The following is a 72,089-nucleotide window of genomic DNA, read 5'->3' as shown; positions in this document are numbered from 1 at the left end:
TTCTGAAGCAATCTGGCCCCCAGCCAGTTTTTTCAGGGCTCCTTTGACTTCTTTGTTTCTCAGAGTGTAGATTGTGGGGTTCAGCATGGGGGTGACGACATTGCCAAAGATTTGCACTGGGGTTACCAGCACCTCAGTCAAAGATGGCTGGGTATAGATGAGGGCACAGGGCCCGAAGAACAGTGTGACCACTGAGAGGTGGGAGACACAGGTGGACGCTGCCTTGCGCCTCCCCTCAGCAGAATGCATCTTTAGGATTGCAATGGCAATACGGACATAAGAAGCAAGGATGAGGAGAAAACATGTCATGGGCACAAGGCCGATGTTGGTGAAGCTCACCGTCTCTATGATGAAGGTGTTACCACAGGCCAATTTGACTACAGGGAAAATGTCACAAAAGAAATAGTCTACCTCGTTAGACCCACAGTATGGCAGTTGGAAGGTCAGTGTGGTGAGAATTGTGGCATGAAAAGAGCTAGTAAACCAGGTGCCGGCAGCCAGCAGGGCACACACCCGGCGATTCATGATGATGGTGTAATGCAGTGGGTGGCAAATGGCAGCAAATCGGTCATAAGCCATCACCGTGTAGAGCAGGCACTCGGTGCTGCCTAGGAAATGGTAGAAAAAGACCTGAGACATGCAACCACCCAGAGAGATGACTCGGTTCCTCACCAGCAGGTTGGCCAACATCTTTGGGGTGCTCACAGAAGAGAAGCCGATGTCCAGCACAGAGAGGTTACAAAGAAAGAAATACATAGGAGTGTGGAGGTGGGGATCAGATGTCACAGCTACAAGGATAAGCAGATTTCCTAGGAGGGTTCAGGGGTAGAAGAAGGAGAACACAGCAAAGAGCATGGTTTCTTGCCCCTCTGTGTGTGGGATGCCCAGCAGGATGAACTCTGTAACCGAAGTGTGATTCCCCATCGCCATGGAAGTTAGGCTTTATCCTGGGAAGGAGGAAGAAGGACAAGAAGTTAACGACCCAAGGAATGAAATCGCACTGCTCACTACCAGTAGATTCATAAAGGGAAACATAATCATAGGCTCTATCAGTGAAAAGATAATGTTTATTGTTACTTGGACTGAGGGGCAGCAAATGCCCCAGAAGGACGTATGGTCTCTGGGGTGAGGACACAATGAGGTAACTTGACTGGTATATAGACAGGTATTATTTTATTATTATCAGATGGAGAAGAGCAAATGGCAAAAAGTGTAGAAGTTTTGAGAGCTGAGAAAGGACAGGGAAGACAAAGGAAGGATAAAATTAGAGAAAAGAGGAGGCAATGGATTAGGCACATTTATAGTTGACATGGAATTTTCATAACCATTTTCTCTGACACTTTAACAGAATCCCAGAAGTCAGGTGTAATATCTCCATTTCATAGATGATGAAGAAATGACGATTCAGGGAAGTTAAATAACTTGCTCAGGTTCTCAGATACAGATCATGACAGATTCAGGAGTGGAACCCAAGGATTCTAAGTGCATCAGACCATAACTGGAAAAAGAGAAAAAAGAACTATGGAAATGCAAATATAAGAAAAATCAATATATTCTCTGAACTGAAAGGGCCTTAACGATAATTTAGCTCAATCACTGACTTTTTAATTTTGTTGTCTCCATAAACATCCTTGCCAGGTTGTTCTTGAGTTTCTCTCAGACCATTCTTATGTTAATTCTATCCTTTTATCTATTATTGCTCAACACTCCAGACAGCCATGCAACAAAGAATGTTATTGCATTCTTTATTTCAGTCGACCCCTCAAACATCTCAAGAACAATTAAAGCAACTTTGAGAACACTGTGACCTAAAATTGAACTTTCTCATATGTAAAGCTATAAGGAAGATTTTCATCTTGGTTTCTGCTTAGTGCTGGAACCATTAATTTTTCTTGTTTTATTTTGTTTCTGCAAAATCACAGGTCCTTACATATATAGTTTAAAGGTACCCAGTTTCACCATTTTAATATTTACACACCACCTGAGCTTTTTAAAGCATCTTTGTGGATTTTTACTCTGTCATCCGGTGTAGACTCTGTTCTTTTCAGGATGACCTTCCTTTAATCATGTGGCCTCCTGGTATCCATCTTTAAGTACTTGCCCACTAGAAATACACACACACACACATACAGATTAGATAGATAGATAGATAGATAGATAGATACACACACACAAACATATATATATATATATATATATATATATATATATATACATATATATACACACACATACTTTGAAGAAACTGGTAAGAGAATCTGCCCAAAAAAGTAGTAAATTCTCCTTGACTAAGAGTTGGAGACTCTTTTCCTGATCTCAGTAGAGAAGAGATCTAGATTATATGTAATGTCTCTCAATTTAACTATACTTGGGGGTTCCATTTAATATCGTGCAAATGTATATACAGATTTTTTTGTATCCTGTGGGTTAAGAAAGTCACTGCAGGGGCGCCTGGGTGGCACAGCGGTTAAGCGTCTGCCTTCGGCTCAGGGCGTGAACACGGCGTTATGGGATCGAGCCCCACATCAGGCTCCTCCGCTGGGAGCCTGCTTCTTCCTCTCCCACTCCCCCTGCTTGTGTTCCCTCTCTCGCTGGCTGTTTCTATCTCTGTCAAATAAATAAATAAAATCTTTAAAAAAAAAAAGAAAGTCACTGCAAAGATAGAATATTTTATAAGTTTCTAGAGAATTTTGTTTTTTGTTTTTTTTGTTTTTTGCTCCAAAAGAGATTGAGAAAGAACAAATTCCATGACGTGAAAGCTTTTCCTCTAAGAGCAAGAACAAGGTAAGGATGCCCAGTGATACCACTTCTGGCCAGAGCAATTAGGCAAAAAACAAAACAAACAAAAACACAAAAACCAAAACAAAACAAATGGAAAACAACAACAGCAGCAGCAAAACGTCCAAATTGGAAAAGAATAAGTAAAATTTTGTAGATTACATGATCTTCTATATAGGAAACCTACAAGACCCCACATACACACACACAAATAGCCACCACAAGTGAATGGATGAAGCAAATGTTGTATATACACGCAATAGAATATTATCCTGCCTCAGAAAAATTCTGTAACGTGACACGTGGTTAGACCTTGAGGATATTAGGCTATGTGAAATAAGCCGTTCACAGAAGGACAAACACTGAATGATTCCACTTACATCAAGTATCTAAAACAGTCAAATTTATAGAACCAAAGAGTGGGATGGTAGTTGCCAGGTGAGGATAGGGAAATGGGGATTTACTAATCAACAGGCATCGTGTTTTGTTTAAGCAAGGTGAATGAGTTCTAGAGATCTGCTGTACAGCATTGCACCCAGAGTCAGTATTCTGTATATACAGCTGAAAATCTGTTAAAGGGGTAGATCTCATGATAAGTGTTCTTACCACAATACAAAAAATTTAGGGGAAAAAGTATTTCTAAAAATGAAAACAAAAGGATCACATAAGGGCACCTGGGTGGCTCAGTTGGTTAAGCATCTGCCTTCCTCTCAGGTCATGATCCCAGTGTCCTGGAATAGAGCCCAGTATCAGGCTCCCTGCTCAGCGGGGAGCCTGCTTCTCCCTCTCCTCCCTAATTGTGCTCTCTCTCTCACTCTCAAATAAGTAATTAATTTTTTAAAAAAAAAGGATCACAAAGACTAAAGGGAAAATCAAAGCAAATAAATAAATATGATACAGTGTAATAATTATAGCATTAAAGATATATGTCTGTTATAGTTATGATTAATACTTTCTGTTGGGGTTTTGCAGGAAGTCTTCACAAAGAGTATCCAGGGTACATGCTGTAAGAGGCACTATATGAAGGAATAAAATCTTTGGATTAAATCAGTGATGCAAAATTAGGAGCTTCATGTTTGAGATAAATGACTTTGATAACAGTGTATAGGGTTTTACAGGGGGAATAGGTTAGAGCTAGTGAGATAAGAATCTAAAGCAACCACCCAGGCAAGGGAGGAAAAAATGATAAATTCACATACACTTAAAAGGTGAATTAATGTCTTACTAAATAATAGAAAGACTAAGGATGCTGGGGTGGCTCAGTCAGTTAAACATCTGTCTTTGGCGCAGGTCATGATCCCAGGATTCTGGGATCAAGCCCGTGTCTGGCTCCCTGCTCAGCAGGGAGCCTGCTTCTCCTTTCCCCCTCCCCACTGCCTCATGTGCTCTCTCAAAAACAAATAAATACAATCTTTAAAAAAAAATAGAAAGACTAGGTGGATGGTAGTGCTTTAAATGAGATATGGAATTAAGTGAATTATAGAATGAATATCAGATGATGTCTAGAAAGCAGTTGGACGCATGACTCTGAATCTAAAAAGCTCAGGGCTAGACACGTAACGAAAAATGGAAGATTACTCCTTGAATGTATGAAGTGGAAGAGTGCTGAAGGTAGAACACAAGATAGGACACAAGAAACGAGCTGGGAGCATCTGAGAAGCGTCTGGAGTTCTGAGGCCATTTTTCACTCCATCCCCCCACCACTCCCCAGATTATTCTGTGGCTCAGATACACTGTTAAAATCAGTGTATTTAAATAAGCAAATGAAAATAACACTCATCCAGCACTCACTCTCAGCCAGAAAGGCATTACTCTAAGCCCTTTATAGACATTAATGTACTTAATCCTCTTAATAACCATCTGTAGTGGATACTATTATTCTTCCTGACTTATAGAAGAGTAAACTGAGTCATAGAAGGTTAAGTAATTTGCCAAATTACGTTAAGATTAGCAGGCAGTAATTTCTGGAGTTAAATAGAGATCGTATGAGTTCTTGGGCTAAGTGTGAGTCACGTGATTATGGTAGGTCTATTTTAGGAGATGATTATTTCTAATTTTTTAGAGCTCAGTCCAGGTTCTATGTTGGAGAGGAGAAAAAAAAGCCTTATACAGTTGCGTGGCGTAAACTGCATAGGGTGAGTCAAACGCTTCACTGGACATAGAGAAGAGTGCTAACTTCCTGCACAATAGTATTGAAGTGAATTCCACAAAGCGATACATTAAGCCATGCTAGTCCTGCGAATGACTCTCCAGAAACAATACACTGTGAGTGTGTTAAGTTAGTGACTTCAAATGTCTTCTCTTCATCAAGTACCGAAATGCATTAGAACAATTATGCTAAGGGATATTTAACAATCCAGGAGCCCAAATTTTAAGGGTCCAGTGGTTAATTCCACAGTACAATTCCTTAACTATAGAGACGTCTTTATCATCATGAGACCAAAGAGGGCCATAGCGCAGGCTTATATATTGGAACTCATGCAGAATAAATCTTAGATGATTCACTCTGGAAGGAAGCAAAAAGATGATCTCAGTTTGTGCTTCGAATATTACATGAAGAGGTGAAAATCAAGAACAAAGAAATTTGCCCAGTGTCGTAGACAAGGTAGGTGTGATTCTCAGTTATACCTAATCCCATGGCATCATTTCCAGCATTATTATGAAGAGGGAGATACCCCCCCACACACACACACACACGCATGCATTTTTCTGGGGAAATGTCCAATAGTATTCTTGTGTTCTTAAAAGAGTTCACAACCATCAAAATGGTAAAGAATCTCTACTCAGGGGGGCGCCTGGGTGGCACAGCGGTTAAGCGTCTGCCTTCGGCTCAGGGCGTGATCCTGGCGTTGTGGGATCGAGCCCCACATCAGGCTCCTCCGCTATGAGCCTGCTTCTTCCTCTCCCACTCCCCCTGCTTGTGTTCCCTCTCTTGCTGGCTGTCTCTATCTCTGTTGAATAAATAAATAAAATCTTTAAAAAAAAAAAAAAAAGAATCTCTACTCAGCCTAGAAAGATGATAACATGACATCTGTGATCGAGCAGGTTAATGTGAAGGTGAAATGAATACATTTTTGTTTACTTATTTTCCATAAAGAAAGAGTGAAAACATTGTAACTAGTTCACTAGAGCAAACGGTGAACAAAACAGAGTAAAGAAGAGATGTAACAGAAAGGGCAGAGAGGAGAGAGAGCAATAGGGAAAGATAAAATGAGAGAGAGAAAGCAAACTATGTAAAAGAAATATAACCTTGGGGAACCTGGTGGCTCAGTCAGTTAAGTGTCTGACTCTTGGTTTCAGCTCAGGTCATGATCTCAGGGTCATGAGATCAAACCCCGAGTTGAGCTCCATGCTCAGCAAGGAGTCAGCTTAGGGTTCTTTCCCCTTTCCCCCTTCTCCCTCCCCCTCTGCTCCTCCTCATGCACTCTCGCTCTCTCTCTCTTTCTCTAAAATAAAATTTAAAAAAAGAAAGAAATACAGGCTTACACCCCACATGTAAACTGTGTTCTGGTCCAAGTCAAATGCAGGCTTATTCTCTTCTGTTCTTCTGAAACCACTTATAGATGCTTTTCTGGGTCACCTTATTGAGAAAGGATCCTAGAGACTGGCTTGGTCCTGGGGCCTTTAGACTTATCTTACGTTTCTATGTTTCTACCCTTGAGCTAGTGAGTGTCTATGAAAATAAACCCCCAATCAGAGGCTTAAATGGTTTCCCTGGAGTCTATGTTGAGTCCCTAAGACTTAGAGGCAGCATCATTTTCTCACTAATTAGGTTTGGAGAAACTAATAATTATGTATTATTTTTAAAATTATTATTATTTTAGAATAGAACATAACCAATTAATCCTTGTACACAGATGATGAAACTTCTTCCCAAGACTATTTTGGAAGAGCTATCAGATACCTTGGTGAACATTCCACTTATTATCTCTGAAAAGCAAAGAGATAGTGCTACTTAAAAAGTGTTTATTTCTGACACTTTAATAGAATTCTCAATGATTGTTTCTTCCCCAAACCAACTACGGGGTTCATGATTGCTCTATAAGAGCCAGAGCATAATATTTTGAGTTGTAAGGTCTGAGTTCAAGTTCCAGCCATGCAATGATTGATGTATGAGAATGAACAAGTTACTTAAACTGTCCGATGATCACCAAATTTCTTTATATGTAAAATTGAGATGATGATACCTCTCACATTTTATATATATATATATGTGTGTGTGTGTGTGTGTGTGTTTGTGTGTGTGTATATCAGTGTATATATATATCATTATATATATCATATATATTTATATACATATATATATTTACAATTTTTAAAGATTTATTTATTGTAGAAAGAGAGAGCGTGGGGGTTGGGTGGGGAGAGACGGAGGAAGAGAATTTCAAGCAGACTTCCTGCTGAGCACAGAGCCTATTGGGGGCACTTGATCTCATGACCCATGAGATCGTGACCTGAGCCTAAACCAAGAGTCAGACACTCTACTGACTGAGCTACCTAGGCACCCTGCCCTCACATTATATTTTTATGAATTTCGAATGAGATACTGTGTGTGCAAAGCAGTTTTTAAAACGTAAATCTCTCTGTAAATATAAAGAACTAACACTACTTTGATTATTTTTCATTTAATAAGTACTATTAGAAATGGCTGGTATGATGTCTTGAAGAGATCTAGACTATTGGCATTTTTAATAACAGTTTTACTGAGATAGAATTCACATACCATAAAATTCATCCTTTTAAAGTATACAATTCAATGATTTTTAGTAAATTTAGAGAATTTTGCAATCAGTACTGCAATCCAATTTTAGAGCAATTCCGGCACTTCAGAAAGATCCCTCGTGTCCGTTTGTAGCCAGGGCTCATGTTCTCATCCCTAGCTCCGTGAATCTACTAATGTACTTTCTTAGTCTTCACGGACTTGTCTTTTCTGGACAGTTCATGTAAATAAAATCGTATATTATGTCTTCCTTTGTGACTGACTTCTTTCATCTAGTGTAATGTTTTCAAGGTTCTTCCACCTAACTGCACTTTGTTCATTTTTATGACCAAATAATAGTCCACCGTATGGATATACCACTTTTTGTTTATCCATTGCTGGGTACGTGGGTTGTTTCCACTTTCAATTATTATCAGTGATGCTGCTATGAAAATTTATGTACGAGTTTCTGGGTGAACATGTGTACTCAGATCTCTTGAGGATATACCAGTGCTGGATCTAGATGGTATTTCAACTTGACTTACAAACAGAAGGGGAAAAGTATTCGTGTTGACTTATACATTGCTTATGTGTTATATTATCTCAACTATACAACTAGATATGAACTCTTGCTTACAACGTTTCTGCAGTGATAAAACAAATATGAACTAAATGTAAAAAAAAAAAAAAGCCCATAGAACCAATACAATTCTAATAGCATTCATTTGTTCTAATGGATTATGGGGGTTTTTTCCCCTGAAACTTGATTACTGATACTGAATTTAAAGAAAAACATTAGATTTGTGAATCTTAAATGTTTTATTTGTGAGCTTGATTCCACTCCAGGTATATTCAACCATCATTTGAATTATCCTTCTTACCCTTTGTTGTAATCTTACTTCTTTTTAAAATGACCTTTTAAAATTATCAATATATGATGTTTACTGGTTAATTAAATTTTAAAGTAACGATGACAATGAAATTTCAAAGGAAAGTCATCAATCCAAAGTAGTCTCTGTATTGGATGTCAGTGTGGGGGCTGCTGGGGAGCAAGATCGGCAAGCCCCACACTGTCCCCCGCAAGATGACAGGCCGCTGGGGCTCTGTGCTGGGGCCACCCCTGTCCCCAGAGGCACTGGTATTGTCTCAGCCCCTGTGCCCAGGAAGATCCTGATGATGGCCTGTATTTACGACCGCTATACCTTGGCCAGGGGCTGCCCTGCCACCCTGGGCAGCTTTGCCATGGCCACTTTAGATGTCATTTTCAAGACCTACAGCTATCTCACCCCTGACCTCTCGAAAAAGACTGTGTCCACCAAGTCTCCCTATTAGGAATTCACTGACCATCTTGTAAAGGCCCACACCAGAGTCTCTGGGCAGAGGACCCAGCCTCCAGCAATGGCCACCACATAGATTTATATAAACATACATACATGCATACATAAAGTGAATTGAAGCCTGTTAAGAAAAATCCATAACTGGAATGGGTCAATCCCAGCAGATGTGGAGACAGATAAGGATGACAAATGCCACCACAGGACATTATGCATATCAGAGGAGACCAAGAGAAGGTGTATCAAAGTGGAGGAGTGAACCTTCCTCCCCACCAATGCTGTAGTGTTAAGTAACTCCCAAAGCTTAGAATCTGTTTCGGGGAAATGAGGGATGAGGGCAGAAAGTTTAAAGTAGACTGGGTTTCATAAATTCCACATTTGAGTGAAATCATATGGTGTTTGTCTTTCTCTGACTGATATATTTCACTTAGCGTAATGCCCTCTAGTTCCATCCACACCATTGCAAGTGGGAATTTAAGAAACAAAACAGATGAACATAGGAGAAGAAAAGGAAAAATAAAATAAGATGAAAGCAGACAGGAAGGCAAACCATAAGAGACTCTTAACTACAGGGAACAAACTGAGGGCTCCTGGAGGGGTGGGGGTGGGGGTGGGGGGATGGGGTAACTGGGTGATGGGCACTAAGGAGGACACCTGATGGAATGAGCACTGGGTGTTATATGCAACTGATGAATCACTAAACTCTACCTGAAACTAATAATACACTATATGTTAACTAAATTGAATTTAAATAAAAATGAAAGAAAGAAAGAAAGAAAGAAAGGGAAAGAAAGGGAGAAAGGGAGAGAGAGAGGAAGAGAGGGAGAGAGGAAGAGAGGGAGGGGAAGGGAGGGAGGAAGGAAGGAAGGGAGAGAAAGAGAAAGAAAGAAAGAAAGAAAGAAAGAAAGAAAGAAAGAAAGAGAAAGAAAGAAAGAAAGAAAAAGAAAGAAAGAAGGAAGGAAGGAAAGAAAGAAAGAAAGAAAGAAAGAAAGAAAGAAAGAAAGAAAGAAAGAAAGAAAGAAAGAAAGAAAGAAAGGGAGAGAGGAAAGGAGAGAGGAAAGGAGGGAGGGAGGGAGACTGGGTTTGTAACTTGAATGTAATAACTTTGTAATTCAAATATAACAAATGTAACTTGAATGTCACCGACTTGAATAAAACTAGAATATTTTTCCCCAGCATTTGGTAGAAATGGGGGTTCAAGATAAAAATAAACTTAGTTATGGAAAAATAAAGGAAGTGACATTTTGTACATTCATGTGCACAAAGGAAGTTTGGAGCGTATGAACTACAGTTTACCCTCCACATATCGTCTCAGTATGTTTGAAATCAGTATGTTTGAAATTGTGACTCCCCAGGAGACACCCAGTGACATCAGCTATATATATTTTATATATATTTATATTTATATTTATATTTATATTTATATTTATATTTATATTTATATCAAGTCAATCAAAGGCCTAAGAGTATGAGGGCTAAGAGGAGAATTACAAGGGAAGATAATAGCCCTAATTATGTTTAATGGACTTTGGAAATCGTCTGACCAGTCTGTTATTTTACTTGCAACATTTTCACTGACCTTAAAGCTTACACCTCATTTCACAGGGTTTAGCAAACCAGCTTTGGTCTGTTGCTGACTCACAGGGTCCTCTCTATAAGGTCTCCATGGAAACCAAAGGCTGAAAGGAGCACAGGGAAAGATAGTCTAATTAGTTTTAAGCCTGCTGTTTCTTTTTCCTTAGACTCTGACAATAGAGCCAATGCTTTTAGCGTGGCTTACGCCAAATGAATATAAATATATTATATATTTTATAACACTATGCCATAAACATTTTAAATACTGTAAAAATACTATATTTAGCATAAAATAAAAATAATGTATAACATTGTTATATATGTATACACATATTGTGTCTACATAAATCTGATATATAATAATAATTCACATTATTTTGTAATAAGATACTGCATTATAAATCTATAATATTAAATATTATATATTACTGGTTTTTTAGCTAAAGAAAAAAATGGCATTTTTCTTATTTTCTTAACATTTGTATGCCTTAGCCTTTCCTAAATTTTCCTCCAATGGTTACCCCATGCCCAAATTTTTAAATCCTATCAGCCAATAAGACTCCGTCTATATGTCATCTCTTCCTTTAAGCTCACCCTGATATTCCCAGATCAAATTTATCTCTCTCATTTGAACCTACTTCATATTTTAACTATATTTTTCTTGACAGGTAATATATAACTTGTTTTATAACTTAATTACATAAAGACCTCTGTCTTGTTCACTTTTTATTCTCCATAGCACCGAGCTAAGTGACTTAATAGATTTTCAAAGAATGTTTGCTAAATTAATACTCACTTAATTAAAATGGGAGAAAACCTATTTAGGCTTCAGATCTCTAGCTGGAGAACAGAACTCCCAATTTAGTACATTCATTTCCATTCATCATTTAGCTACATAGGGCTCTTTCCTCATTTTGAGAAGAGGTATTTCTATCAGGGATCTCTGAGGTCCCTTCCAGCACAAAGGTTCTGTTTAATAATCATGACATAAATATAAAACGTAATTGTGATGCATTTAGACTAGTTTTTCTTGTGGGGTCCAGTCTGAATTTTTCCTTTTAGTCCTACTTGACATTAGCTTCCAAGTAGATAAACTTAGGTCTGTAAATAATGAAACTGGCAGAAGACTGCGGTTCAGGCTACACAAGGATATCATTTACACGAGGATATCCAATTGAATGTTACAAATCCTGAAAGTCTTTCAACTGTGCTCTGGCCCGTGCTGAACCACTGCAGGGGGGGTAAAAGATGGGATCCGAGGTACAAGACATATGGGGCATACAGGGCCTATTCTCAGGGAATCAGCAATCTATGAGGTAGATGGGACAAATGCAAAGAACGTTGTAAAAACTTATTCTAAGGCAGATAAGATCTACAGATTTAAATCCTAGATTATATTCCATTCCTTTAAGTGAAGTAACTCTGAGTAGCAGAGCATCTCATTTTGTTCTCACTTGTCCTGTGTCAATTTATATATATTATTTGGCCTCCCAGGGTCCTGTTGTTTCATCATATCTAAAATAAGATAATGACTTGATGTGATATTTAAGGTTTCATCCATCTCTATCCTCTTAAAGGAACGTAAGAATTCATCTCTTTAGTTTGATAATGATAGTTTGTTTACTGAAGGCCCTAAAAAGATTTTGGTGATATTTAGTTAAAAACAACAGATTTCATTCAATCAGTATTTTATCAAAATTATTATTATTCCCATTGATTATGCTATGCATGTGTGCAGGTTTGTGTTTCTTTATGTGTGTTTAGGTAATTAAATATTCCTTAGTGCCCATGGGGTGCCTGGGTGGCTCAGTCAGTGAAGGGTCTGCCTTTGGCTCAGGTCATGATCTCAGGGTCCTGGGATTGAGCCTAGCACCAGGCTCTCTGCTCAGTGGGGAATCTGCTTCTTCCTCTCCTTCTGTCCCTCCACCTGCTTGTGCGCTCTCTCTCAAATAAATAAATAAAATCTTTTTAAAAGATCCTTAGTGCTCTAAAAATACCTAAGAATGTAAAGCACTCCTAAATCTTGGATTTCAAAATTGGCAGGGCAGTGACCTGAGCCATGAAAACCCTTCGCAGCGTGCACTGATGGAAGCAATCATCAAGTGTTCAGTTCATTTAAGCCATGAGAACTGTCATGGTTGCTAAATTGAGCCCCCTGCATCCCGCTTGAAATTCACCCTGAGTCTCAAATTGCTTACTCTGGCCCTGCTGTTCAGTCTAACCACCTTGTTTAATTCAATTCGCCTTGTGCTGGGCAAAGCCGGCTCCGAGCCCTGAAATGAGATTGACAGATTCCACTGACGCTTCTCTGAGAAAGAAGATTCCACACTTAGAATACATAGCCATTTAAAGCCCTGATGTTAAAAACTCCCTGTTTTCACTGTTCTGTGAAGACTATGTAACTGCATCCTAACTGGCAAGCGGCATTTTTATCACCAACTCTCACAACTCTCACAAGGAAGATAATGTCATACTCTCTCTCCCTCAATGCAGTGATTTAGGAAGAGTCAGCCTCATGTTGGAAATGCTAGAAAAACTGATGTGAGTGAAATTGTGCGTGAGCGTGTGCCCAGAAAGGAGGCTATAAGTTTTATGTGTGTTACATGAATGTTACATGTGTGGTTTTCACGCTTTGTTTTTCCTTGGAGTAATAATTGCAGAGGGAACCCAAGACTGTAAACACTTTAACAAGGCTTTTGCACTTCCTAAGCCAATTTCCAGTCTCATTAATTCACTTGGCCCTATTACACTACTCACAAATGGGGAACCAAAATTAGAGGGAAAAAAAAAGCCGAAGTCATAATGAGCTTGAGAAGCACCTTTGAGATTAATTAGCTAAAAAGTTCTCTTCTCAATGACTCCCTTAGGGAAATCTTGTAGCTTGAGTGTAAGAAAAGTTTTGTAAATATGTTTCTTTTCTGGAACCTTCCATTACCTACTTTGAGAAACAAGGACCATCTTTCTGAGTTTCAAACAATGATGTTAATAGGCACGAACACAGAAATTACTTGCTATGATCAGTCACAGAAATCATACACTGTGCAGGAGCGGCGTTAGAGCAGGGTTGGGCTTGGAAGTGTGTTAGTTGGCCAGGGCTGTGGTCACAGAATACCACAGACTTGGGTGGCTTAAACAACAGACATTTATTTTCTCAGTTTTGGAGGCTAGAAACTTAAGATCAAGGTGTAGGAAAGGTTGGTTTCCACCAAGGGGACAGAGAGGGAATCTGCTTCAGCCTGTCTCCTTGGCTTGTAGATGGCCTTCCTCCTGCTGTCCCTTCCTGTGGCCATTCATCTCCATGTGCACTCTGGTGTCTCTGTGTCTCCAGCTTTTCTCATCTCATGAGGACCCTGGTCACCTTGGATTACAGCCTACCCCCAACAGCCTCATTAAATTGAATCACCTCTATAAAGGTCCTCTCTCCCAACACACTCACATTCTGACGTACTGGGGGTTAGGGCTTCACTATATGAATTTGGGGAGAAGACAATGCAGCCCGTAACAGAGAGGAGACACACTTAGGGCTGAACGCTAGCTGGAGCACGCACACATGACACGTGTGATCACGACCAGCTTGCTTAAGCTCTCAGTCTCGCATTTCTGAACTGTGAGGTAGAGATAATAAGCAGCACACATTTCTTAGGTTACTACGAGGATGAACTGAGGCGAGCATGCAGAGGACCCAGCCCAGTGCTTAGCACATCACAAATGCTCTAGAAATCTCAGCCAATCACCACTTTGATGTGTTCTTGGTTTCTCAGACACCTCCTGATGGAAATTTCAGTTTATCCCTCCCATGTACGGTTACAATGTAGTAAATCTATCAGCTCGCTTCTTTCATCTAAGTCCCAGTCGATCTCATGTAACCTTTAATCTTGTATTTTCACTTCTTTTAAATTGCTTTGACAGATTCTCAATCTCGGGTAGTATTTAGAAGCAACAGCAACAGCATTTCTGGTATTTCTTGAGAACTTTGTGTCTCAAACTGGAAACGGGATCTTTTGGTTTGGTTTGGTTTGGTTTGGTTTCCTTCCTAAGTCTTTTGTTTGTATCTGCCTACAATGTGTTAGCTGTAGCTAAAGCCCAAAGAGATGTTACATGGAGATGAACTGTGTAACTGCAATATTAATTCCATCATCTATAGCTTTGGGGATCATAGCTTCAAGGGTTCAGCATGTCAGTGACTTCAAATAAACAAAAAATAATTGTGAGAACGGTAATAGGAAACAGAGCCTCATCAATTTTGCCTCAATCCAAAATAGTACATAACTATAAATTAATGTATAAAATGAATGTATTAAGTTAAATTAAAATGTCATATTATACACAGTATTGGCTATTACCACGTACTTATTCAATGCTAAGCCCTGCACTAAGCCCCTTTGCATGGATAACACCATGTGATCTTCACAGTGACCCTATGAGTTGGGTACTTACATCCTTCTCAAAATACAAGTGAGGAGAGCTTGCCTAACACCACACAAATGACAAGTGGCCGGGAGGGGACTTAAACTCCCATCTGTCTGGCTATAAAAGCCAGCACACTCCCAAACACTGTTCTTAAACACTACTCCCTGCCACTAACAGTCTTGAAGAATTGTTTCCAAAGAAAAATCTTATAAACTGAACACTGCTTTTCTATTGTCTATCTTTTACTTAAAGAAATGCATTTTTTTTTAAGAAACAAAAAGGGGAAGGTAACCTATTTATCATGTTCAAGATACAGTGTTAGGCAATTTAAAGAAACATCCAAGTCAATATTTACAATTCAGGGGCGCCTGGGTGGCTCAGTCGTTAAGTGTCTGCCTTCGGCTCAGGGCGTGATCCCGGCGTTCTGGGATCGAGCCCCACATCAGGCTCCTCTGCTGGAAGCCTGCTTCTTCCTCTCCCACTCCCCCTGCTTATGTTCCCTCTCTCACTGGCTGTCTCTATCTCTGTCAAATAAATAAAATCTTTAAAAAAAAATATTTACAATTCAATGAGGTAGGTGTAAATACTGCCATTTACCAATTAAAATACAGCAATTTAAGTTAGTTAAGTAACTTATTAAAAGTCATAACGTATATACATGTTAAGGTAAAATTTAAACCACATTTGTCTGATTTCTGCTGATTCAGCATAAACTAGTGCTATTTTTCTCAAAGTGGAGCAGAGTCTGTTCCTAGCAGATGCTTAGGAACATCTAACAGCATGTATAGACTGAGGTCCTAGCCAATAACAAAATGTCATCTAGGGGACCACCTAGGTGGCTTAGTCCTTTAGGCGGCCAACTCTGGGTTTCAGCTCTGGTCATGATCTCAGGGCTGTCAGATGGAGCCCCATGTCAGTCTCAATGCTCAGCGTGGAGTCTGCTTGAGATTCTCTCTCTCAGTCTCCCTCTGCCCCTCCCCCCACCCACTGTGTGCTCCCTCTTTCTCTCCAATAAAATAAATAAATACATTTTTTAAATATTTTATTTATTTATTCGAGAGAGAGAGAGACAGAGCTGGTGAGGGAGTACATGACTGGGGAAGAGAGGGAGGAGCCTGTCAGCATGAAGTGGGCTTGAGATTCTCTCTCTCCCTCTGCCCCTCCTCCAACTCACTGTAGGCACATGCTCTCTCTCTCTCTCTCCAATAAAATAAATAAATCTTTTTTTAAAAAAATTTTATTTATTTATTTGAGACAGAGAGACAGAGATTGTGAGAGAGAGCATGATCAGGGAGGAGAGGGAGAAGCAGGCTCTCCGCTGAACAGGGAGCCCAATGCAGGGCTCTATCCCAAGACCCTGGATCATGACCTGAGGAGGAGGCAGACACTTACCCAACTGGGCCACCCAGGTGCCCCCCCAAAATAAATCTTTTTAAAAATGTCATCTAGAAGTCACGCTTTGATTTATTAATGCAACAAATGAGGGGTTGGCTAGTTCTGAACTGTAAGTACTCATCTGTCTCCCTTTCTTCACCTCTCTGCAGCTAGTTAGCTGTTACCCTTTAGGGTCACTTTGTCAATCTTTTTCTCACATGATGAATTGTTACTTTATGTCATAATATAAAACTGAAACACAGAGAAATAAGAACTTGTGTCTGAGATAAAGAAATTTCACAAAGAAAATGACCATTCAGCTTGGGTTTTGAAAGATGAGTAGAAGTTTTTCTAGCAGAGGAATCAGGGAAGGGCATCCCAAGAGGAGAGAATATATTCATAAAGGCACAAAATTATGAATGAGTATACTTGAAATGTTTTTCGGAAGCCTCTTCAACCTCTTTTCAGGATTAATCATTTATGTTTTCATTTTACTAATCTATTATAATCTATTTTATATTTTTCATTAAATATTTAGTATATTTTTTCAAATTTTTATTTAAATTCTAGTTAGTTTACATACAGTGCAATATTGGTTTCAGGAGTAGAATTCAGTGGTTCATCCCTTACGTACAATACCCAGTGCTCATCATAATAGTATTTCCTCCTTAATACCCATCAACCCTCAATTTTTTCTCTGTCGTTAAGAGTCTCTTATAGTTTGTTTCCCTCTCTCTTTTTGTTATATTTTACTTTAATCATGTGTATATCTGCCTCCCATGTTTAGCTATAAGCTTCTTAAGAATATGACTCACAGATATTTGTAACTTCAGTGTTTAGCATAGTAATTACTCAATGCATATGTGTTTGTTAAAAGAACAAGACAATAAATAAATAATGCAAAGAGGTACCTTTAAGGAATAGCAAGGGCAGTTTAGCTAGAAAAGAGAGTATGTGTGAGAGAGATGTATGTTTTGCTGGGTGAACGTACGACTTTGAGGAGACTAAAGAGATAGGTTGGATCTCGTTGGAAATTCTACAGATCCTTTACTAAGTTATTAAGTTTTTGTAATTCAACCTATAAGCAACAAACAATTGTTGGAGAGGCTAAAGAAGCGGACTAGTATTGTGTGGTTTGCATTTTGGAAAGATACTAGTTTAGAAGTGGAAGAATTCTGACCATAACACTTCTTAGGACCTCACTCCGTATCCTCTTACCCCACTCCAGAGGTCACCTTCAGACAGTGTCCTTAGGTTCTGTGGACTCCCCATGTTTTCTGCCTGGGAGTAGTCTCTGGCCAAGGAATTGAGTCTACATATATGGAGCAGATCGGACACGTGTGATAATTAATGCTCCCAAGAACATCCACTGACCAATATGGGGCAGGAATTGGGATAAAAACACCCCAGATTCGTTTGCAACTCAGTAGGACAACTTGGAGGTTGTTATACACCATTTCTCAGAGGATCCCTGGTATAATTGAGCCCCAGTTCCTCTCAGTGATGACCCTTTCACTGACACTTGCTTAATTGACTGCTCTTTCCCTGTGTCACTTCCCTCTCTTTTATCATGTTGTCTGGGATAATAATCAAAAAAATTGTTTATCTTCACCTTTGTCTCAGAATCTGCTTTTGGTAAAATCCAAACTAAATAAAATTTTCATTTTCTCTTTTCCCTATAGAAGGAAGTCTTAAAGAGAGGCTCGTGATAGTATCCTTGTGTCGTATCTATATATATATATATTGAAAAGTAGAAAGAACCCACCAAAACATTTTGGCCGTTTAAAAGAAAAGGATTCTTATATTCTGGAAATTCACATTTATTTATAAGTAAAAACAAAAGAAAATAAACTTTGATAGATTCACACAACAGAATTTGCACTTTGGCAGTAATGAATTATTTCAGACACATGCAAAGACATGAATGTCAGAAGAGTAACATTTAAGTGAAAATAGTAAATTTCAATAGAATTAAATTAATATAAAGTTCAAAAACTTGCAATATGGCATTGAGAGACACAAACATATAGGGTAAAACTTAAAGAAAAACAAGAAAATAATAAGCACAGAATCAGGAGAGTGATGACTTCTAGAGGGGGTGAGAATATGGAATCAGGCTGGGGTCTACTAAGAATAGCCAAGACACTGACAGTGCTCTCTTTCTTAAACTAGGTAGTAGGACCCAGGTGTTCATTATATCAGAGTTCCTTATACTTTACATATTTTTAATTAACATTATAAAAATATGTCCATCAGGATGATGATGTTTTTTGGATGTTGTCATTGATGATGATGTCATTTGATATTGTCACTATGTTATTTCTCAGCAATTTAGCACTCCAATAACCACAGGCACTATTGTTCTTCTTACCCCAGATGAACTAGCAAAACATAAATAATGCTATTCTCTTAGCTTGGATAATTATTTTTGTAAAGATGAAGCCAGTGTTCTTAACCCACCAAAAATTGCAAACCAAGTGATGAAAGCATTAATTTTTAACTATACATTCATTTCAATCAATTCGATTGAGAACAAATCAGTGGGGTTCCAGGGAGAGCAAGGAATACACAGAATGGGCCTGTACTCCTGTGAACACTCCTTTGGACACCTGTCTTCACAACCCCCCCACGCCTGGTGAGAGCCATCATGTCACCACCACTGCCAGTGTCTATGTCATAGGTGCCCACTTTTGATGCCCACATCATAGTTTCTCTCTCCGGGAGCTGTAGGTAACACAAAATGCATAGGTAAAATTCACAACAAACATTGGTTATGTAACAAATTTAGAGAGGAGCCAAAAGGAACAGTGATTGGAGACTACAAGGATATGTTGCAAAAAGGGTTGGGATGAACAGGGATGCCTTTAAAGAATCTAGAATCTGGGGAGCCTGGGTGGCTCAGTCAGTTAAGCATCTGCCTTCAGCTCAGGTCATGATCCCAGGGTCCTGGGGTTGAGCTCCGGATAGGGCTCCCTGCTCAGTGAGGAGTCTGCCTCTCCCTCTCCATCTACCTCTCCCCCAGCTCATACTCTCTTTCACTCTCGCTCTCTCTCTCAAATAAAATAAATAAAATCCATTAAAAAAAAAAAAAAAGGAATCTAAAATCCACCTGGAGTCAGGTCTCGGATGCCACTCCTAGACCATGCTTGAATCCAGTGTCTTAGGAGATGTTGCTGCTATAGCCCGCTCTGCTCCAAACATTCTTTGAAACTCTGCTTTAAAATTCTTGTTCTTCTCTGGCCTGCCGGCTCTTAGATCTTGATTCTCTGTCTTTGCTCAGTCCCTGGCATTAAATGTTCTGCTAAGGAGTCCACCTGATTTCAGGTTTCTCAAATTGACATTTTTTTTTTCAAATTCTTCTTACATTGTCCCTTTAACTATAGAATAGAGAAAAGTCTCATTCCATCATCAGACCCAACCTGGGCCTCCACACCCCAAGCTAGGCTCCTACTTAGGTGGAAGGATGCTGGACACTACTTGGAGACATGAGAGCTGCCAGCATCTTTTAGAACCCTGGGACAACAGAGAAGTCAATTGTTTCAGGAGACAAAGATAGAGTCCTTTTGTGCAAGGGAGTCCTCCAAAAAAAGGAACAAAGAGATGACCTGGAGAAAGAACCCTAAAAACAGGTGAAATCTTTTTTTTTCCCCCACAAGAACTCACAGATGGCAAATAGTTAAGAGATACCCACCCAAGGAATTATCTCTCACCACCACCACTCCCCATACACACACGGGCACACACGCACACAAAACAAAAAATTAAGTGTGCTGCTTCTTACAAAATCATTCTTCATCTAGGGGGGTGGGGAACAAGCAAACAAACAAAAACTGCTCAATTTCAACACCTCTTCTGGGAGGTCCCAGTCAATAAGTGAAGGAATGTCGGAGTGGGCGCCAAACTCTAACCCCTTCAGTAAACAGAGACATCAAAGATACAAAACAATGATAGCGTGGACCCAGCATTGCCCCCTGGGTGTGGCGAGCAATACAAAGCCACGTCCAAAGGGAATCACAGCACAGTCACCCCTCCGTGGATTCCCCCATCTGTCCTTTCCACCACCTCCTCCGCATGCTGCCCTTCCGCCCAGCAGATAGGGTTTGTAGCTGCCAGTACACAAGTCAGTACCTCTGCTTCACTCAGAGACCCACCTTAGCCCCAGCTGGAAGACTTTCTTTTTGCACAACTTCTTTATGTTTTTTTAGGGTGTCACTTGAAGCCTTGGGCATGCACCCCTCCCACTTTCTTTCAACAACCCCTAGACCAATAAAAGTAGGGCTTTGCCAATGCAAGCATTTGAGGAGACAATCACTGCAGCCAGGACGGAAGAAGTGCCAGGGTGAGGGGGAAAGAAGCAGAGAAGAGGATGTAGGAAGAGGCAGAAAATAAATACTGGGAAGCAGAAGGTCCAGGTTGTTCTGCCTCGTGGGGAGAGCTCCCTCCTTCCTTCATCAGCAGCATGAGATCCTCATCCTGAGAGGGCACAAGTCCCAGAGTCAGAACACCTGCCCCGGAGTCTTCATTCTGCCATTCACTCCTCATGAGTCCCTTGACAAGTCACTTCAAGCTCTTGGAATCTTAGTCTCCACACTGTAAAATGGAGATAACCATAACAGTACCTGTGCTTTCCGATTCAGAAATATTTGTGAGAACCCCATAAAATGGTCACAGAAGCTACAAAGTGCCGTTGAAGCCTTCGCTAGTGTTCTCTCCCTACAACTGCTCAGGAAAGAAGCCCAAGTGATGTAGCACCTTCCTCAGAGATGATTTTACTTCCTTATTCCTGAGGCTGTAGATCAAGGGGTTCAGCATGGGGGTGACCAGGTTATTCAGGATCTGGACTGTTGCATCCAGCCAGGGGCTGGGGGTTGGCCTTAGGTAGATGAGGACCACTGGCATGTAGAAAAGCAAGATGGCAGTGAGGTGGGCACTGCAGGTGGAGAAGGCATGGCGCCGGCCCTCCGCAGAGCGGATCTGCAGGATGGAGCAGACAATGCGACTGTAGGAGGTGAGGATGAGAAGGAAGCAGCTGAGGGGCATGAGGCCCACACTGACGAACCCCACCATCTCCAGCGCTGAGGTATCAGCACAGGCCAGCTTCAGCATCACCGGGATATCACAGAAGAAATAGTCCACCTCGTTGGGGCCACAGTAGGGCAACTGGAAGGTGAGAACGGTCAGAAAGGTGGCCTGGATGCAGCCAAAAAAGGAGGTCCCCACGGCCAGGATGGCACACGCTCTGTGGCTCATGATCACGGTGTAGCGCAGAGGGTCACAGATGGCGATGAAGCGGTCATAGGCCATCACGGTGTACAGGAAGCACTCCGTACAGCCCAGGAAGTGGTAGAAGAAGAGCTGGGACACGCAGCCTGCATAGGAGATGAGCCGGCTGTTCCCCGAGAGGTAGAAGAGCATCTTGGGGGAACTCACAGAAGGGAAGAATATGTCACACACAGACAGTTGACACAGGAAGAAGTACATGGGGGTGTGGAGCCGAGGGGAGGAGACAATTGCCAGGAGGATGAGCAGGTTCCCCATAAGAGTGAAGATGTAGAAGCCCAAAAACAGGACAAAGAGCATGGTCTCCAGACCCTCGGTGTGTGGGATGCCCAGCAGGATAAATTCAGTCACTGCAGAGAGATTCCTCATAGCTGTGAGAAAGTCAGACCTCAGGAAGGAACCCAAGACACCAAAGTCCGAACGCCAACATCAGATGATCAAGCTTTTTGCTGATGAGTGCTTTGGCTCTGTTTTTGAGAAGCAATACCAGCCTTCTTGTGAATGGCAAGATATATGTAAAAATACCAGGTAATCAGAAATGCCAATTTCCATCCCACTCCCGGGAGGAATGTTTTATAGAGGCTGATGGTTGTCCTCTGTGATAAGATCAGAAGTTTAGAGCTATATACAAAATATTCTCATGTTGAGAAATCATTTTACTACTGTTTAGTTCTCCCTTTAGTATTTTCTCTATTTAGGCATATTTGTATTTTGAACTCTCATAATTTCTTTGAGTAACAAACTTTCTCTATTCATTTTCCTCTAGAAAAATCAGGGGAAAAATTGTGTTAGAAATCAGAACACTTCATTTGAATCCTGGCTTTGCCACGTATTGGCTAAACTAGTTAAAACCATTTATACATCTTTCATAGACATAGTTTCATCATCTACAAAGTAAAAATCATAATTATTATAACAACAATATCAACAATAAAAGTATCTAAAGTTTATGACATGTTTGTGAGGGTGTCTGGCAAAAACATAAATAAATCCTAATGAAAAGTGGTCCTCAATTTTATGTATCTTAAACTTACTCCTTCAAGTGCTTTCCTTTAATGTTGGCCTTCTGCAATTATTTGTAAATAAACGTCTGTTAAACAAATTATTGAAGAGACTTCAATCATATCGTCTTCAGATTACATCCCTCCAGACTTAGAAGGTCTAATACCCCATCTCTATTGGGAGATGTTGCTCTGGCTTTCCTGGTGCTTTTAACCTTTTCTAAGTAGGTGACAGGCAACCCTGAAATATTAAGCAAAAGAAATAGTAGCAATAAAACACCAATCTCATGTTACTGTGATGAAGAAGTAGAGTGACCCTTATAGTAAGAAGTCAAAGAACAGCTCAAACAATGCAAGAGCAAGGAGTGGTTCCTGGAAGACACAGAGGCCTCTTACTCCCATTTCTCACTTAATAATACTACTACATAGACACATGCATATATATACATACATACATTTAATGAATATCTACTGTGTTCCAAGGATTGGGCTCAGCACTTTCCAAATATGATTCTTTTTTTTTTTAAGGTAAACCTGTAAGAAGAAGCTAGTACTATTATTTTCATCTACAAATCAGGAAACTGGAGCTTGGAAAAATTAAGCAAGTTGCCAAAGGTCACAGAGCTAATAGGTGACAGAGCTGAGACCCTGTTTCATTCCATTCAGACTGCTTTGTTCTCCTAATCATTAGGAAAACTGCCCTTGGCCTCTGCTTTCTAAGACCGCGTGTTCCGCTGCTAGGCAATGACACCCTTCTAGACAGGTTCACATCATCATTTTAAATTAAGGTGGGAAAAACCTTCTCGTCTTACTTCTTCCTGCTTATTTCCAGTCTTGACTTTATAGCACACCTAGTTAGTATCTAATTTAGTTTTAGAGATCAGACAATAGCCTTTTCCATCCCTTTGACATGAGACTTTATTATCAACCCCAATATAGGAGCTTTCAGGTGATAGAGTCACATTCAAACATGGGGATTCCAATCATAAGCTGTGGCAAATAACACTGAAAAATATGTCAAAGAGAATGACCAAACCAAAATGAGTCACCATACATCACCCTACAACTGGGCAACATTGAAGACAGCAAAGAGAAACAGGGACATTTTGGGGGGAGAAATGCTGCTGACAATCTGCTTCTTATTACGATTCTAGTCACACCTGAATAGTGTCTCCAAACCATGCAAATTTTTGTGAGCTCTGGATCACCTCTCCTTGATCAAAAAAGATTCTCAGAGGTCTGTGGTCCTTGCCTACAATCAGACAGGCAAGGATATTATATCATTCTGTAGTCCTGTTTGATTTAAAAGTCTATTTCCAGAAAAAGAAGTTCCCAGAAAAGCCCATGTGTGTGGACCTGCTGGCCTGTGAGAGGCAGAGGCTAACAGTGTGACACAGGCAGTAGCTGGACACATACGGTCCACCTGAGAACACAGTCACCTTTTCCAAAGTGTCGTAACAAGACCTCACCTTTACCGTCTCTGAGCAGAGCACAGAGTGCTCCAGCCAGCAGACCTTCAGTTCTCCTACTTATAAAGAACTGAGTCTCATAGGGTTTGTACAAGCAAGACTTGTTACGTACTCACTCTCCCTGGACTGCTTCCTTGGAACTTTTTTCAGATTCCCTTAAGCCCTACTTGGGACAGAGATAGCTCTAAGGGAACAATTAGTTTTTCAACCTTATTTATCATCCGGCTGTGAAATAATAGCAAGAAGATCATCAGAAAGAGATGCTCTAAAACAGGAAATTTCTGCTCCTTCAGGGTCACTTACATGGTAGTGTGAGCTCTAATTCTATCCCTTTTTTTTGGTTGCCTCATACACCCTCAGGACTTTGCCTATGATATCATCTGTCAATTGCTTTTGAAGTTACCTATACATTCATGTGACTATATAGTTATCTCTAATAAACATCATTATTCAAGACAGAAACTTATCAGTAATTATTTATCAGGTCAGTACTCCTAAAGAGAAATATTTTTATACTGGACACATCCATAGCAGATGACCAGGATAGAAAAGTGAGCTGGCTATAAATTTTCTCAAAATGACTGACAAAAATGATTGACTAGCTAACATTGAGTTAATCCATAGTAAGCATTTACCATGAGCTAAGTGCTATGCTAAATTATAAATTCATGATTACATTTGATCTCCAATAGAAACCTTATAAAGTAGGTGGTATTATTTGACAAGGAAACTGAAAAGTGGGGGCACCTGGGTGGCTCAGTCTGGTAAGCATCATTGATTTTGACTCAGGTCATGACCTCAGGGTGGTGAGATCGAGCCCCAAGTTAGGTTCCTCACTCAGTGCGGAAACTGCTAGGGATTCTTTCCCTCTGCCCCTCCCCACTCTCTCTCTCTCTCTCTCAAATAAATAAATAAAAATTTTAAAAAGAAACTGAAAAGTAGATGAAATCACTTGAGGATTACACAGCTAGAAAGAGACTGAACTGAGACTCTAATTGCCAAACCAATGCCTTTAAGCATCATGCTATGATGAATTCCAGAGATCTGAGTTTTGTTCCCAGACAGAAACAGAGATATAATGTGGTGCTCAAGTGCTTGCAGGGCTGGTAGTCTTGATATGTGCCACTCCATGAGATGACTCAGGAAACATGGACAGATGTGGTATAAAGACAGATTTATTTTCAGAATAGAAAGAAAGGGTTTAATTATTAGCAAATGTACGTAGATGCAATACACAGGCTTCTGAGATGGTTAGCTCCTTGCCACTAGAAAGATCCAACGTGTGGAGAGAATCATCTTGTAAGGATGCCATTAAGAATATTCTCAATTTGGGGGCGCCTGGGTGGCTCAGTCAGTTAGGCGTCTGCCTTTGACTCAGGTCATGATCTCAGGGTCCTGAGATCCAGCCTCACATGAGGCTCCCTGCTCAGCGGGGAGTCTGGTTCTCCCTCTCCCTCTGCTGCTCCCCCAGCTCGTGCTTGTGCATGTGTGTGCTCTCTCTCTCTCTGTCAAATAAATAAATAAAATCTTTTTTTAAAAAAAGAATATTCTCAATTTGGATGAGTAACTTGAATTAATGCTTTTACTAATTCTGAAAGTATTTGGTTTTATTTATACTGCAAAACTTTTCAATGAGGGGCGCCTGGGTGGCTCATGTTATGATCCCGGGGTCCTGGGATCAAGTCCACATCAGGCTTCCTGTTCAGCAGGGAGCCTGCTTTTCCTTCTCCCTCTGCCCCTCCCCCTGCTCGAGTGCTGGCTTGCTCTCCCTCTCGCTCTCTATCTCAAATAAATAAAATTTAAAAAAAAATTTTCAAGGATACTGACCTGACAAAATAACAGTAGAACTTTTATTTAATGATGATAATTCTACTAATCCCTATGCAAAAGAAATTACAATATGACCATAGCGATTACAAAAGTAACTATTGTAATACCAAGACTGTTGTGAAAACATTTTTGAAAAAGGAGAAACATAGGTCATGGAGGGAGTCCAGATGCTACTCAGACAGGGTCTCACTATATGAGAGTGGCCTGTTAAGATGTCTTAGCACAGTTTTATTTTATTTTATATTTTTATACCACGGTTTTAATAATAGCTAACATTTATTGTGCATTTGCTATATGCCAAAACTGTGTTGAGTGTCCTACAAGTATTATCTCTTTCAGTACTCAATAGAACTCTATTAGGCAGGTAGTATTATTTCCCCCATTTCTTTTTTTTTTTTTTTTTAAGATTTTTATTTATTTTTATTTATTTATTTGACAGAGATAGAGACAGCCAGTGAGAGAAGGAACACAAGCAGGGGGAGTGGGAGAGGAAGAAGCAGGCTCATAGCAGAGGAGCCTGATGTGGGGCTCGATCCTGTAACGCCAGGATCACGCCCTGAGCCAACGCTTAACCGCTGTGCCCCCAGGCGCCTCTCCCCCATTTCTAGTAGGAAATTCAGGCTCAAAGGGTTTAAGCAATTTAATCAAGGTAATAAAGTTGGTTAATGGTAGAGCTGTATCTCAAATCCAGGATAACATGGCTCTTCCTTTTGAGTTATAAAGAAAAATGTTCAGAACTAATTCTGACTTTCAAATACTCATTCATAACTAATACCACCTTACTTTTGTGATTGCTTCAGTTTTCTGGGGCACTTTTATGTCGTTTTTAATTAATTCTCTCAAGAACACTGTAAGGTGGCCCTTAGGAGACCCATTTTACAAATGAGGACAGTGGAACTCAGAGCAACTGTACTTTCCTAAAGTTAGACAGTAGAAGAGCCCAGGCATTCCCAGGCTTAGCCTTCTTTCCACTACATCATTCTTGCTTCCAAAAATGACTGCCTACAGACAGCAGCTGTCCCTGTATGAGAGGAGAATTATTAGTAGACTCTAATTCTACGGATTTAGAGGAGGCTTATGTATACCCTCATAGGCATTACTGTTTTTATCTTGTATTATCTGACAAGATTATGGCCTTCCACTATGAGAGAGTGAGAGAGCAAGAGAGAGAAGTTGGTTCATCTCATGTTCTTTTACATAGGAATGAGAAAGTTCAGTAGATATCTCACAAGAGAATGGTCTCACTATCCTATATTTGCAGGGAAATTCACCTTATATTGAAATCATCCTTGTTTTAATCGGAGAAAGTCACCTGCCTTGTTTAACTCTTTTTCCCTCTACTCCAGGAATTTAAGTTAGTCACTGGCATGTTCCAGAAACAACTGGTTTCTCAAGTAATCATTCAGCAGAACTTCTGATTATAGATAGTAGGGCTAAGTCTAGGCAATCTTGGTCCAGTGACAGGTGCTTTATCGTTTGTTGGCAAGACTGGGGTCAGGGGGGAATGGCCAAGCAAAAGTTGCCTCCCTTATTGCAAAAACTCTGGGGAAGAATTGGACTATGAGCCAAAATGGAAAAGAGCAGGATGATGGCTAGTTAAGGGGTGATAAATTTCTTAGGCTGTTTGCTTTCTTCTTTCTTTCTTTCTTTCTTTCTTTCTTTCTTTCTTTCTTTCTTTCTTTTTCTTTCCTTTCCTTTCCCTTTCTTTCTTTCTTTCTTTCTTTCTTTCTTTCTTTCTTTCTTTCTTTCTTTCTTTCTTTCTTTCTTTCTTTCTTTCTTCTTCTCCTAGTGGGAGAGTGCTCAATTTCTTTGCTTGACTTCTTGACAATTTAATGGTTTCTATGAATGGATGTGATCCATCTAATGGAGTAGTTAAGTAATAAATACAGGAATAAAACTCATATTCTCTACATTTTTGGTGACAGAGAGATGGGAATGATAGAAATATCAGGGACTTAAACCTCTGGAACTCTCTTGAATGACTTGGTGTCTTCAGTCATCCCCAATTCCTAAGTCATTTCTCATGCTCCCATCTGGTCCCCACTCCCATTATCAAAGCCTGTAAACTGCTGGGATATGGTTAAGGGAGCCACAGCAGACTAGAATACCGGAACAGCTCCTGGATCAGAGGGCAGACAGATACCAGCAGAGATGTCATTAATCTGGCAGGGTCTGAGATATAACCCCATCTGCCAAGCAAACTACAGTATCCAATTTCCATGCCATAAGCAGACGAGTAGGTCAAGTTTCAGAAAGAGTAGAAATTTTAGTAAGCAACAGATATCCTAGAAGATGCATCCCTGCAAAAGGAAAAATATATATAAATATAGAAAGAAAATCCAAAGTTGAAGAGAAAATCTTGAAAGAAGCCAGAGTGGGGGAAAACATCTTACCTGTCAAAGAAGAAGAAGAAGAAGGAGGAGGAGGAGGAGGAGGAGGAGGAGGAGGAGGAGGAGGAGGAGGAGAAGAAGAAGAAGAAGAAGAAGAAGAAGAAGAAGAAGAAGAAGAAGAAGAAGAAGAAGAAGAAGAAGGAGGAGGAGAAGGAGAAGAGGAAGAAGAACAGGAAGAAGACGGGCCGATTTCTTGTCAAAAACTATACAAGCAAGAAAAGAGTGGAGTGAAATTATTAAAATGCTTAAAGTATAGGATATAAAATTCTTCCAGAAAAATATTCCTCCAAAAGTGAAGACGAACTATAAGCTTTCCCCCCAAAAAAATCAAAGGAACCCATTTCCAGCACACCTGTCCTGCAAGAAATGTTAAAAAGGGATCCTTCAGGAAGAAGAAAAATGATATAGGTCAGAAATTCAGATCAACATTTAAAAAAAAAAAGTGTTGGAGAGTAAATAAATAAAAGTGAAACAAATCTTTTCTCGTCCTTAATCGATGTAAAAGATAAATTTTAAAGCAATAATAATTACAAAGCATTGGGTAATCGTAATACACAGGTAAGAGAAATGAATATCAGCAACACCACAACGGGTGGGAGGGGATTAGGAAAGCTCTGTTACATAACTAGCTGTACTACACATGAAGTGACATAGCGCTATGTGAAGATGGATTTCAGGCTAGTTTCACATGTATATTGCAAATTCTAGGATGGCAATTAAACAAATTAAGAAATATAATTGATAGGTCAAGAGTGGAGATAAAAGGAAATCACGTAAAATACAAAGAGAAGGCAAAATAACATGGGGGAAAATAAAAAACAAATGCAACAAATAGAAAACGGTTAAACATGGTAAACATAAATCCAGTTACATTAATAATTGCTTCAAATATGAATAAGTACATCAATTAAAAGACAGAGATTGACAGAGTGGATAAAAAAAAAGAAACCCAAGTATATGTTGTCCACAGGAAACCTACTTTGAATATAAAGACGTACGTAGGTTAAAAGTAAGGGATAGAAACAGAAGGGGGACTGAACCATGAGAAACTGTGGACTCTGGGAAACAAACTGAAGGCTTCAGAGGGGAGGGGGACGGGGGAATGGGATAGGCTGGTGATGGGTATTAAGGAGGGCACGTATTGCATGGTGCACTGGGTGTTATACACAAATAATGAATCATGGAACATTGCATCAAAAACTGAGGATGTGCTGTGTGGTGACTAATATAACAAAATAAAAATTATTAAAAAAAATTAAAAAGCAAAAAAATAAAAAAAATAAAAGTAAGGGATAGAGAAACACATATCATGCTAATGTTAATCAAAAGAAAGTTGGAGTGGCTATACTCATTTCAGACAAAGCAGATTTCAGATCAAGGAAAACCATCAGAGGTATTACATAATGATGAAAGGGCGAATTTTCCAAGAAGATCTAATATTCCTAAATATATAATCACCTAACAAGAGAACATCACAATACGTAAAGTGAAAACCAATGAAGCCAAAAGGAGAATCCATGCATGGAGTTAGCCCATTGCATGAGGTTTTTCTTTTTTTTTTTTTTTTTTTTTTTTTCCTCTGGTCAGTCAGATACTAGAAACACATGGCCTGTTTTTAAGGAAGCGAGGTGAGCTGGGAGAGGAACAGCATATGCTAAATGATCACCAGTGTGACCGTGCTGGAACTGGGGAAGATCTGCGTTGGGCTTCTAAATCTATGGGCACCAGGGTACCGTGCACTGGAGGTACTGGGCTCAGTGTGAGTGGGAGAATCTCAAGGCAGTGCTATCTGCCATCTGCCTCGTGGCCAAGACTGTGCAGCCAGGAAAGAGCTGCGGGGTGTGGACGACCAATGGGAGCTGAGCTCAGCTTCTCTCCTGGGCTCCTTGCCTGGAGCATCAGTTCCGGAAAATACAGATGGTGCTTTATATTTTCCGAAAACATGAGGCACCAGCCTGGAAAGCGGGCTTCAATAAATGTGCCAAAACATACTTGTTGATGATGAAGACCGACGCTTGTTTAAATGTGAGGAGTTTACAGTTGGCACAACATTTTATCGCGTGAGCCCGAATGGAAATAGAAAATCATGCTACTTTAAAACCATAGCTGGTTCATGTTAAAGAAGACAAATGGAAAGTTGCTTTTGATGTTATTTTCTGTTTTGTTTTTTGCTCTTGAAGTCCCCAAGCCCTAGCCTAGTCCACAAGCTGAAGGGTAAGAAAAAAGAAAGGAATAGTAAATGTAATAAATGTAATAAAAAATGATCCGTATAGGGTGCCTGGGTAGCTCGGACAGTTGGGCGTCTGCCTTCGGCTCAGGTCATGATCCCAAGCCCCTGGGATTGGGCCCTGCATCGGGCTCCCTACTTGGTGGGGTGCCTGCTTCTTCCTCTCCCTCTGCCATTCCCTCTGCTTGTGCTCTCTGGCTCTCTCTGTCAAATAAATAGATAAAATCTTTTTTTTAAAAAGTGATCCATATAATCAATGTAAAGGGCCATATCTTTGTGAGTGCAGGATAGCTTACAAGTTGCATGGTCTTTAGGAAGCTGTCTCTTGTCATAGCAGGGATAGGACCTATCCAGAGGGCAGCCGTGGATAGAAGCCTAAAGACTGAGCCCTCAAACTGTAATGTGCACGGGCAGACTTTGATCCAATAGTTTTTGGGGTTGCCTAAGACTGCATTTCTCACAAGCTTCCAGGTGATGTCACAGCCCTACTCCACGGGTCACACTCCACCATAAACAGACTCAGGAGAAAGTCCTGGGCAATCAGTCTCCACTATGCAAGTCAGGCTAATCTCCCTAATGTTCAGTCAACAGCTCAGAAGAACTCAGGTCTAGGCCATTCTCTACCTGAGTGAACAGATACTGAGGTCCCGTTCAGAATTCTTGAGTATTCGAGATGAAAGTGATAATGGAGTTCTAGTGTAATCCCACTTTTACAGATAGGGACACTAAGTTCCCGGGGGGTTAAAGTCATTTGTCCATTATCACGTAACTATTTAAGTGTACTGTCGGGATTCTAATAGGGGTTTTCTGATCAGTGTTCTTTACTTGCCTCATGTAAGATAAGAAATCAGCCTACAACAGAAGACAGAGGAACAGGACGCGGTGTGAACGGTGTAGGCATCAGCAAAGCTGGGAGGGAGAATAAGGATTAATAAAACTAATGCAGGTTCTAACTGCACAAAAGAGCAGATACAAGAAAATGCAGTGTAAATATAATCATTTTAATACTGATACAGTCATATTTTGGGGGACAGTACATCAAACAGGTCATTTCCGCTAGGATAGAGTCTGTAGGACAAAGGTCAGAAACAATCATGGGGACTTCCTTTCCTCCTCTTGGGCTGAGTGATCCCGGCTCAGGCCTCAGGCAAAGCTGCCTTTAAACCCACTTTTTTCTTTATTACAGATCAGAGCCCAACTTAGAGGCCTCATGGGTTCACGCCAGGACTAAAGATTTCATTATCACCTTCTTACTAAGATGTTAAACAATTCAAGAGAAACATCTGTATCCAACAGGTATGATTGAATCCAGTCCCGTAGGCAGTGAGAGGGAAAGCGTGCAGTATTGGCTAGCGAAATCCAAGCAGAATCAACCAGGAAGGCCGCCAGCTGTGCCATCTCTCACAGTGGACCCCTGGAGTCTCCCTCTCTGTGATCTTGAGGTTGTATTGACCCCGATGTTGGCTTTCAACCTCCCCTCCAATTCTCCGTCCTATCTTAGAATAGAAAATTGGATAGCTCCCCTGTCTGGTCCTGATAAGTATATAAGATCAAAAGGAATAGATAAATATAACGCACAGCAGTCCCTCACTCAGGCATCCCTCACATCAGTGCTGTACCCTCCGGTGTGGAGTCTACGCCACCTGTTTTTCATGTGGTCACTCTGGAAAACCCGGGAGGAACGTTACTGCCTATGAAGGCTTTAAACCCCTCCAAGAAAGGGAACAGGTCCTGGGACCACTGACACTGGGCTGAGGGTACATGCTGGGGAAAGTGGAATAGAGAGGCCAGATGGTGTGGGCATCCTTCACTTTTATGGCAAGAAACTGATAGGATAGAGTAAAATACAAAAATACACTATAGCAGGAGAGCATAAAGGAAAGGGCAGTAGCATGGGAGAGGCACTTGTTTTCTGGACAGTCTCCTCAGAGGGCAAAGATGGAGGGGTCCACGGATGACTTGGTAAAAGCAATAGCAGCTTTCACAAGCTCTTGCATGATGGAGGCTGTTAGGAGGAGAAAACAAGAATTAGGGCTAAGGAACCATGGTGAGAGGAAATACTCTTCCCCCAGCCTCCCCTATGCATGTCCGCTCATCTCGCCTGACTCCTGCTCCTTTCTTCAACACCACAGGCTTTGCTTTCCCTACTGCCCAGATTCCCCTTCATCTTCTCAGGCCTCAAAAATACTCAAAAGTGGTGAGATAATAAACCCCCAAGGAGTGAGAGCTCCCATCCAGCTCTCTACTCAGTATAGTACTAAGACAGTCCTTCTCAAAATTCACAGTCCCCATTCATGTCCCTTTCCCTCTTTACTCACCCCTGCCCCGTCTCCCCCAATTTAAGATCGCACCCTCATCCTGCCAAGGAGAGGACTATCTGGGAGACCAGAAAAGGTCTGAATCAGGACAGTCAGGGGAGGGAGCTATGAGAACTCCTCCCCAGCCACCTCCTAGCAGGCCTGGCGGCTCCGTGCCTGGGAAGCTGACTAGCTTCCTAAGGAGGGAAGGAGATGGGGTCTTAGGATTGAACTCCTACCTGCATGGATGTGGATCCAGGTTCTGGCCTTCTTTTCCAGAAGTTCCCACTCACCCTTCATTTGCTTAGCATTGGAATGCAGCCAGACCACTGCCAGGACTGTGGCCCAGCTTGAGGAATCTGCATCCTGTACAATAGACAAAGACTTCCCTGAAGCCCTCGAGTTGGAGCTGGAGCCCCTCACCGGATGCAAACGGCTCAGCTCCCCCCTCACTCACTTTGCCCCAACCTGCTATGAAATGTGATGACCCCTTCTCTCTGTCCCTCCTCTATACTTGTTTAATGCCAGGCCCTGAATGTCAGGGCGATAATCCCCTGAGTCTTAGTGTAGAAAAGTCTTCAGTTTCAAATCCAGCATAACCATCAGGACAGTGCTTAAAACTCCTACAACTTCCCCAACAAGGATTACTAAGCTATAAGAAGAGAAACACGTGCATAATTGCTTTGTATTTTATAATGTATTTTCATTTGAATCTTTGCCAAACAAAAAAAGAGGAATTATCAATAATGACATTTTTAAGAGAGAAAACTGATTCCACAAAAGTGAAATGATTTGCCCAAAGGCAGCCTTCTAGCTAATGTCACAGTTAGGACTAGAGCCCCAGTAGTCTGATTCCAGTCATCCTGCTCATGTCACTCTAGAGAAAGTCTCAGCCACAGAACAGAAAACAGTCCCCGTGAGTTTTCACCCATGGTCCCAACTTCAGTTTTTAAAGTCAACAGATTAAGAGAAATTGCTCTTTGATATGACATTTACACTTTGGAAACAACTATCAAGTCTTCTCTGAGGAGTCCTGTTTCAATCAAAATTCTCAATTCCTGGGGCACCTGGGTGGCTCAGTCAATTAAGCATCTGTCTCTGGCTCAGGTCATGATCTCAGGGTTCTGGAATCGAGCCCCACATCGGGCTCTCTGCTCAGCGGAGAGTCTGCTTCTCTCTCTCCCTCTGCTCACCCCCCAGCTTGAGCTAGGGCACGTAAGCACATGTGCCCTCTCTCTCAAATAAGTAAATAAAATAAATAAATAAATTTAAGAAATTCTCAATCCCTTTAATTTTTCTTGAAAAGGACTGCTCATGTCAAAGCACTAAGAATCCCCATGCTTGACCTAGTCTAGAAACAAACATCACAGCAATTTTTAAAATGTAGCTCCTTAAATAGTCATATCTGGATGTCAGTATACTCATGAATTTCTATGACCACAGCCCAAAATATGTAACATGCACAACTCTTCTGACAGCCCTGTTGCCTTACTGATTGCATATCACATCGGCTGGTCCCCCTGAAGTTGGCGGTCACCTCAAATCTCCATGTGCAACCGTTCTTAAGTCATTTTGCTTCTATTTTTTTTTAATGATTTTTTATTATATTATGTTAGTCACCATACAGTACATCCCCGGTTTCCGATGTAAAGTTCGATGATTCATTAGTTGCGTATAACACCCAGTGCACCATGCAATACGTGCCCTCCTTACTACCTATCACCTGTCTATCCCATTCCCCCGCCCCCCTCCCCTCTGAGGCCCTCAGTTTGTTTCTCATAGTCCACAGTCTCTCATGTTTCATTCCCCCTTCTGATTACCCCCCCTTTCTTTATCCCTTTCTTCCCCTACTAAGTCATTTTGCTTCTAATCTCTACTTATATTGTTGAGGATTTAGAACGAAAAACAGTATTTTGATTCCTAGTAAGTTGTGTTTTTTTGGGTTTTTTTCCACAAAATATTGCATGTCTTTCATTGTTCAAGGTCTTTTGAGATCTCAATTTTCTCAATACTCCATCTCCCAGTTTTGGCAAATTTACAAACAGGAAAGAAAGTATGGGGTGTGAATCTTCACTGAAAATATAAACCTCCAGAGAATTCAGAGCCCGGTGGCTCTAAAAATCTCTTTTAAGTTTGAATAAGTTCATTACTCAGCACAATGAATTTTCAACAAGTTTGTTCTCAGTCCATACACTCATCATTTAAAAAGTTCAAATTCCTAAAAAAAAAAAAAAAAAAAAAGTTCAAATTCCTGACTCTCTGGATTTACTGGCCCAGTTACCATTATCAAAGAAGGAAATGTTAAATAATTAATTAATTAATTTTTAAAAAAAGGAAGGAAATGTTAGTCTGACCTCTCATTGGTTTCCCAATGAAACCAAGTTAGAATGTCATGATTCTTGTATCTTCTTCCGCTTGTTGATAAATTATCCTTTGCATTAATTGTTCTAGAACAGTGTTTTTCAACAGATATATAATGCTAGACACACATATAATCTTAAATGTCCTACTAGCCACATGTAAAAATATAAAAATAAACAGGTGTGATTATTTTACTGATCTGTTTTATTTAACCTAATATATTCAAAATATCATTTTAACATGTAATCGATATAAAAATAATTAATGAGAATATTTACATTCTTTTTTTTTTTTACATTAAGTCTTGAAATCAGCATGTGTTTCACAATTATAGCACATTTTAATTCAGTTAAGATTTTGGCTCCTCATTTGCATTACCCATATTTCAAGTGCTCAAGAGCCACATGACTAGTGGGTACTATAGTGGATGATGCGGTTATAGGATCTCTGAGGTTTATTTAACCACCTTTCACATATTGAAAATTCAGAATGACACCCGTCCTTCAGGCTTTTGGCATTTTGTCCATATTTAACAATTTCTCAATTAGAAGATTTGGTCAGTGACCTTAAAATTGTGGAATGTAATCTGCCCTCATCAGTACACTCAAACACATTTGAAATGACTCGGTCATCCCTACTAATACTTCACCTATCCTGACTTCAGTAAAATTTTGCTAATTTGTGGACCACGTCCTTTAGTTTGAAGAGAAGCAACATGGGTCCTGAAGACAGTTCTAGAATCGAATCCAGCTCTGCCCCTGACTGGCTGGCTAAACTCAGACACATCATTATAGTTCTCTATAAACAGCAATGTGAATAGTATTTACCTTATTTAATTATGATGATGAATAAACAAGTGGATGTTAAGTGCTTGCCACCCTGTCTGGCACAGAGTAATTGCTCAAAAAATATAAGATGATTGGCAGGGAATATAAAGTGAAAGAGGATGCTTGCTTTGTCATCCATCAACTCCCACCAACTAGGTTATTCGTTCCTTGTTCTTTCTGTTCTAACACACCAAGAAAAACCTTTGACCTCTGTTCATGAGACATTAATTTAGTTTACGGCCTCCTCTATTCTCCTTTCTCAGATGAACAATGATTCACTCCAAATCTCATTACTGACCCCAACCCCTCAAAAACATGCATCCTCCCTTTTTTCTCTGACTCTTACCTTGACAGGGACTGCAGCCAGTAGGTCTTCCAAACTTTTACCTAGAATCACAGCCAGATTTTCATCCAGATACCAGGAACCATCTGCATTCTGGAGGGAAATCAGCTGCACGAGATGATTATCTCCAAAGACTTTGGGGAAGAAAAAAAGAGAGGATGAGAAATTATGGAGCTACTGACCCCTTAGCATACCTGAGAAAGACAGAGCTGACTTCAAAGATGGGCTATCGCAAAGGTGCAGAGCAGATCCTACCAAGTTGCCTGTTTAGTCCTTCCCCTGTGTTTTCTCTGTGACAATGTAGGTCACCTGAGTGACCTAACTCTAGGGGAGCTGCACTTAAAAATTTAGCAACAAGGTAATGAAAATGCTGCTTAACGCTTTATCCAGTCCTATTTAATGGGCCCGAAAACCTGACATATATTTAAAAATTCTAGACCAATATAGCTTGAATTTTAATTTTAGAAAATTTTAAAAGAAAGCAGATCTAAAGGAGGCACTCAGCAATGTACCTCAGAGTAGTCTAGTGTCTAATCCTGGTGGTTTGACAATTGCTTAAAGACCACACAGAAAGTACCCCCATCTGGCTCCATCATAGATGGTGATGTACTTAGAGCAACTTAGATATTAGCAGGCAAGAAAAACCATAACTAGAAAAACAATTCGACTCTTATGGGGGAAGAAAATTTAAGGCTCTGAATGTCAACAGTCTACGTCTGAATCTGTTTGGCTAACTCTCAAAATGCAATAGTTATGTAACCATGGGAATGTCAGCCTTCTCTCTAAATTGGAGGCAATAACGCCTAATGCATGGGGAAGAATGCAAAATACCTAGAAGGCCCTTTGTTGGCTCCCTATAAGAAGTAGTTGCTAATTAGTTCACAAAAACCAGAAGCCTAACACTCCTGGGTAATTTTTCTCTCTACTTTGGTAAGAGGATTCGTAAGAGAGAAAGGTCAAAGCTGGAATATTCTAAGTTAGGAAGACCTAGGGAACTAACACGAAGTGAGAAACTACTCTGTGACTAAAATTAAGAATTTTCTCATGAGAACCCTGTGAGATGAGTAGTTGTGCAGCTGAGGGAGCTAAAGATCTGGAAAGTGACTTAATTTACCTAAAACCCCACAGTAACTGGGAAGACAAGAGACCTGACTCCACCTGAGACCTTGAAGGCCTCTCTTTAACTAGCAACCTAAAGAGAATGAATAACTAGAGGGTAAATGGCAAACAAGATGTTTAAACGAGTAAACAACTGTATACCACAAACTCTTGCTACAAAAACTAGAGACTAGAAAGAAGCTGTCTTTAAGTCAATTTTAGTAGAAAAGGTACTTCTTGGTGGCGAAATGTACTTTGACATTAATAAATTGAGATTTATCATGTAAATGAGAAGCCCAGCTGTTCGGAACACAAGATAATGACCAAGAACACCATTTGGTCACACAACGGAAGTCATTAGCCAGCATCAGGAAGATCTCTTTTCAAACCCAACTTGTAAAAGGCTGACTAGCGCAGCAGATGGCCCAAACAGGTTGCCAGCAGAGTTCCGCAGGGGGAGGACCCTGGCCTGCAGGCCACCTGGATGAGCTGAGATGGCAACAGGGGTATATTTAACCGGGGCTTACCCCAGACTCCATTGGCTAGGTTTCAGGGTCCATACCATAGACTAATCTAAGGCTGGCCCTGGCAAACACAGAGACTGGACAATCTCACCCTCTGCCTGACACGTTTCAAACAGATTACCTCCCAGCGAGAGGAAGCCAAACGAAGTAGTGTGTGGAAGATTAGTTCTTCAGTCCCACAGATCAGAGAAGAGAACTGAGGCCCATCTCACCTGTACAGTGAGTTTCCAAGTTCGTCCTATTGGTAGGAGAATGAGCCCTTTCCATCTGAGGAGAGGCCTTTTTGAGAAACATGCATTTCTTCTTTAGTCTATGACCAAGAGCATTGGTTCCATCTAGTCCTACACAGGTGACAGATAAACAGGGGTGAGGAAAAAGTCCCTGGAAAGATGCTTACCTAGAGCACACAGGTCCTTGCTCACCATGGGCCTACACGGTCTGCAAACATCCTGCTGATATGACGTACCCTTGTAACGACTGGTCCGTGTGGACTGAGTTGTAGGAAGAGGGCAGGAGGACATGGCTTTTGGAAGAGCTGAAAAACGCCAGTACAGACATTAAGACTGAGGCCTCTCTGCTCTCTGCTATGGGAAAAGGGCCCTGAGAATGTGGGACACCTGCCCTCCTATCCATGTCTGCCTCAGCCACCATCTTTACTGTACATTTTTTTCTTCTCCCATGACCCCACCTCCTACACACACCCTCACCCCCTGAGCCCTTCCTACTGTGTCCTCTGGAACCTTGATACCTGACAATGATCTTTCTTGCACCTTTCCTTTCATTATAGGAGGCTTTTTTCCGACTACTTGTCTTAACTTAAAAACTAATTTTTTCTTCCAAAAACTGTTCTCCCTCTATCCCTCTCACAGGGTGCTCCCTCGAGGTACAATAGCCCAAGTACCCAGGTTCAGAAGGTGGGATTGGCAACCTCTTCAGTCCCAGTTGTGGCATCCAGCTCATACTGCTCCACTCTGGATTGCCTTCCTCGTATTCTCAGTGCTGTCAACCTCCAACCTCTCTGTCACTTCCCATTATTCATTAAAGTAGCTGAATGCTAGTTTCTAGACTTGCACTTCATTGCAAGGTCTGCCATCATCTGGAGAGATTTCAGTACCCTTGTAGATACCCTATCCAGCACCCTCATTCAAAGCTTCTTGACTTGCTCAAATCAAATGGCTTCAGCCTCCATTCTATTTCAGCCTCTCCCTCCCAAGCCAAAATCATTACTGTTCCACGTGTAAAAAACAAATTGAAAAAACCAAAACCAAAATCACAAGATTCCTACTTTTTAAATACAGTATCGAATTTTTTCAGCCTTCTAACTCAGAGATCTGTCTTCTACCTGGTCTTTGACTTCCTCTGGACCTCTCAATCTGTGTCTCCTCTGCTTTTTCCCTACAATCCCCTTCCTTCCATCTTTAGTCTCTTTTCTATTTAGTTTCAGTCCCCAGTCCTACACTTCACCACCCTCTTACCAGTCTCTCCAATTCCAAGTATCTGACTTCCTTTTCATCACACCTGTCTGGCAAAACCCCAACCTCGAAAGTGAGCCAACACTCTGCCCCCTTTGTTCTTACACCAAAGCTTCTGAGTCCCACTGACATGAATCACATGGGGTGTGCTTCCCTTTGCTAGTTTAGTGCCACTAAAACAGTCAAGGTATCAAAATTAAACTGGACCCTCAACACCCCTTGGCCAGTGCTTTATTTCTCTCTGGGAATTTCACTCTCCAGTTGCCCACGATGCTACTTCAAACCCTTTCCTCAAACCCTCTATTCTACCACTTCTCGTTGCATACTCACTAGTCACTTTTGCTGTCTCTTTCACTAAAACTATTGAAAACCTATCAGACAGAACTCCAAGCGCTTGTCTCTCAGCCTGTGAACTAGAATCGAATCCCACCACCTTTCCTCCTCTTCCTGGCAACAGTGGGAGAGTGTCCTAATACTTGTCCTGTTACAGGCTAATCCTTTCACTGCTGCTCTATGAGTCATCTTCTCTTCCTTAAACACCTGTCTCAATTAACTACCCCTCCCCCCCCGCCCGCCCAAAAATGTCAGCCCTCTCTGCTGACACTCTCCTACTGGTGTTACAACATCCTCAGATCTCTCCCTTTCTGAAATTCTAAGGAGATATAATAAACACACAAAAATCTACCTCAACTCTACAACTTCTATACATATCACTCTCTATTTATTCCCCCTTTCAGCTAAATGTTTATCAAAAGTATCTATACGCCCATTTCCCACCTCTCTTTCTCTTTAACATTCTGTAATATAGGTTCTTTCCCGATCTAAGCCAATGAATTTGCTCTTGATTACATTAGCAAGAACATCTTTGATAGTAACCCCATTATCCCCGTTCAAGTTTTTACTTTGACTTGCCTGCAGTATCTGATACTTTGATAACCCCTTTGTTATATCATAGTTTCCTTCGTCTGGAATATGCACTCACGTCTTTTCTTCCTACTTCATTCCTTCTTATTCTGGTTTGAGGAATGCTCTGCTACCCATCCCTAGATACTGGGTTTTCTTCAGTGTTTCAATCTCATCCCCCTTTCATCTCACTCTACATCTGCCCTATGAATAATCTCATCTATTTTCCTGATTTTAGTTATGACCTACATGTTAAATATGGCCAGATGTGTATCTTTATCCCTGAGCTCTGCTCTGAACACCAAACCCATCTATTTGTTTTCCTACTGGACAATTTCATGTGCATATTCCATACAGATCTCAAGTTCAAAATACTCAAAAATAATTCAACATGCTACCTTCTAAACTTGCTCCTGTCCTTTTGTTGCTCTATTTAAATAACTGATCCCATTATACACACAGTTGTCTCAACAAAACTCTGGGCTCACCTTGAAGCCTGCCCCTACAACTCAGATCACACATTCCCCTCCAGCCACAGAATCCTGCCCAGGGAATTTCTCCACCTGATTCTAACCTTCAAGCCCCTCCTATCTATACGCATATGCTTGCTTGGCTTTCACCTGGGACACCCATCCCCTAACACTCCCAGATCACTACCGTCAGCCTTCTGTATAATCATTAACCATCGAATTATCAATAGGATCCGCTTCAGATTTAGATAGTTTGAATACTCAGTGTTTATGTGCACTTTCTGTTTGAATTGTCCTTATTTTTTTCCCCCTTGGATTATTTAAAATCTCCTTGCCTATGGCATATTTTCTAGTTCCCTAGAAAGGCACCACACCAGCCAGAAATCCTAGATGTGGAAAGACAGGGAAAAAAATCAACATCCCAGGCTTTTACTTCAAATGATGTGTTTAGATATCCAAGAACCCTTAATTTGCCTGAGTACCAAGGGGGTAAAACTTACCACATCCCTCGTATTGTGGCATCATTAAAGCTGCACTGAACAGAGTTGGCCTTGGAACATCTCTACGAGTCAGGGGCCCCTGAACTGGTTTGTTGAGATTCTTATTGACGGCAATGAAGGCTGTCTGGGAGCTTATGACTCCACAATCAATGCTGATTTTCAGCACATCTTTTTTATCTTTTGCTGAGGTATCCCTGAAGCCCATGTCCTTGGTCTGGAGAAAGGACTTGGCAGCAAGGCGGTGAATGGTGAAGCTAAAAGAGAATCATCCCCATGACTTAGGGAAGAGCACGCATGCGCCAGTTACTCAGGGCCCTCAGAAATTAGCATTAGCAGATAGAGGAAAAAGCCAGATAAAGGGAGAGATAAGATTTGAATGGGTTAGAAAGATGAAGTGATTGTAGGGACACAACTGAGCCCCCAAATTAAGAGAAAGAAACCAACCCTCTCAATGATGGGAAAGAGAAAGAAAGAAGAAAGAAAGAAAGAAAGAAAGAAAGAAAGAAAGAAAGAAAGAAAGAAAGGAAACAGCAAAGCAAAACTGAATTCTCACTTGTCATCAGGCTTGGGTTGTAGAGCAAATGTCACCTTATTCTCAAAACTCTTGCCCTGGAGTGTGTACTTGAGATCGACTTCTCCTGTTGCTTCTGCTGGCTACAAAATAGAGAAGAGTAGACATGATGGAAGGGAGAGGTCACCAAGAGAAAGGTCACAACTGAGGCTGCTCCCTAGACCAACATATTAAAATGTCTGACTAGGAACCAGGTAGCTCAGGAAACCAGAAACCGGACATTATGGAGAGGGGGATAGGCTGGCTCCATCTGGCAAGTACGATCTCTTGATGAGACTCCACCAGTTTTAAGAAAGCTGTCCAGAACACTTTAGGGAAGTAGCTATTCTGATAAGAGGAACAAACAAGAAGAGGAACTCACAGGCATGGTCCCACTCAAAAGGGCATAGACGATTAACCTCTGACCCTTATAGAGGACAGTCTGTTCTGGTGAAAGCATTTTAGCAGACAGGCCATGAGGCAAGTTCCAGCTCACAGAAACATCGTCTACTGCAGGCTGTAAAGCACGTTTCAGGGCCCTAAGAGCCTGGTGGAGGAAAGAGAACAGAATCAGCACAAAAAATAATAATAGCAATAATATCCACTGTTAGCTGAATATTTATTACGCACCATGTTCTATGCAACATGGTATATGCTATGTCTATTCCTTAAACTATACTAGGACATGGTAAGGGGGGAATAAGGTAAAGGATGACGCCGCCCGAGAAAGAGGAACTTCCAAGTATAAGCAGAGCTAGAAGGTGCCTTCCCTTGTGCATACTGATCAAATGGAGTATCAGTCTGCCAGACGCACTACAAGTGTTCCTTCTTGTTTTGTCCCATGTGCATGGAGGACAGGATATGCCAACCAAAAGAGTTCCTCAAGCACACATCTGGACTCTCAATCATGGCAGTCCGAATTCTCTGTTTCTCTATTTCTGGTCTTAAACACAAAGCTCTAACCTCTTCCAGCATCTTGTCTCTGGGCTTCCAACCAGTAGGACCAGATGCCACTTCTCCAGAAACGACAGTGGGCCCCTTTTACATAAGGCCCAAAGGAGCCCCACCATGTATGTATGTATTATAGCTCAAGGCGCTATGGACGTAAGAATGTGAATCCTGGTGTCAAGCTGTTGTCTCTGCCCTCATGGCAATGTCCCCCCGCTCCACACTTCCTCTGGATCACCCTCTCCGGACACAAGCCCTGTGCCTCACCTTGAACTGCATCCTGTCCTTGCCTGTGATAAATTCTGAAGTGCCACCTGCCACCCGGGCAATGCCTTTTATTAGGCTGGTAGAGGCTCCTTCTCCAATTCCAAAGGAGAAGCATCTGCAATTGTACAAGGATAAGAGCTTAGAGACAGGCACCAAGGAGTGAAATTATAAAATTAATACGAAGTAGTCAAGAATACATAAAGAGATAGTCTACTTCTTCGACCAAGAGCATAATAGCTACAATTTGTTGAGCGTATTCTATATTTCAGGAGACAAATGCCTTAAACTGATGATGCAGTTTAATCATGACAGGACTCCTAAAAGGCAGGCTTATGTTTCATTTTACGGGTATGAAACGGAAGCCCAAAGAATTTAAGAAATATGTCCCAGATCACATACCTACTAAATGGTAGAGATGACATTTGAGTACTGGTCTGTCTGACCATAAGATCCCCTGGCAACAAATATATATATATATATATATATATATATATATATATATATATATATATATAAAATACTGTATTATATATATACATATATATATATATATATATTATACTGAATCTAGGAGCAGAAAAAAACAAAAATCACAGGATTATGTCTTCATCAATTATTTTAATAATAAATCCAAAGAATGGGTTAATCGGACAGTGGTGAGTTAGGGCAAAATAGACACTATCGTCAGTGCTTGACTAACATTGTACTGGAACCATATCTGCACTGGCAAGACCAGTCTTAGGGTGGGAAAGAGTTCTAACTGGAGAGTTCTCTCCTTGCCATAGTCCATGTGCGTCAAGCTTTTTAATCACAATTTGGCTTCGCAAATAGAACTGTCTATAAACAGAATGTGTTGGTAATACGAATACAAGCATTTTTAGAAGGCATGACAAGGGGACTTTTCATTGTAAATTAATACACTGGAATTTTTGGCTTATGTATCAGTCTTTTTTGAATTAGGTTAGTGTGAGTCATCAGCCCCAATTCTAGTGACGTCAGCATCAGGATTAATATTCTAAACTTGTAGGGCTAAGAACCGAACTTCTAATTATGGTAACCTACCTTTGACCGTGCCCCCTAGAGACCACAGCCTGCCAGCATCTTGATATCATCACCTTCAAATTTCCAACACAATCTTGCAACTGAAGCCTACACTCCTTATGGCTTACGAAGGGCATTTATGTGTATGTTTAAGTGTTTTATGTATAAAACTAAAACTAAGCAATATTTATAGATGGCTAACAATATGCTTAGAACTTACTTAAGCGCTTCTTGTGGCTGACAATAATAAGGAATATAATTATAATAATGGCAAAAATTTATATAGCACATATTTTGTGTCAAGCACAGTTCCTAATGCTTTGCTTATGTATACCCTTTGAACCCTCACTATAAACCCATAAGGTAAGTGCTGCTATTATTCCCATTTTCAAATGAGGAAACTAAGACTTAGGGAGTTCAGTTGATTTATCCAAACAGCCAGCAAGCAGCAGAAGTAGAACTTAAATATGTGATTTTGACTGAAAGTAGAATGCCATAGGACCTTCTGCTCACAGCAATGCCAAAGTTGTTTTAGCTAGTAAAGAACTGGAAAAGCTGTATACAATATTATTAATAATCTTTTTGAAAACATCAGATGGTTACCAAGACAACAGGGATCTATGCTCCAGGACGTGGGGGAGGAGGGAGGCAAGAGAGATGAGTCTGACATCTGGTATCCTGTTACCCCTTAAAGCTGCCAGGTATAATGGATGGCTCAAAGTCTGAAAAGCCAAGTGGTTTCAGACTTGGACTTTCCAAAGAGAAGTTGCCCTTAGACACCCCAGGTTTTTTAACACAACCCTGTAGAACTACAACCCAGAGGTAGAGGTGAATCTGAAATAAACCAGCTAATAAATGACTGAAGTTCATCTGACTCTAATTGGACTCAAGTTATCTGCTTCTAGTCTAGCAACCCATCAGAAGCAAAGACCACATCTTCGCAGAGGGAAGATAACATCGTCTAGAGCCTCAAATAATTTCTACGACTTTTCATTTAAAATATCTGACAACTAATAACAGAAAAGAAAAATCCCCAAATATTGGGAAATTATACACTATACTTCTGAGTAACATAGGCTTTAAAAAATCATAATGGTAATTAGGAAAATCTTAAGTGGACAGAAAGTCACAGATCCAGATTTAAGATTCAGATGTAGATATGCTTAAATTTAAGGATCCAAATACATATATTAGAAAAGAAAAAGAAGTCTCAAAATAAACTACTTGAGCACCCATCTCCAGATGTTAGAAAATGAACAGCCAATAAACCCAGAGAATTTAAAGGGAAATGAATATACATGGGGGTGACTTTAAAGGGAAATAATAAAGAGAGGGGAAACATTATTGATATTAAAAGCTACTATATAATAGACAGGATTTCAAAACCTCAAAAGCACTGGTGCTCTGAAAGGATTACTAAAATTGACAAGCATTTAGGACAAGGAAAAAAAAAAACAGAGAAAACACAAATAACCAACATCAGGAACGAAAAGGTAATATATCACAGATTCTACAAAATTTAGCAACAGCATAAGACAATACGACATAAGAGAATTTTATGCAAAGAAATTTGAAAATTTAGATAAAATATACAAATGCCCATAAAAAGCAAAAACATATAGAAGTATGACTAGTTCTTTTCAATGAAAGATATTTAAAAACTTTCCCACACAAAAAAAGCCTCTTGTCAACTTCTAGTAAACATTTAATAAAGAAAATCTTGCAGATAATTGAAAAATAGACAACTCTTCTCAGCTCATTTTATTATGCCAGCCAGCATAACCCTGATTTCAAAACCTGACAAGAATATTACAGGGAAAGAAAATACATGTCGATATTCTTCACAAAAATAGATTTAAAAATCCTAAACAGGTATTCACCAACCGAATCCAAAAATACATAGAGAAGGTTAATAGATCATAACTAATTTGGTTTTTTTTTTTTTAGAAAGGCAATGTTGCTCTAACACTAGTCATTATAATTCACATATTTAAAAAAAAGGACAAAATCATACACTTATCTCAATAGATATAAAAAATGCATTTGATGTAATTCCACAATCACTCATTATTTTTGTAAAAAAAAAAAAAAAAGAAAGAAAAGAGCAAAGAACTCTCAAAGCAGAAATAAAACTTCCTTAATCTGATAACTCTCAAAACAGAATTAAAATTTCCTTAATCTGATAAAGGATATCTATTAAAAAACCTATAGCCAACAATCACACTTATTTTTTTTAAAGATTTTATTTATTTATTTTGAGAGAGACACAGGAAGTGAGAGAGAGAGCACAAGCAGGGGGAGCTGCAGGCAGAGGGAGAGGGAGAAGCAGCCTCCCCACTGAGCAGGGAGCCCGATGGGGAACTAGATCCCAGGACCCTGAGATAATGACCTGAACCAAAGGCAGACGCTTAACCAACTGAACCACCCAAGTGCCCAACAATCACACTTACTGATGCAGTGTCGAACACATCCCCCTGAAGGCCAAAGTAAAATAAAAATGCCAGCTATGACCACATTTATTCAGGTTTATACTAAAACCCTTTTCCAGGGCAACAGAGAAGGGAAGAAAAAAAAAGATGTAAGGACTGGAAAGGAAAAAAATAAGGCTGACATTATTTGCAAATATGATTATCCATAGAAAATCTATAAGAATCTTCAGATATACTATTAGAATTAATATTTAAATAAGGCAAAGTCAATGAATAAAAAGTCAATGTAAAATGTAAAAGCTATTAGAACCAATTTCTACATAGAAATAAGTGCCCAGTAAATAAAATGTTTCAAAAATACTATTTAAAATGGGGGAAATCACCTAGGGGAAAATCTAATAAAAAAGGCATCTACACAGAGAATTAGAAAACATTATAAAGAGATTTCGTGTGTATTGTTGGATTAAGGAAATGCATATATTTACTAATTTTATGGGAAACCAGATTTTTCACCATGGAGGAAAGAAAACACAAATATGGAATAGAAGAAAAAAGAGAGAGAATGTTATGTCATTACCTTGGAAGTAGGGACATCAGTTAAAAAAAAAAAATTAACATTTGCTGGTTCAGTCTGCCAAAAATGCCTACAATCAATAACAGCCCAGTAACAAAGAGTTATACCTAATACTCAAATATCGACTTCTATTTCTCATTTTCACTAATTGAAATGAGGCTTCTTGTAGAAATAGCTGGCTACAGGAATGGGAAAGTATAGGTGAGTCGGAAACTCTTTTTGTAAGAAAGAAAGGAAATCTTCCAAAACCAAAGAGACACACAAAAAAGATACAGGAGCAAGTGAAAAGCAGCTCCCAACTGACCCAATCTGGAATTTTGAGAATCTAAGTGAAAAATGAAAGTAACAAATCTTAAAAAATTGAAAAATAATGAAAGAATCCAAAAGTATATATTGATACAACAAAAGGAAGGGAGGGAGGGAGGGGGAAGAGAAACTCTTCTTTACAGTAGGATGCCAAGTAATCTGGAAAAGTTGACAGAATTTAAAAATCACCGTGTTTTTGTTGTTGGGTTTTTTTTTTTTGGTTTTTTTATAATAATTTTTTATTAAGTTATGTTAGTTACCATACAGTACATACCAAGTTTTTGATGTAAAGATCACTATTTGTAACCATCGACAGTAATAACATTTGGACAATAATCATCAACAAATGCTGAATCTAGTGACTAATATTTGTTGAGAACAGGATGTTTACAAAATTTCAAAGTTAATTGTCGGATACCACCTTGAACGAAGCAGTCACACTTACCACCAGACCCAACATTACTTTTGGAATATTTCTCCCTGAAATATTTAATATTACCCTAAACATGAATTTAAATAGTTAAAAAACATAAATTGAGATTCTATAAAAATAACTAGCTAGTATTCTTTCAAAATATCAGTGTCATAAAAGATAATGAAAAGCTGAGGATCTCTTCTAGAGTAAAGAAGATTAAAGAAATATAACAATGAAAATATTTGGTCTTGGATTTCCTCCTGGAACAAAAGCAAAGACAAAAAATATCTATAAAGGACATTATTAGAAAACTTGTTGGGGCGGCTGGGTGGCTCAGACCATTCAACATCCAGCTCCTGATTTTGGCTCATGTCATGATCTCAGGGTCTTGAGATTGAGCCCAGTGTTATTATCCAGACTCTGCAGGGAGTTTGCTTTTCTCCTTCTCCTTCTGCCCCTCCCCCCACTCATGCACTCTCCCTTGCCCCCCCTAAAATAAGGATGTAAATCTTTTTCAAAAATTTCTTAAAAAAAAAAAGTTGGCAAATATGGCCTGTATTTAGATAATAGTATCATCTCAACACGAAATACCCTGAATTTAGTAGTTTTATTGTGGTTATTCAACAGGATGTCCTTGCTTTTAGAAGATGAGTGCATTATTATTTGCATATGAAGAATTACAATATCTGTGGCTTGCTCTCAAATATTTCAGACAAAAAAAAAACAGGTGAAGCAAATGTGGGAAAACGTTGACATCTGGTGGAAGAGTATATTGTTCTATTCTTGCAACTTCTCTATAGATTTAAATTTTTTAAATAAAATATTGGAAGCAAATATTTAGAAGAATCAAAAAAGACCTAAATAAACAGATGGACATACCATGTAAACAGATTAAAATACTCAATCTGGTAAATACTAAATTCTCCCAAAACTGATCTATAAAATCAATGCAATTCTCTTTTTTTAAGTGATCTCTATGCCCACCTTGGGGCTCAAACTCACAACCCCAAGATCAAGAGTCATAGGCTGTACTGACTGAGCCACCCAGGCACCCCTAAAGTCAATACAATTCTAATCAATATCTCAACAGTCTCCTTTTTAGGTAAAAATTGACAAGCTAATTCTAAAATGCACATATAAAGAGTCATGAATAGCTGAGACAATCCTGGAAAAAAAATAAAGTTGAGTACTCACTCTATTGGAAATCAGTATTTATCAGAAAGCTACATAAATTTATTTGGTATAGTTCTAGCACATGTCTAGATAAATACACTAATGGAATGGAACAAAGGATCCAGAAATAATCAATACGTGTATAGATGTTTATTTGTGACACTGTATCAGGGAGGAAAAGACAAACTTTTCAATAAATGGTACAGGGTCAATTTGATATCAACATGAAGAGATAATGAAAATTGGCCCCTACCTTCCACAATGCACAAAAATTAAATCCAGGAGAACTATAGATCTAACTGTAAAAGAAAAAATGATACAACTTCTAGAAAATAACAAACAAAAGTGGCTTCATGACCTTGGGTAGGGAAAGACTTTTAACAGGACACAAAAAACACTAACTGTAAAGGTAAAGACTAAAAAATTAAACTATATTAAAACGAAGAACAACAATTAATCAACAGATATCATTCTGAGAGTGAAAAGGATAGCTAGAATAGGAAAAAATATATTTCCAGAACATATTAATGAAGTCCTTGCATCTTGATCACAGATTGAACTAGAGATCAGTAAAAAAAGAAAGTCTAACAGAAACAAAGTAGGAGAGACTTGAAGGTACATCACAAAACAGGACATCCAACTGGTTAATAAACATGAAAAGGCACTCAACTTCATTAGTTACCAGGAAAATGCGAATTAAAACTATAATGAGATACCACTTTACACCTACAAAATTAGTTAAGATTTACAAAGACAAACAATGCCAAATTTTGGATGGGAAGCTGGGCAACTAGAACCCTCATACAATGCTGGTATTTATTAAATTAGTGTGGTAACTTGGAAATATACATAGGCACATACACATGTATATGAAATAAGTATGTATACATGCATATGTGTGCATGTACGAAAATATACATATGTAAGAATGCTAGGATATTCACAGAAGAATTATTTTCAGCAGCTAAACCAAAGTCCATCAGCAATAGAATCAATAAATAAATTATGGCCTAATCACCCTATGGAATACTATACACCAATAAAAATTAACCACAGCTCCATGCAAAACATGTAGGAATATCAACATACTGCTGAGGGAAAGAAGATACACAAAAACAAAAACATATTGTATAACCCCTTTATTTTTACTTAAAAACAAGAAAAAATAATCCATGGTGTTCTAAGTTAGGAAAGCTATTTCCTTTGGAGAGGAAAAGGTTGATAGTGATCAGAGTGATATAGTGATCAGCTGTATACTTACAATTTGTGTAGCTTTGTGTATGTTTTACTTTGATAAAAATGTTCATAATTTTCAAAAACTGTCTTACTATTCAATTTTTGTTTCCACTGTGGTTTGGAAAGAATAAAGGACAATGACTTTGTGGTGTTACTGATGTTATTTAGAAAATTACTTTTATCTTTTAGTAGAGAGGGGCGGAAATGATAGAGAAAAAACTTGTCAGCCAGTAAAACTAAAATTCCTGAATCACTGTATCCTCGGAAAGAACTGTCACCACTGGTACCCCGTGGGTTAGACCACAGGCGGCCCCACCTGGGTCAGTCACCCAGAAATCACATTCTCCACCTACCTGTGCCTCAGCCTGTTCCTCTTGACTTCGTTGATTACATTAAACGTGTCAGTAACTTCTCCATCTGTGAAGACAAAAAGCTGTTGAAAGAAAGAAGACATTCATCAAATCTCTGTGAAGATCATTTTTAAAATACCGGAATTCGCCCTTGGAAAAAATCGACCATTTCATTGCAGAGACTGATGTCTCCTCAGACTGGCACGAGGTCCCTAACTTGCCACAGTCACTTGTACCACGTTCTCACAAGGTTTCTTGGGTGCCTGGAATTTTCCTCACCTCCCCCTACTCGTCTCATCTAAGGCTCTTGTGGCACTCTGCAAAAGGACGTCCGTCACCCACAGCCCACAGCACGGAGCTAAAGAAGACGAACTCTATGACATGCCTCTTGTCCTTTTCTCTTTACTATAGGATAGAAGACTCCAAATTATATATCATATTTTAACAATCCTACAACAAAGCTCAGGGGATGGATTCTTGAACAGAGATTTTTCGTTCCCTCTTTCGCCTTCTATCAGCTCTCTTCCAGTTCCTACCTGAAGGGGGTGGCCCTCAATGGAAGGTTCCCTGTAAATGATCTGGAGTGGCGTCAGGATTTCTGTGCCCCCCAGGTCAGCCTGCATAAGCTTAACTCTCTTCAGTGCCTCCTCCATGGTCTGCTGACTGTATTTCACACTATTCCTGAGAAAGAAACAAACATGCCCAATGACATCGTCCTGTTTAACATCATGCAAAAAGTACCAAGTCCCTGAACTGAGAAGCCCCCACTGTAAACACCCTCACCTGAAACACCCAATGCCAAAGTCAACTTCCTTCAAAAATCTAGTCCTTTAAAGTATCTTTCCGGACTCTCAATGGGCTTTCTAGAAACTTACGGAAAGAACGCCTCATAGGAACTTCCAAATCCATAGACATTGAAATAACAGCCTAATGGCAAACTCTTCAGCAGCAAAATCAGTGTTTCCTGAAGGAAGAGAGTACAGAGGACAGTGAGAGAAGATCCTCTCAGACCCACAGATGCTGCCAATCTAACTGCTGAGGGGGTGGACCTTCGCCCACTTCATGAGTCCGGGCCCTTATATTCCAGGGCTAGCCTCGAGGTGGTCATGCTAGATGTAGCTCAGATGCGGAACACACCCAAAGTTCCAGATGGACTCTAATTTAACTGCTGAGATTCACCCCCACTTGTGCGTGTTCCCTGACAGAGAACGGAATGAGCTTACCTTGGCTGCCTCTATGCGAAGCTGAGATTGATCCTGTTTACTTATGGGGCATTGCATACTTCCCGAGCGGTCCATGAGGAAGACGAATTCTCCACAGATAACTGGTGACGGAGCTTCTGGGATATTGGGGTAGAAACACACCATCGCAGACGGATCTTTCATGAAACCATCTACTTAGAAAGGATAAGGACACTGTAACATGAAAAGGAACTCAAGAATACGAAAGACCTCAAGAATCAATTGTAGTGAGTTAGAGAAGGAGCTGAGAAAATGCAAACCTAAAACACTGCTTGATCTTTATTCTGTGTCTGCTGGCAAAGGGTTTGAGGTGAGTTATAAACATAAAAGATATAGAAGCAGAAAAGATATGAAAGAGAAAAAAGAAGGTAGAGGTTACCAGCCACAAGCAATAATGAAAATATATAATTGGATGCTAGTTTCCTAGCAGCTAGATAAATGAGTGAAATACATGAAGTTAAAATGTTCCAGCATTTGCCAGAAGAATCAAACTAATTTATTTTCAGAGACACCTTCCTTTCAAATCAAATCAATGGGAAATTTATCACGTGGGTCCTTGTTTAAGTCTTTCATTACACTTTTGACAACATGATGCTCATGAGCAATGCTTACGTTGACAAATTGCAAGAGCTGAGAGTATAGTGTCAAACACACCAAGGAAAGTCCGTCTGCTTTGGGTATGAAACATCTCCAGAACTAGGATGTGTTAGACTCTAAGAGCATCACCCAAACAATACCATGCAGGAAACCATGGGAGAGGGCCTCTGTTACCAAGTTGTCAAAGCTTTGATTTTATTTTGAGGAACAAGTGAAAACTGCTGCAGGAATTAGAATGTTAGTATTGAGATAGAGATGAAATGAGAATGGCTGGTTTATATCCACTTATTTTACAGTATAGAAAATGTAAATTAACAAAGAGTGGAATTCCAATATCCTATTTTTATACAGTGATTCCGGGATGATGCATTTAAATTCTCATTAGCCTTGAGATTCAGTATGCCTGCAGGACATGGCTTGGTTTAATCCCTTAATCCTGGGATATTCCAATGACCAAACTGGCTTCCAAATAAAATGGGTGCAGCTCAGCAAATATTTGCATACACACTGGTTCAAGGATAACTTCTAAAAAATCCAGATCTCTAGATACATGGTGCAAGAGTAGCTTTTTTTAACAGGAAAGGTAAATTCCCTTCCATTTTAAGAGACAGCTGATTTTAGTGGGATTAGCACTAGACTGGTAAATCAGAAAGGTTGCCATGACAATGAAATAAGTACATATCTCTAATGTGTTCAGAACAACACCAGATACACAGTGTGCACTATCTAGGTATTTCTACTATAACTCCTTTGGTGTGACTCAAGTTATTTTCACCTACATGAGTTTCTGCTTCCTCATCTTTAAATAAGACATTTCAAGCCCTAGCTCCTCAGTTTGCTAGCCTCAGTTTCTTCATCTGAAGAATCCAAGTGGTAATACCTGCCTCAAGATTATTTTAAGGGTTAAGTGATATCATACATTTAAGGAACTCAACCTAGGTCTTAGGTTAAACTCTTAATAACAATTTTAGAAAGTTTTAATAATTTTTATATTATTTTTATTAAATTATACATACAATTTTTAAAAAATCATGTTCTTAATATGGTTAAGTACATGCTAAGTTTAAAAAAATACATATTTTGTATTTTCATCATGTAGTGGAATGCTTCATTTGGCAGAACTCCCAATGGTTTTAGTGAGCCAAGCTGCCAGTTATCATTTGCTTCTTTATATGGATGGGAACAGCAAGTCGTCTTGACCAGATATATGATCTGGAAAGCCAGATTTGAGTGGCTTTGCTAGAAGGGATTCAAAGATCATAAACGCTGCCCCTAATGTCCCCCTCTGGCCTGCAGAGCCCACCATAGGAACAGATGAGGAATTCCACATAGGGACCAAGGGAACTGCTTGGAAGGAAAGGAACTGAGATCTCAATTCATACCTTTTAAGATTCAGCCTTATAAAACTTTCTGTGCTGGATTAAAATAATCCTGACTGAAGACCAGACTCCCGCTACTGTGGGAGTATTTCATGGACACCCAAGGGGGAACCCACCAAAGGGAAAGGACAGAACCAGTACAACTAATGTACAGAGAGAGCATGGAGCTTCACAGAAGAGGAGCTAGAGCAAACCTGGTTGAGATCGGGAGCCCCTCTAACGGCTTTAGCATGGACAGCTTGACTGGAGGAAAAATGGTCCAACAAGTGAGGACAAACAAAGGAGCTCTCAGCAGCCTTGACCAAACATTAACAATGAGGCCAAAGAGGCCTCCAGAGGATGGCCTATGGAAGACTAACTACAGGAGATTGTCTTCACAGTGGTTGTAGTTACAGAAGTAAGAACCTAACCCAAGCTATAGCACTTTGACTATGTTCCCAAACATCCATCCACTCAACCAATGCGGAAAATGCTTCAGAAGTGGCAGGATCTTTCTAGTTAAGTTTCATGGTCCCTGCAATCCAGGGGCATGGCTGCCCAGGAAGGCCCCAAGAGAGCAACGGACTGACATGGGTGATATCAGTTATTATCATAAGAAAAAGTACACACATAGATAGGAAAATTTAGAAAATATGAGAAATTAAAGAAATTAAGAAACTAAATGTATTAAGAAACTAAACTTATTTGTTTATTTACAATAAACGAGAAACAAATAAACAAATCAAAAAATGGGCAGAAGATATGAACAGACACTTTTCCAATGAAGACATACAAATGGCTAACAGACACATGAAAAAATGTTCAAAATCATTAGCCATCAGGGAAATTCAAATCAAAACCACACTGAGATACCACCTTACACCAGTTAGAATGGCAAAAATTGACAAGGCAAGAAACAACAATTGCTGGAGAGGATGTGGAGAAAGGGGATCCCTCCTACATTGTTGGTGGGAATGCAAGTTGGTACAGCCACTCTGGAAAACAGTGTGGAGGTCCCTTAAAAAGTTAAAAATTGAGCTACCCTATGACCCAGCCATTGCACTACTGGGTATTTACCCCAAAGATACAGATGTAGCGAAGAGGAGGGCCATATGCACCCCAATGTTCATAGCAGCATTGTCCACAATAGCTAAATCGTGGAAGGAGCCGAGATGCCCTTCAACAGATGACTGGATTAAGAAGTTGTGGGCCATATATACAATGGAATACTACTCAGCTATCAGAAAGAACGAATTCTCAACATTTGCTGCAACATGGACGGCACTGGAGGAGATAATGCTAAGTGAAATAAGTCAAGCAGAGAAAGACAATTATCATATGATTTCTCTCATCTATGGAACATAAGAACTAGGATGATCGGTAGGGGAAGAAAGGGATAAAGAAAGGGGGGGTAATCAGAAGGGGGAATGAATCATGAGAGACTATGGACTATGAGAAACAAACTGAGGGCTTCAGAGGGGAGGGGGGTGGGGGAATGGGATAGACCGGTGATGGGTAGTAAGGAGGGCACGTATTGCATGGTGCACTGGGTGTTATACGCAACTAATGAATCATCGAACTTTACATCAGAAACCGGGGATGTACTGTATGGTGACTAACATAATATAATAAAAAATCATTAAAAAAAAAAAAAAAGAAACTAAACTTAGTCTTAGAAATTCAGAGACTAGGGTGAGATGAAAAATTTCTGGAGATGGATGATGAGGGATTATCAGATTTGGAAATCTTTGATAGTTTGAAAAGTGAAAATGTCAAATCGTTATTTTTATTTTGTTTTTTTCCTACAAATGAATGTTTACTTTTTTATTAACGTATAATTAATATACAGTGTCATATTAATTTCAGGTATGCAACATAATGATTCAACAACTCTATACATTACTCAGCACTCCCCACAGTAAGTATAGTCACCATCTGCCATCAAACAACATTATTACAATCTTGTTGACTCTATTCCTTGTGCTCTCCTCTTCCTCTCTGTGACTTATTTATTTTGCAACTGGAAGTGTATACCTCTTAGTAAAATAGATAATAGATAAGGGGAGAGAATGGGAAAAAAATAATGTAAGGGATTAAGAGATACAAACTTCCAGTTGTTTTTATTTTATTTTAATTTGCACTTGTACCAACTGATCATTGTCGTTTATGTTTGTAAACCAGTTGTGTTTCCTCTTGTGAATTATTTGTCCATGTCCTTGATCCAATTATCTACTGATCCACTTAAATCTGTCTACAAGACATAAGCATGTAGCTAAATTCTCTTTGTATCTAACCATTTTTGCACACCATAATGTAAGCTATTTGAATGTTTCACCCACTACTGAATAGGAGGAAAGAAAAGTGAGGGTAATTCCAAGACAGGAGTTCCCCTTTAGACGGTAGTGACGGTAGTGACCTACAGAGGAAGAAAGAGAATACCTCGGTTGTCTTTAGGTTGCCCCATCTCCACAGCTACAGTGGGGGTATGCACCTCACTGTAGTAAATCAGGAGTTCCACATCTCGATCAAATTTGTGTCCTTCAGCCAAGGAAACCTAAGTTGAGACCAAGCAAAAGATCCATTGTTAGAACTATCCCTGCTTGCTGCGTGCAGTGGAGGTCAGGGCTGAGAGCTACAGGCTTCTTCCTATAGTGTGGTCGGGAACAGGGACAAGAATTGAGAGAAGGCTCTGGAGAAGAAATGGGGATAAAGAAGGAACAAAGTTGGGATTCTCTCTAGTTAATAGGGAAAAGTAAGGAACATTTTGGAAGGACTGAATGAGGAACAAGATCAGAACTCAAAGAACAGGGGTGCTGGCAATAACAGTGCTTCCTTATGAATTACCTGGGCAGAAGTCTTATCTTCTCCAAGGTACTCAATAGGACTGAAGGGGCAGTTGGATTGGATCCTCTCAATGCCGTGCTGGGAACTGATGGTGGCAACCATGCTGAATGTATAGGGCAGGTCCTCCAAAGGAACTATCGGAGTCTTCATATCAAGGCAACTGTCCTCAAACGATCCTACAAAAAGTTGCCTTAGTTCTGTTTCCCCTTCCCACACTTCTTAGCACCCCTACAACCTTGAGGGGGTTTCCCAGATTATATCGCCCACCACTGGGATTTGAAAGGAAAGGATACTCACCAGAGCCACGGTATCGAGGATTCAAGACAGCCGGGAGCACGTAGCGCAGGGCTCCATCTGCTTCCAAGGGCAGTTCCTGAACATACTTCAGGGTGAGTGCCACCTTCGACCCTGGGTTCAGGTTCCCCACATTGCAACAGAAGACGTCCCTGGAGTACTTGTCCTCCTCCAGTAGGAAAGCTTGGCGGCGGTTGCTGATGGCACTCTCATAGATGCTGTGGGCCTGAGGAGAACAGGGAAAGAGAGGCAGTATCAAAGGTGGCTTGGTTGAATGAAGAGACAAGTAGCACAGGAAACAAAAGCTGATGGAGAAGGCCTGTGAAGCTCACGTCTACACTTTGAGTGCCTCTGATTGATTCCCCCCACCCCAGAGGAGTTTAGGAAAATAGCAGCTAGAGGGAAGTAGAAGAAACATTCCACATCAGCACTTTTTGTGAAGGCGTCTTTGCAGAGATCCTAAGACAATGCATTAAGGAAATAAGAAGGGAGGAGGTAATCTACTCATCCCTAATACCTTCTTCTTCTCCTGTAATTCTGCTTTAATTTTCTTCCCATCCACCACGGCCTCAAAGCTGTAGACAGCTGAGTCGTCATCCATGGGGAACACAAAGAAGGTCTCCAAAGGCACTTCCTCCTCATTCTCATAGTTTAAGGTAGCAGACACACCAGCCACAAACTCACGAATGGACAAGGTCACACCGATGCTCTTCAGGGGTACTGAAGATAGACCAGAGTTCAAGAGGTGAATAAACTTTAATAGAAGGCCTCCTGCCTGCCAGGCATGGGGCTGGATGCCAAAGATACACTGGCAAGTAAGGGTCATGAATCAGGCTTACCTGGTTCCTCTTTGCGGGTTAGTAGGCCACCGGGGAGCACCATGGTGATGCAGGGCTACTGTGGAAAAGACGCATTATGAATACAGTGACATGCTGGGGATTATCTATTCAAATACCAGACTTTATGTGCTTCTCTCCAGCGTAAGAATATATTCAGAGGACTAATGATGGAGCTGGAAGGAGAAAGAAGCTATAAAGAAGGGGACAAAGATACCAGTAGTAAGGCTCCTCCTAAATGCCAGACCCGAATGGGGGAAGCTGTAAGATTCCAAGGCCCCACTAACTGGAAAGTCTCCAAAACACCCCGAGGCTGGTTCAAATATCAGTTCCACGTTTTCACAAGTGTATTTAATATACCATTCCTTAGGTACATGGAATAAGTGTAATTAACTGCACCCCTGTGAACCTCAGTATTCTCTTTCTAAAATGAAAACCATATACCTTTTTGTCATATATGCATATGTGAATTCATATACGGAAGTCCCTAGAATAGTGCCTGGCCTATGGGAAGCATTTAGTCAATGCTAATAGACTAGTGTTGCTCCTGTTATAATTATTACAGTTGTTAAACAGACCTCGGCTATTACTTTGACTCATGCTACCAAGAGACCTTCTTCATAAGAAACTGCTTGATCCAAAATGGTCCCCTGCAATTTACATCACTTCCCTTGTGACTCTTCTTTTGGGGCTCATAACTGAAATGCTATTTGTTTCCTCTGCCCAAGGTATTCTAATATACATATATAAATATCATATAGGCAACACATCCTCTATTTTAAATCATGCCATCCTAACTGTATCTTCCACGTTTTATTATAATCTTAGACAACCACTTCATGTGAGACGGTAACAAGGAGATAAATTTACATACTGAGATTACGATTTACATTATAATTCTTTTATCTGGAGAATCAGCTGGTGGGTCTGGTCCTAGTCATAGGCCCTAGTAGCCCTGGAAGCTGCCCTCCGACCATTCTGAACAGAATCACTTGTGACCTTGCCTCTCCCTGCTCTGTCAAGGGTGACACGAGCTGCGATGTCCAGCACAAGTTAGGGGACTTTTCACTGAAAATACAACTTAAGGAACTAAAATAGGATTGCCTGGTGCACAGAGAATGCCGAAGGAAAGTGATATTAACGTGCTTATCCAGAGTCCCAGGGCAGATGAGTCATGGGGAAGCCCAAAGTTCACTCAGGAACCCACAGTCCAGAAAAACATGGAGGCTCTCGAGAAAGGCAACTTTCCTTCCTAGAACAACACCCCCCTCAAGGATCCTGAAGCTTTTGGCAGAAATACTTCTAGGCCTTCTTATGCTCAATCCAATCACCATGTAAAACCTCACACCCTATCCCCATCCGGAGCAATATCCATGTGGCTCATTCGTGGAATAGCAACGGTGCCTCTTGTGTATGGTGTCCCATCTCCACACATCAGCACCAATAAATCAGGCTTCTGGTTTGCTGTTTGTTATTTTAAAGAACTGGATAAAAACTGAGCGCGGGTAAATGGCTCGCATTTGATAGAAACACAGAGGGCAGTAACAGCTGTAGGGAGAGGAGAGAATGCTCAGGAAAAGGGGTATCACGCAGATGCTTGACTGGGGTGAGATCTCTAGTGCAACAGGCTGGCGCTGGGGGGAGGGAAGAATTTCTAATAACATCAGCAGGAAGCTTAGAACAGGACAAGGACCCAGGACACAGGGGCACAACGGCTAAAGAAACGTGTCAGGCACGCAAAGCTCTAAGGCTTGGCAGTGCTCACCAAGGGTGGTTTTCAGGTGAAGAGACAAAGCAGAGAGGTGTCTCCTGCAAAAAAAACAAAAACAAAAAACAAACAGAAAAACACAGCCTTGTGTCCCCACAACAAATCCCTCATTGAGGAAAATGTGCTTTTCTGCAGCTTCCGCCCCACCCTTCCCAGTACAAACTATGCTGGGTCACAATTAGTCCTCTGCCCCTCAGGATGGCATTTTAGAAATGCACCTAGCAACAGGTAGGCAGACTGACCACAGCAGCTGACCAAGGTCAAAGCGTTGAATCCCAGGCAGCTGGGAGAATTGAGGGGGGCTCCCTGAGCCGGGGGCTGCATGTTAAGGTGGACCCTCAGGAATCCAGGAGTCTTGGCACCCTGCGGTTCAGCCACCAGCCGGGGGAGAGGGAGGAGCCGGCCGGCGAGCTAGTGGCGCAGCGAGCCACACCCCTGCAGCCTGTTGCAAGGAACCGGCTGAAAACTCGTGATCCAGCCCGAGAGGCTATTTGAATGCGGAGTGGGGCTTAGATAGAAAGAGAAAGTGATTTGATCTTTAAAGTTTCCGCTCCAGATTTGCGGTGTTCAAGCATTAACAGAAAGGATCAGAGTCGGCCCCTTGACTATCTCTATATGAAAGCGGTTAGGGGCTGAAATCAGGCTGGGGTCGCGAGTGGGAGAGGTTTTAAACTAAAATAAAAGAGAAATAAAATAAAAGAGAAGGAAAGTAAAAAGGGGGGGAAAGGACCTTGACAGGATCAGGGATGCCTAAATCCCCTATCCAGTCCCCAGAAGACTCCCCCTAAACTGCCAAACCTGCAGGAAAACCCCCAGGGACCTAACACCAGGACTCAATTCCCTACCCCTTGGGCTTGCAGTTAAAACTAGCCCCTGCAGATGTGGCGATGGGGAAAGAGCGGGTCTCAGCCATCAGAGTGAAGGGGTGGGATCCAGCCCCAGTGAGGGCTGCCGGTCACCTACCTTCTGCCGAAGTCTGAGGCCTCTGAGGACTCAAGAGTCACAGCCAGCAGGAAACAGCCGCTGTCAAAATTTCTGGGAAGACCTCCCTCTTCTAGGGACCGGTTATAAAGTAGCGACTACTTGATTAAGGGATCAAGGGAAAATTCCTCAGCCCTAGAACGTTTGCTCGTTTGCCTAGTCTCAGTGAGGGAACCATCAGAGGATAAGCAAAGGGAAGAGATTTTTTTTTTTAAATCCGTGAAATGCTTGAACATCAACAATCACATCATATTTCTATAACAGACTTAATTATCAAGGGCTTACTGTGCACTGGGCCCTGTTAATAATGCTGTGTGTTAGACCCTGAACTTCATGGGCATTGTATCATTGACTCTTCGTCTTGAGTTTGAGTCATTTGTCCCAAGATTGCATCCTTCCTAACAGCATGGGGGGGTGGGGGCACAGGGGACGAGGAGACAGGGCAATGTTCACAGGGACCAAATCTTCCAGTCTTGAGCGGTTTATGGGTTTTTCATTAGGATCATAAAATTACGGTGTTTGGATTTGGTTTTGGGGAGGTTTTATGTTGCTATTTTTTTTTTTTTTTTGGATTTTTTGATGGTGGGGGTAACAATGTAAGTGAGAACATCAATGCTCATTTTCCTGGCTAAAGGACACTCAAAGCGATCAAGTTTCTTATGTCTTCTTTATTTCAAAATGATGTTAAATCTGACACCTAAAGAAACAATCATATTGCCATTGAGAATATGTATAGGATAAAGAGAATATATGTATGAAAACTCAGGTTGATTTTGGTCTCTGCAATGTCACTCGTGTTTACTTTCTCTGAGTTTGTTGTCTTATTTGTAAAATGAAAATAATGGCATACCTACCTCCCTGGGTTGTTATTAAAGCTTTAATGGATCTTAATGGAGGTGATATCTGTGCGTGTGTGTGTATGTATGCACGTGTGTGTATGCGTGTGTATACACACACGTATAGTAAAGCACAATATAAGCACAGATTCCATGGTATTATTAGTAGGCTTTAGGACTGCATTTTTTACATGTACCAAACTAATTGTGAGAGGGAATGATCCTGTTCTCTTGGTAGAAATCACATCTGGTATTGTTTCTCCTGACTGTAAATTCTGTTGGCTGCAGTGTCTGGTCAACAACAGGGAAATGCTGGAAAAATGGACAGAGTTTATCATCTGACCCAGGTGGACTAGAGAAATGAAAACTAGAAGTCTGCCACAGACTATACATGGCAGCGGGGTTGGAAGGAACTGAATCAGGAAACATACATATGGTTATTGGAAAGACACTTACATGAAAAGCCTTTGAACCTGGCACAATATACATAATTAAACAGACCTTTATAGCTATTAAAAATATGAATACATTTTATTTATCTGTTTATTCATACTTTGTGTAAACACAAAGTGAAAATAATTTCACTCTTTGCATATAGACTATTAAATGAATCCAATGATGAAATTTTTGTGTAAACAAAGAGTGAAAATAATCTCACTCTTTGCGTATAGACTATTAAATGAATCCAATGATCAAATTTTGAAAGAGAACATGTAATTCATTCTTTTAGTCAACATATAATTATTGGACTTCTACTGTAAGCAAGGCATTGTTCTAAACATTGGCATTGTGGCAACGAGAAGACACAAAGACCCTTCCCTAGCTGGAGTTTACATTACAGGGAGAGGAAATATTCAATACACAAATAAGCAAGTAAATAAACAAGAAAACATCTGGTAGTATAAATGCTTAAAGAAAACAAAATTTATAATATGATAGAGGATAAATGCAGCCTACTTTAGATTAGGTGTCTGTACCCAAAAATCTGTCCTCATGACTGCCGCATGCTAAGTACCCTCCAATATCAATTCTCCAGATGAGCCCAAGTTGAGCCAAGTCTATGGCCATTCAGAAGAAAGACATGTCCCAGCCTCCCTTAAAGCTAAGTGGGCTCTTAAGACGGAGTTCTGGCCAATGGGAAATAAAAAATGATGTGTGCAACATCACGCCACACCCTTCAGGGAAAAGATTATGACCTCCTCCTCACCTTCCCCTCTTCCTGTTCACTTATGGGAATGCAGATATATTCTGAGCCACTTTGGACTATGAAGACGAGGATGAAAACCCCTAAGAATGGAGACTCCACAAGACAGAGGGGTTCCAAGTCCCTGAGGCTTTCGTGGAGCAGAACCACTGCATTCGCACAGATTTCACAGGACAAAGTAGTGAATTTCTCTATGATTCATTACAGTTGTTTGGGCTCTGTGCCACACCTCCTTATCCTCCCTGACACCTGACTATGATCAACAAGAAGAGCAACTTTTAAAGCCAACAATCTTCTTTGGAATATGAAAAGCGTATTTACATAAAATGGAAAGAAAGGTCTGAATTATGAGAACAGTCTCTGATCCATTTCAGCACCTACCTAGACAACACATATGCCCTGCTTATGCCCGTGTGTGTTGATCAGAGAATGCTGCTTATTTTCATCCAGTTCTTTCGGCACTCGTTTCCCTTCCTGAAAGAAGAGCTGTTTCTGTTTCTGCATAGAAATCCTTAGCACGGGGGCACCTGGGTGTCTCAGTTGGTTAACGGTCTGACTTTGGCTCAGGTCGTGATCTCAGGGCCTCTGGGATGGAACCTCCTGTCCGGCTCCCTGCTGAGCGGGGAGTCTGCTTGTTCCTCTCCCTCTGCCCCTCCCCCTGCTCATATGGTCTCTCTCTCTCTCAAATAAATAAATAAAATCTTTAAAAAAAAAAGGGAGATCCTTAATGAGGTCAGAACAAGGTGTTTTGGTCATCCCCTCATTTCCTGCTGTTCTCTCTCTTCTGTCTCTTAGCATCATGGAGTTTCATGTAAGTCTCCGGTTGTTTTTCTCTCTCGATGTTTCCTCAGTGATTCATCCAAGAGTTCCTCTTGTTCTTATCATACTTGAGCCCTTTATGTGTGCTTAAAACTTTTAAACCTTTAAGTTAAGAAATGCCTAAAATACATGAAATTATTTGATGAAGGAATAAATATGTACCAGTGCTGATGGCTGCGTACTCTCAGGTCTTGTGATTGCTATCCATCGTAGTATTGTAAGATAGATTTCAAACAGATCAAATGAATAAATGCTCAGAAATATACACAAGTCTTATAAGCATTTATTACCTGACCTATCAGTGATAACAATTGCAACTAATAACCATCATTTTTATGTAATCACTGGTCACTTGCAAATGTTGGAGAGATCACATGAAAACTGAGCCCAACAGGAACTTATCATAGATGGATGGATACTCAATAAGATGGATACTCAATAGGATGGATTGAAAAAAAAATACTACATATTGAATTCTTATTAGATCTAGCTATTACATATTGAAATCTTATTAGAAACCAGTGCTAAGTAATTTACACAGTAAGATGAACGGCTTACATTTCAGATAGGGAAAATGGCTGTCATCACAAAACCACTTAGTCGCTTGTCAGAAACTCCTTAGAAGACGCTATTATTTAAGAGTAATAATTGTCATCGACTACAAGCAAATATACTTTGGGCAGATAAGCACAAGTAAGTACAAAAGGAGATAGGCAAGATGAGCTCATGGGTCTAAATCCCTGCGGATCAATAGAAGGCAAACCCTCCTCATCCAGAGGCTCAAAAATTGTAAAGAAAACTCGGAATCAGGTTCTGATGTATTAATATCAACTTGGTTTTGCCACTGAATTCAGGCTGTGAGTCTAGGCTCAACTCCTACCTCTGCTACTGAATAGCTGTGTAATCTTGAGGAAGAAACTTAACTTCTCTGCTACTGAATAGCTGTGTAATCTTGAGGAAGAAACTTAACTTCTCTGGTGATCCACGTCATCACTTGTGAAGTAGACTAATAATACTTACTCTGTATGTATGTTGTGAGAATTAAAGAAAATGCGATTTTTAAAGATGCCTCTCACAAGTAGGTACTCTTTAAATGCTACTTCCACTTTCCCTTTCTTGGGACTTTTTCCCCTTTCTTGGGACTTTTTCCCCTTTCTTGGGACTTTTTCCCCTTTCTTACAATGGCCTGATTAAATGCTGAGAGTCTTGAAATCTTATATCGCTTAGATTCTCTAGACAACAGGCTATTATTATGATAAGGATTCCTAGATTTCTTATATTTTTTCTAACTCTAGAAATATTTGTATGTTTTGTTTCTGTTACTCACTGTCTTTCACTTTAATTACTAATAGTTAAAATAAACAAAACTAAAAAAAAAAGCAAAACAAACAAACATAAAATTAAGATAACAGACAAAGAAAACAAAACTTCATCCTAAGATTGGGTAGGGCAGGAGTAAGAGGGGGAAGAAAGCAAAGTTTCTGATAATGAAGAGAAATCTATATTCCATCCACTTTCAAAAAAAATCGTAGGAACAAGTAGTTTGTGTCAGGAACTGTGTAAGCATTATTTCATTTACTCCTCACAGTCACCTTGTGAAATACTATTATAACTCCATTTTATAAATGGCTATATTAAGGTTCAGAAAGGACTACTGACCTTCTCAAGGACTTAAAGCTAATGAGAAACGAGCTGGTTCTTCATCCCAGAACCTTCTAGCTCCAAGGTGGATACTTTTTCACCATGCTAGAATTTCTCCTACAACCAAAAGAGCTGAGGGAATAGATGGGAACTGGGGGGGGGGGGGGGGGGACACCAGAGAAGCAGCCAAATCTCTGAGGTTTGTAAAGAACAAAAGGATTCCATGGGAAGTCTACTCAGAGCAGAAAAATAGGGTGGTTGGGGGAGCCACAAGCTCTCTGACTCCCAATTCCTTTCAAGATTATCTTGATTACCATGTACTATTCTTTCACTGTTAAACTCTCTCGACACCCAGCATCTAATTGCTCCGTGTGCTCAGAGGGCTCCTGTTCCCTGAGTCTTGGACTACATCTGCATGGGGCTCCAGAGGGACTGTGAGATCATTTAAAGTCCTACAAAGGTAGGAGATCATTTTGCTTCTGCTCACTCTGAGGAAATCACACTAGGTGATAGGACAGTCATCGAATGTATAACATCCTCCCTCTGTGTGAGTCTGAATGCAAAAGACCATTTGGGGTCTACAGCTAGAGCACCCAAGTCCAGTTCCTTGGACATTTGAAATGAGCCCCACACCTCTATAGAAGAAGCTGAAGATAAAAGGAGGGAAAAATTTGTTGCCCTTACTTGCACCAGGCATGACCATTTGACCACGTAAGTTTCAGAGCATCTCCCCATCTTTCTCAATTTTTTGCTTTGACTCTCACTGTGGAGTCTTGGGTAGCAGGGACTGTTGGAAGACATCACAGTCGAGGGTTTCCTTCTCATTTTGTGCAATGACTAGTATCCTTTCCTCCATTCACTCTATCAAACAGCACACAGGAATGCATTCATTTATTCTTTTTTGTTCATGAAGCCTTAATTCAGTAACTTTCATGTTCAAAGCACCACAGAGTTGCTTAGGATTAAAAAATTAGATATATTCCCTTACACGGAGAAAATATATTTCTTTCTTTCTTTTTTTTTTTAAGATTTATGTATTTATTTGAGGAGGGGAGGGGATGGGGGAGAGAAGGAAACTCCTCACTGAGCAAGAGCCCAACCTGGGGCTTGATCTCATGACCCTGAGATCATGACCTGAGCCAAAATCAAGAGTCTTATGCTTAACCAACTGAGCCACCCAGGCACTCTGAGAAAATATATTTCTATCGCATAGAGAAAATAATCTGTATGTTACAAAAATACATAAAAGACATTCTCCTGGTTCTCTTTCAGATTCTTCGAAGAATGTATATATTTCTTCATATACATTCCCTTTCCATCTCCTCTTAAAAATGTAGTATTTCTCAAGGTTTGGCCTCCATACCTATCTTGGCCTCCTTTATCGTGTTTCCCATAGTGACCTCATTCAGGCTTAAGACATTGACAGTCATCTTCATACAGGTAAAAACTTCCCAAATTCTTTAACATGAGACTGTCTATAGTAAATATAATAATAATGGACCATTATATAGCACTATTATTATGTGTTAAGATCTTTCATAAATATCATCATATTTAATCTTTATAACAATTGTGTGAAATAAATTTTATCTCAGTTAATCAGAAACATTTAGTGGGTACCCACTGTATACTGAGCATGATTATAAGACTATCCCACATTTTGGGGTACCTGGGTGGCTCAGTTTATTAAGCATCTGACTCTTGATCTCAGCTCAGGTCTTGATCTCAGGGTTGTGAGTTTAAGCCCCACGTTGGGCTCCACGCTGAATATGGACCCTACTTAAAAAAGAAAAATACCCCATGTTTCAAGGAGCACAATTATAGTGGTGCATATCAAAATACAGATTTGTGGGACACAAATGAGGGGCATAATGCTAAGGAGATTATTCAGTGATGTGGCAGGAAGTTTCCTATGTTACCCCTATTGCCCTGTCTTAATTATTAATGCCCTCTTTCACACTAAAGTGTCCTAGTTGGAATGATAAATTTAGGTTGAGGTTACTGGTACAGAGAATTAGGTTGAGGTTACTGGTACAGAGATTACTGGTACAGAGGTTACTGGTACAGTTTTCTGCTTCTTTATCGATGAGAAGATGAGGTTCAGAAATATTAAACTACTTATCCATAGTCATACCACCAAAAATCAGAACTTGAACATGGGTCTTTAGATCTCTAATCCAAGTTCTTTTAATATGTCATATTGTTAAGAGTTAGTTGGACAGTTAGGTAGTCAGGGCCAGGGTCCCCAACAAGGAAACAGGGAGCCACGATAGCTAAGATGAAACCACATTACCATCCTGTTTTACAGCTTAGGCAAGATCACAATAGTATTCTGTCTAGTAGCCTCTGCAGAAGTGACTTTTGCGAAACATCCTGAAACTAAACAATTAACGATAAAACAGTGGTCACTGGCACAAGTTGAGGCAGTTAATCTCCTGATGTCAGCCCAAAAGACCATCATCACAGGAACAATAACCCAACAGGTGCATGATCAAAACCCTGATTGGCACACTTTAGCGGCCAATCCTCAGGAGACCCATACTCACGATACTCAAGACAGTTCCCAAAACAGCTAATAAAAACCCCTAGATTTCAATGCCAAAATGGCAGCCCTCTCAGGTCCCCTCCCTCTTTGGGAGCTTTGTACTATTACTCAATAAACTTTGCACCAATCATGACCTACTCCAGTACCTTCGCTTCCTTAGCTCTCTACTTCTGCCTATCATTTACATGTTTTTTCCCCAGCAAAAGACAATGATGAGTTACCAGCAATTATGAAGATGTTCAATGTGTGGGTGCCCACATTAACCTTTGATGAATATTTAGGGCATTTGACGATGTTATTGAGTAACCCTGGGCATATTCTGAAAAGGAATCAGGAGGATGAGGCTTCCAAGCTAGTCTAGTCTAGGGCATTTATTGCTGTATAATCAGTTGTGGATGTTAATTAAATTATGTTCATCTGTTCAATATCGAGGTCTTTGTTCCCTTAGCCCCTCCGGTATTTTACTATCGTAGTGTTTCATATTGCTTTGTATCTGTATTCATGAAGGAAGATGATATCTTGAGATATGAAAGCATAGATTTGCATTACCATTCCCTAAATATCTTTGGCAGAAACTCTAATTCTTCATTTCAACATCATATTTATATTTATACAAAGATTGGGGCACATGGCTGGCTCAGTTGGCAAGCATGGGACTCTTGATCTCCAGGTTGTAAGTTCAAGCCCCATGTTGGGTGTAGAGATTACTTAAAAATAAAATGTTTAAAAAATTTAAAAAAATATTGGTGGTGATGAATGTGTCGGTATTGTGTCTGCCACGAGTCAGCCTCTGCATTCATGCTTTCATCATCTTGTCTGCTCCAGGAACATGAGGAATCACACAGAGCTCCATGAGCTTATTCTACTGGGGATACCTCAGACAGAGGGACTGGAGACTGTGCTATTTGTCATCTTCTCATGTGTTTACCTCTTCACCTTGCTTGGCAATTCACTCATCCTCACAGCAATTGTTTCTTCCTCTACCCTTCACACCCCTATGTATTTCTTCCTGGGACTCCTATCTATTTTTGACATGTTGTTCCCGTCTGTAACCTGTCCCAAGATGCTATTCTATCTCTCTGGCCAAAGCCAAGCCATTTCTTATGAGGGCTGTGCTGCTCAGCTCTTCTTCTACCATTTCCTGGGGGCTACCGAGGGCTGCCTCTATTCTGTGATGGCATATGACCGCTTTGTGGCCATCTGTCACCCTCTGAGGTACATGCTCATCATGAGACCTGGGGTCTGTGTCGGCTTGGTCATGGCAGCCTGGGTGGTGGGTTGTCTTCAAGCTACCATCTTGACCTCCTTCACTTTTCAGTTAACCTACTGTGGCTCCAACCGGGTGGACTACTTCTTCTGCGACATCCCTGCCGTCTTACCCCTGGCCTGTGCGGACAGCTCCCTGGCCCAGAGAGTGGGCTCCTCTGCTGTTGGCTTTCTGGTTTTAATGCTTTGGTTCAGTGTTTGTGTCTCCTACACGCGCATTGGGATTGCCATTCTGAGAATCCGATCGGCAGAGGGCAGGCAGAAAGCTTTCTCCACCTGCAGTGCCCACCTCACCGCAATCCTCTGTGCCTATGGCCCTGTCCTCATCATCTATCTGCAGCCTGCACCTGACCCCTTGCTTGGTGCCGTGGTGCAGATATTAAATAATATTGTCTCACCCATGCTGAACTCATTAATCTACTCCTTAAGAAACAGAGAAGTGAAAAGCTCCCTGAAAAGAGTGTTCCACAATGTAGTATTTATTTCTCTGGAATAAATTATGGGTTTTTTAAAATGGATTATGGAAATTTATTTCTCAACATCATCCACCTATTTCTTCCTTTTAAAGGATAGAAAATGCTTCCTTGAAAGCACTCTATTTTGTTTGCCTACTGAGATTTTCTATGTTTGTTGTCTCTGTAACCCCTGGGGCTCTGTAACGATCTCTACAACTGATGTTCTCCTCAGTGCCTTATTCCTGGATAAGGAATCCATGTGGCATAGCAAGCAGCTGGAGACAGATTTCTTATTCTTCTAATGCGCAGCCCAGTTTTGTCTGGTTGAGGATGGTGAGGACTGTGGTGGTCCAAGAAGCACCCCTCAATAGCCCATCTCTGTGCCAGATCACCCTTCATTTCATTTGTCTTGTTGCACTTGGAATATTCTTCTTTTCTGCCTATAAACATTTTAGTTCCTCCCTGTTGCCAAGAATGTATTAATTAACATTTATAGAGCACGATCTGTTCTCCAGGCACTATCATGAACGTTTCACAGATATTATCTAACCTTCACATCACCTTCATAGTAGAGTTTTGGTTTTGTTAAGCAACAAAACAAACAAACAAAAACAGCTTTGAGGATTGTGCTATGATATCTGGTAAAGCCTAGATGGTGGTTATGGGCAAATATTCATCACAGTAATAGTGATTGTTGTTCAGTAGATTTCTGTTCTGTCTCATCCACCATCGTGTGCTTAGGACATCACACAGTGACATAGTAAGCATCCCATGTAAGTTTGTTGAATGAATGAATACCACTTACCCATTCAAATTATGATATATTACATATTTATTCACACAGAAAGAACATGAGTGAAACAATTAGAATGCATGACAACAGGCACTAATTTAAATATAGATCCACATTTAAGTAAAATTAAAGCTACGTAAAAGCTGAGATGCAAATGGACTCTGACCACCTTTTTGACCACTTCTAGATCAGTGTTGTAATGACTGTTTGGCATTGGAGAAAAAGAAACAAAACCTTTCAGTTTAAACCCTTCATATATCCAGAACTTTAGGACCGCACTCAACAGAACATTTTATTTAAAACATACGCACACATACATGATCAACAACAAAAAGCCAAGTAACTTGATCTAGAAATGCGCAGCTGCACTTTTAAACAGCTACTTCTCCAGAGAAGACATACAAATGGCCAACAAGCATATGAAGATGTGTTCAATATCGCTAATCATTATGGAAATGTAAGTCAAACTCAAAATGAGTCATCACCTCCTACCCTTTAGATGGCTATTACTTAAAAAGGAACGTAATTAAGTGTTGGCAAGGATGTGCCAAAATCGGAAACTTTGTGCACTATAGGTGGGAGTGGAAAATGGTGTGGCCGCTGTGGAAAACAGTATGGCGCTTCCTCAAAAAATGTAAAATTACCATGTCTTCAAGCCCTTCAAAAATCCCTTCTCTTAACCAACTGTAACTCTTCCTTTTATTTTCCACAAGTTACTCTGGCCTTTTCTATTACTCATGAATCTTTCCTTCTCCTTACCCAATACACTGATTCTATAAAACAAAAGCCCAGGGACTAGGACAAAGACAAAACACAGCCGGTGGAAGCAACGAAAAGATTGTGAATACTTATACCTTATTTTTTATCTCCATATAAATGTATCTGTATATAAATGAATGGTTGAAAGAGTGTTCACCCAAATATTAAAAATGGGTAATACAATTTGGGGTGATTTCTACTTTCTTCTGTATGGTTCTGCATTACACTTACGATTTTGCAATGAGATTGCAACACTTATTTTTTAAAAGAACTATTTTCTTTCTTTTTTTAATTTAAATTCAATTAGCCAACATATAGTACATCATTAGTTTTTGATGTAGTGTTCATTGATTCATTAGTTGTGTGCTCATCACATGATGTGCCCTCCTTAATGCCCATCACCCATTTACCCCATCCTTTCACCCACCTCCCCTTCTGCAACCCTCAGTTTGTTTCCCAGAGTCAAGAGTCTCTCGTGGTTTGTCTTCCTCTCTGATTTCTTCCCATTCAGTTTTCCCTCCCTTTCCCTATTATCCTCTGCATTATTTCTTATATTCCACATATGAGTGAAACCATATGATAATTGTCTTCTTCTGATTGACTTATTTCACTTAGCATAATCCACATCGATGTAAATAGTAGGTATTCATCCTTTCTGATGGCTGAGTAATATTCCATGATATACATGAACCACAACATTTTTACCCATTCCTCTGTTGAAGGACATCTCAGCTCCTTCCACAGTGTGGTTATTATGGACTTTGCTGCTATGGACATTGGGGTGCAGGTGCTCCTTCTTTTCATTACATCTATATCTTCAGGGTAAATAAGTAGTGCAATTGCTGGGTCCTAAGGTTAAAAGAGCTATTTTTAAGAGAAAAAGAAAATCGATATCTCATTATGGGACCAAAAGAGGATAATTATGCAAACCAGAAAGTTTTAGGGGAAAAAAAGAACAATTACTTTGGAGGAAAGACTGGACAATAATTTCTAAACCCAAAGGTATAGTATGTATTATGTGGTTTATAAATTGTGTCTGAACTAATTTGTAATAAAATGTCTTAATCCCCCAGAGGGTGGTCCTGTTTTTCTCATCCTCACTAGTTTCTATCCTCAGTTGGCTCTAGTCTTCTGAGTGTTCCCAGAAGATACCTATGTGGGGGCTCTACCGATTATCAGAATCAAAGTCTGATTCTCAGTGTATGTTCAGGTACAGAAACTCAAAGAGCACAAAATGAAGTTCTTTCTGTTCTGGTGTCATCAGATTAGGCTAAAGCAGGGCATTAATCCACATACATTCTCAGTAGCATCTCTCTGACCTAGTGACTGTCTTTTCTCCTTTTTTCCTGACCAAGTATCTCAAATTCTGTAGTGCAAAGATCTTCCTCATTTATCACCCTC

General features: G+C 40.2%; 4 protein-coding genes across 31 annotated transcripts in view; 1 reads left to right on the top strand and 3 right to left on the bottom strand.

Annotated features, from left to right (window-relative positions):
* LOC113260187 (olfactory receptor 958-like) overlaps nt 1-930 on the bottom strand; it is a 939-nt gene extending 9 nt beyond the window's left edge. Inside the window, 1 exon segment of the mRNA XM_026505933.4 lies at nt 1-930. This exon segment is cut by the window's left edge and continues 9 nt beyond it. Coding sequence (XP_026361718.3) covers nt 1-930 — 930 coding nt within the window.
* A 19,953-nt stretch (nt 931-20,883) lies between these two features.
* LOC113259771 (olfactory receptor 149-like) lies at nt 20,884-21,819 on the bottom strand. Its single transcript, XM_026505268.4, has one exon. It carries the CDS (start codon nt 21,817-21,819, stop codon nt 20,884-20,886), a length of 936 nt encoding a protein of 311 aa, XP_026361053.1.
* A 9,528-nt stretch (nt 21,820-31,347) lies between these two features.
* Nucleotides 31,348-60,444, bottom strand: VWA5A (von Willebrand factor A domain containing 5A). 28 transcript variants are annotated; one of them, XM_057316735.1, is made up of 20 exons: nt 60,353-60,390; nt 59,387-59,430; nt 57,625-57,682; nt 57,303-57,505; nt 56,789-57,011; nt 56,492-56,667; nt 56,087-56,201; nt 51,675-51,847; nt 51,327-51,415; nt 50,988-51,132; nt 50,455-50,534; nt 42,928-43,042; nt 42,095-42,259; nt 41,716-41,816; nt 41,163-41,416; nt 38,284-38,352; nt 38,030-38,158; nt 36,199-36,329; nt 32,904-33,030; nt 31,348-32,372 (listed from the first exon to the last, which is right to left on the bottom strand). In XM_057316735.1, the coding sequence occupies exons 3-20, from the start codon at nt 57,665-57,667 to the stop codon at nt 32,293-32,295; spliced, it is 2,418 nt and encodes an 805-aa protein (XP_057172718.1). In that variant the 5' UTR covers nt 57,668-57,682; nt 59,387-59,430; nt 60,353-60,390; the 3' UTR covers nt 31,348-32,292. The 28 variants fall into 28 exon arrangements, with proteins under 28 accessions (XP_057172718.1, XP_048073193.2, XP_048073191.2 ...); XM_048217236.2 differs by having other exon boundaries at nt 51,675-51,790; XM_048217234.2 differs by having other exon boundaries at nt 51,675-51,844; nt 60,353-60,389.
* Nucleotides 60,445-68,238: 7,794 nt separating this feature from the next.
* On the top strand, nt 68,239-69,177 carry LOC113259772 (olfactory receptor 148-like). Its single transcript, XM_026505269.4, has one exon. The coding sequence runs from the start codon at nt 68,245-68,247 to the stop codon at nt 69,175-69,177; it is 933 nt and encodes a 310-aa protein (XP_026361054.3). The 5' UTR covers nt 68,239-68,244.
* The last annotated feature ends 2,912 nt before the right edge of the window (nt 69,178-72,089 follow it).

This window comes from Ursus arctos, unplaced genomic scaffold (assembly GCF_023065955.2).
Source record: "Ursus arctos isolate Adak ecotype North America unplaced genomic scaffold, UrsArc2.0 scaffold_22, whole genome shotgun sequence".
Taxonomy (NCBI): domain Eukaryota; kingdom Metazoa; phylum Chordata; class Mammalia; order Carnivora; family Ursidae; genus Ursus; species Ursus arctos.
The sequence above is the reverse complement of the archived record's forward strand: the minus strand, read 5'-3'. Positions and strand labels throughout refer to the sequence as shown.

Bases quoted from the DNA above. Each gene is read 5' to 3' on its own strand.
- LOC113259771 (XM_026505268.4), bottom strand. From the start codon at position 21,819: ATGAGGAATCTCTCTGCAGTGACTGAATTTATCCTGCTGGGCATCCCA.
- VWA5A (XM_044386566.3), bottom strand. From the start codon at position 57,667: ATGGTGCTCCCCGGTGGCCTACTAACCCGCAAAGAGGAACCAG. The intron at 41,417-41,715 runs GTGAGAATTCAG...ATTCTCTTTTAG, and splicing joins CAACCCAAGCCTGATGACAA to CTTCACCATTCACCGCCTTG. The intron at 32,373-32,903 runs GTAGGAGTTCAA...TCCTCCTAACAG, and splicing joins CTGGATCCACATCCATGCAG to CCTCCATCATGCAAGAGCTT.
- LOC113259772 (XM_026505269.4), top strand. From the start codon at position 68,245: ATGAGGAATCACACAGAGCTCCATGAGCTTATTCTACTGGGGATACCT.